This window comes from Vigna umbellata, chromosome 1 (genome assembly GCF_029865625.1).
Source record: "Vigna umbellata cultivar VRB3 chromosome 1, Vumbellata_1.0, whole genome shotgun sequence".
Taxonomy (NCBI): Eukaryota; Viridiplantae; Streptophyta; class Magnoliopsida; order Fabales; family Fabaceae; genus Vigna; species Vigna umbellata.
In genome coordinates, this window is record NC_142165.1 from 75,198,162 (window position 1) to 75,264,420 (window position 66,259).

Genomic DNA, 66,259 nt, shown 5'->3' on the forward strand with positions numbered 1-66,259 from the left:
TTGTTGAATACTCAGCCCCATGGTAGGTGTCAAAATGTTTCGAGGTGTAGGATTAAGGTTGACAGTCCAAAGTCTGGTAAGTTATCTGGGGTCCAAAAGTTGTCCTAAGTCCAAGTTCTAGTGCTGCCACTTGTCCAAGTCATTGGAAGGGTACCTGCAGAAGGCATTCTAATGCCAAAGTCAACTTAACATCAGTAGTTCAAATATTAATAGCACAATAAATGCATGCCACCTACCTCCTTATCTCAAACTTGTATTTATAAGTTTTTTAGTAGGCTTTTGATTAACATCTTCCTAATCATGATCCAATCATGGGTAAACACACTTTATCTCTAAGTGGATCATTATTATGGTTAATTGTGTTGGATCGTGATCGACCAATCTGCTTTAAGACCAATCGTTCCCGCTAGCTTATCATTGGATGGTTCAAGGGATGGTTGACCATCTGACCTGTGACTAACTTGACAGTTGTAAGATCCGAGAAATTCAAATGCAATAAGAGAATGATGTTGATCTTGCTAAATGTTTTGTTTATGAGAAGTCTTGTTTTCACCAAGTGTTGTATAGCCCAATTGGTAAAAGCTCCATGTGGAGATTCAGTGGTTTTGTGTTCAAACACGGTTAGGTGCATATTTATATTATATTGTAGAAGCACGAAAAACGTCAAGCTACCCATTGATTTAAAAAGGTAAGGGAAGGTTACCATTATTTTTTGTTTGATGATTGATATTCTTGTTGTGACTCTTTGTAAGATTTATGTCAATACTACTTGTTGTTTAATCAAGATTCGATGTACACTGTGATGAATGGTTTCGTGAACCCATGTATTCTTTTTTTTGTGTAAGTGGAGCACCATAGCTTACTGTCATGTTGTTCTGGATCAAGATATTGTGTTCTATTATGTTTTGATTATTATATGATAATAATGCATGTGTCTTTGCGTTGTTGGGGGCTGTAAGGAAGCATGTGAATGCTTCTTTGTTTGGTGATTGTCTCCTCTATGAACCGGGGATGATATGTGAAGTTCTTTTAATGTTCTATTTTGGTTGTGTTAATCTTAAGACCATGAGATCACTATCGCTATTCAAGGAGGGGTAGAGTGATAAATTAAGAGTTGTTTTCGTAGAGGAACTATAGAAAGGGAAAGTGGGTGAGCTGTTATAAGCATGAAGGGTTGACGAAAGAGGTATAGGTGATTTGAGTGTTGGGAGCTGTGATGACGTGAGTGAATAATTGTTCGAGAAAAGATGAAGGAAAGTGATGGTGTTTGGACTTTGGGTACATGGGGAAGTAGTCTTACGTGAATGAAACATGAGTGGAAGAAGGTGAGGAGGAGTGGTTGATGGGTTTTGAGAGAGAATGGGTCTCTTGAATAATGTGAATTGAGAAAGAAGGAGTGGGTTAGTGAGAATTGCATGGGAAGGGAGTCTACGTGAAATTTAAACGTATGTGTTATGTAGGGAAAATGCAATGGTGTGTGTGGGAAGGTCAAGCTGGAAGGATAGATATTGGATAAGAGGAAGGCTAGGTGTAGATAGTAGATGAGAGGAAGAGTGGATATTGGATGAAAGAGAAATAAATTATTAGGTTTGAATCAGTATTGTGAGAAGAGTTTAGCTTTGAATTATATGAGGAAGAGAAGAAAGAAGAAACAGAGAAAGGAAGTAGAAGTTTTCATTATGGTTGATGAAGGAAGAAAGAAATGGAGAGAGGAAATCTTGCATGGAGTTTGTATCTTGCATCGTTGAGGGTAGGGATGGCAACAGGTCGGGTCGGGCACGGATGGTGCCTACCCACAACCCAACTCGCTACCCGCTGGATATCCGCATAAAAAAACAATTTTTCAACCCGCGGATACCCGTTGGATACCCGTTTTCAATCCACAAATATTTAAAAAATATATTTTGTGAATTTTTAAATAAGGTTTAAATTAAATTACAAGTTAAAGAGAACAATTTAATATATTTGCTACATATTAAAAAGACATCATGTAATTTTTAAACAAGTTAAAAGAAAAAAAATACTGAACAACTTTTGAAAAAAAAAAGATATGAGGAAGAAACATCCCGTAACTGAAGTCTCAAGTTAGTCACAGGATTAACCCACAAATACCTATCAATGTATGAAACAGAGTGTCAACACCCAATTTCGTCCGGGTGACTAAATAATATGTTTCTTACTTTTTGCTTTGTTTTATTTTATCTCATTTTATATCTTTTCATCATTTTGTTTTTTATACAATTTAATTTTAATTCTAATTTTATTTTATTTTGTTTTATTTAATTTAATTTAATTTAATTTTATTTTATTTTTATTTTATATGTTATTATTTAGAGTTATTTCGTTTTATTCTTTTTTATGTTAGTTTCTTTTTGCTGTTTAAGTTTTATTTTATATGTATATATGTTTTTAGTTAAATGTTAACAAACAAAAAATCTAAAAAAAAAAAAGAAAAGAAAGAAAATATAATGGTCAACTAAGCTCTTTTAGGAGTAGAAGAGTTGTGTTTCTCCCCATTTTCAGGCCATGTAAGCACGAATTAAGCTTTCTCCACGATACCACAGCATGCTTAACGTACTGCAACAACATGCACGGTACGCTTACAGTGTACAAACCACTTTTATAGTGTACAAGCCAAAAGGTTACAGACCAAATTACATCAAAGGAGAAATCGCGTTTGAATAAGGATGGCTTTGACCAGCAAGGAACGGGAGAAAAGGGGAAAAAAAGACAATTTGAAATCCCAAGTGGGAGGCTTCTTGCTCCCCCGAAATCTGTCCAAGCTTTTAGGAAAAAGGAGGAATCATTTTGAAAAAGGACCATTCGGTTTTGGATTTTCTTCCATCCCACCGGGAGAGCCTGGCTACACAACGTTTGACTCTTCCCCACCTCCACCTTCAACCATAATCCACTCTGGTTACCACATCCAAAGACAAACTCTTAGACTCCCTTGACCTCCAACACCAAGCCCCTTTCACCTTTGTCACAACATCCATCATTCACTTAAAAAAAAAAAAAGAGAAAGCCGCAAGGAAGGGGATTCCAGGCAAACAACAGAGAAAGGAGCTCCAACAGGTAAGCAAGCTGCATCTCATTCATAGTCGTTGTTAGAATAGCTTTATGCTCTGCTTGTGTGTGATTGTTTGTTTGAATATTCCAAACCGTGTATATATCATGGTCATCTCCTCTTCTCCACTCTGTTCGATACCTAAAACACAAAGAATAAATCATTTGCTCATTTCCCGACCTCTACAGTTCCTTCCATTCCCTCACCCCATTCAATGCTAGATTGAGAAACAAACTTACCACTACCATTGACAAGTTCACTCCTGTTTCAAACACCCAACCCATCGCATAAAATCCCAATTCCATTCATCTGCAAGAAAAAATCTAACTTGATTACAGCAACCACAAGCCAAAACAAACCAGGAATTTAAACCTCTATGCCTCAGTTCATTTCCAAATCCCCAAACATCGTCTTGGCGAGGCTCGGTGGTCGTGTTCTCTGTTGATTAAGCAATGAGGCACCACAAAGGTTCTATACCCTCTGTTAATTAGGCAGTGAGACTTTCCAGAGGGGCTAGACGCGGTAGCGTTTCAGTGGTGGCAGTGACAATGGTGGTTTTAGGGGGCAGAGATGGGTTCGGCAGAGACGTGCACCGGCGGCATCACCGGCAGCGAGTCTGGGCGAACCAAGGGCGTGTAGGATGGCGGCGTGAAGGGAAGAAGAGGGGGTCTCCGGCGATTCACTAAGGTGAGTTCGGTGTCGCGGTCGGGGATGGATCCGGAGGCGCTTGGGGTTGCTGCCGACGCCAAGATCAGAAGAGGTGGTGGCGTGGTGGCTGGTCCGCAAAGAATCTCTCGCGAAGGCTCCAATGGCTTGCGGCGGCACGACTACCAGTCGGGTGGAGATTTGGGCGTGCGGCGGTGGCTGGAAGCAGCAACGTCGTGGCCGCCATTGGTTTCGGGCGTACCTGCTGTCGCCGACGATTTCAAGGCTGATGGAAGGCGGTGGCGTGGAGGCCGGTTCTGGCTGGAACGGCGGCGAACCTCCGGGAGAGAGAAAAGACCCTGGGTCTCTGGAGAGCTGAGCGTTGAGAATGGGGAGGAAGAAGGAAACCCCTAAGGTTTCTTTTGCTGATTGAAAGGAAAGGCCTAGGGCCTGTTTTTCAGAAACCAACCTTCTTTAAAAAAACAAACAAACAAAAAATAAATAAAAATCCTTTCTTCTTCGCGTAATCCCCACATCGCACCCGCGCACCCCCCACACCTCTTTGGGCCAGCGCTGGGCCATGCCCAAAACAAAACCAAACAAAGTTGTTTCTGTTCCCCCTGTTCTCCTTTTCACGCCCCCTGTCCGTCTGGGCTTAGGCCCAGTTCGCTGTTGGAAATAAAATTAGTTTGGGCACCCCCGTTATCACTTCCACACCCCTTTCAGTTTGGGTTTAGGCCCAATCTATATATAAAAAAAAAAAAAGAAAAATAGTTTAGACACCCCATTTTCTCATTTGGGCACCTCCCACTTTTTGTTTTGTTTTTATTACTTATTTATTTATTTGCTTTTCTTTATTTATTTTATGTTTGTTCCCTTATTTATTTTATTCTATTTGTTTTTTTATTTTATTTTATTATTTTTATTGTTGTTATTGTTTTTTTATTGTTTTTATTTTATTTTATTTATTTATTCTAAATATCTATTTATTTTAAATGCATATTTAATAATACATAAAAAAATAAAATATATATATATATACACAAAAATTACAAAAATATGTTTTAAAGGTTTAAGCACATGTGTGATCGCATGCATCGTCCTTGTGCTAAAAACCTTTTCTGTTTCTTTTATAAAAATACAAAAAATATTTTAAAGGTTAAGTACATGTGTGATCGCTCGCATCGTCCTTGTGCTAAAAACCTTTTCTCTTTCTTTTATAAAAAATACAAAAATATATTTTTAAGGTCAAGCACATGTGTGATCGCTCGCATCGTCCTTGTGCTAAAAACCTTTTCTCTTTCTTTTATAAAAAATACAAAAATATATTTTTAAGGTCAAGCACATGTGTGATCGCTCGCATCGTCCTTGTGTTAGAAACCTTTTCTCTTTCTTTTATAAAAATACAAAAATATATTTTAAAGGTCAAGCACATGTGTGAACGCTCGCATCGTCCTTGTGCTAAAAACCTTTTCCCTTTCTTAAATAAAAAAAATACCAAAAATATGTTTTAAAGGTTAAGCACGTGTGTGATCGCTCGCATCGTCCTCGTGCTAAAAACCTCTCTCTGTCTTTTATAAAAATATCAAAAAAATATAAAAATCTTCAAAAACTAAAAACAACGCTTTCAAGCAAACAGACAATATTTCTACCCAGAACTACGTTATCCTTGATTCTCCATCAAAAGTGGAGATACGTAGGAGCAAGGCTAGTCCTTGTGAGGTTCACTTCCCAAAAATCCAAAATCATTTTCAAAACAAATTTTCAAACAATTTCCAAACAAACTTCTCAAACAGTTTCAAAAGAACTACGTAACCCTGATTTCTCATTCTGAATGAGAATACGTAGGAGCAAGGTCAATCCTTGTCGGGCCCAAAAAACTAAAAAATATATTTTGTTTCTTTAGAGTTTTTATTTTAGGGGATAGTTAAACATTTTGAAAATCACATCATATTCGCATATTTAGTTAAAGGTACTGCCTTAGGGCAGGCGTTGTAGGGTGCTTGATAACAGTTGAAAAACTGTTATTTTCATGCTTAAAAGTGATACTAAAAGCAACCTTTAGACTTAGAAACTAGCTTGAAATCATGCATTTTGTTTATATTTTCAGAAATAAGAGAGCTGGACAGGTTTATGCTTGATTTGAGTGTTTTTGTGCAGGTTTTGAGGTGAATTTGGTGAAAGAAGTGAAGAATGAGAGAGAGGACATTAGAAAAGACAAGAAAGAGTGCAAAAAGGAGAAGTCGAAGGCACCGCTCAGCGGCAAACTACCGCTGAGCGGCACTCAAGAGGTGACGTTGGAACCGCTGAGGGGCAAAATGGCCGCTGAGGGGAAGAAAGAAGACGCGTAACCACCGCTGAGCGGTAAATGGCGCTGAGCGGCACTTTTATGGACTTGGGCTTTTATAATCTTTTGTAACTCTAGATTAGTATTTAAGGGCTTGCACGTCCTTTAGTTAGTATCTTTGGCAGAAACGAGGCAAACACTCTCTCTTTCACCCCTTTGAAGGAGGATCTTGGATGCTCAGGCTACCTCTTCACCTTTATTGGGTTTATTCTTTCATACTTTCATTGTTATTCATCTAGGTTCACCATGAATATGGTGAACTAAACCTTGTATGTTTGTTGGGGAATCAATGTAATATCTTGAAGCTCTCATATATGGATTTGTTGAATACATCTTTGAATTAAGACATATGCTTTCTTTTCATCATTAGTTAGGGTTTTTCCTCTTTGCTCAATGCTTGCATTGTTTAACTCATTCTAATGCATGATTATTGGTTTTGTTGATACGGACACGTACGGGGAAATCTAGATCCGGGGAATTTCTCCCAATATTTTACTGACAATATTATATTGGTTGCCTTAAGCTCCTGCGGTAATGAACTAATCATTAGGAATGCTAGGAATTGTATGAACTATTTGATTAGGGAGAAGCCATCTAGAATGGTACATTAGTGAGTGGCATTAACAATGATGATTTGAATGATGAATTCCTAAAATATATGAGAGTGGATGAGATGAAATTGACCCCCAACAACATATTCATTCATATATTCCATTGAAAGTGTTTATCTTTTGTCTTTGCCATTGATCAAAATTCATGCATACATGTTTATTTTCTGTCTTGCATTTTAAACCTAAATATTTCGTTTGTAAGTCTTAGTTAATCAAGAAACCACATAACTAAACTAGGCCGTGAGTCCTTTGGGAAGAACGATACTTGGTCTTACCAAGTTTTATTACTTGAACGATTCGGTCATACTTGCCGATTGTGAAACAAGTTTGTGACATCATATTTTGGTGCTTACAAATTTGTCCATCAAGTTTTTGGCGCCGTTGCCGGGGATTCGTGGTTTAACTAGTTAATTTGTGTGATTATTGATTATCTTTGACTTATTTTTTTTTATTTTATTTTAAATTTCGAATTTTTATTTTATTTTATTTTTCTGTTTATATTTTTCAATTTGTATTTTATTTGATTTTATTTTATTTTTCTGTTTTCTGTTTTTCTGTTTTCTATTTTTATTTTCTGTTTTTTATTTTTTGGTTTTTATTTGATTTTATTTTATCTTTTTAGATTAGATTTTATTTTATTTTATTAGATTTTATCTTTTTATCTTTTTAGGTTAGATTTTATTTTATTCTTATTCTATCTTTTAGGTTAGGTTAGATTTTATTTTATTTTATCTTTTAGATTAGATTTTTTTTTTTTTTAGGTTTTATATGATTCTATCTTCTAAATCTTTTTATCTTCTGAATATATATCTTCTTCTATATCTTTTTGTGCTAACAAATATTTCCTAGAGTTTTGTGCCTAATGTCTGCAGAATGCAATTTGGTCAAGAGTTTAACTATATGGGCACTCAATTCTACCAAAGTAATCTCAACCAATGGTGGGAACCTCACTCAAGCATGGATCAAAGCCAATTTTGGCAAGCTGCCGGACAATTTGAGAACCAACCACAACAACAATGGCAGCAAAAATCCTCTCTATCAGAAAGTTTGGAGGACACCCTTCAACGATTTTTGAAAAGTTCCGACTCTACTCAGAAAAGCATTGAAGAATCATGTAAAAGGATGGAGATGCACTTTCGTTACATTAGTCAGAGATTGGATGATGAGGTTAATACTGAAGTTAACCTTAAGGAGGAAGGGCAAGTCATTATCACTGAAAGTGACAAGATTCTTGATGAGGAAAAATTAGAGGGAGATGAGGAAAGGGTAGAGAGAAAAGAGAAAGAAGAGTTGAGTGAGAAAGATAAAGATGAAGAAAAAGAAAAAGAATTGGTTGAGAGAAAAGAGAGAAAGAAAATTTGTGTGAAGATAAAGAAGTTGAGGAGAAAAAGAGAAAGGAAGAAAAAAATAAAAGAAGAGAAAAAGAGAAAATTTAGGGAGAGAAAAAGGAAGAAAAAGAAGATGAGAGGAAAGAAGAAGAAATCACATGAAAAATCACATCCTCATCTAAAGAAGAATCATAGGAAGGAAAAGAAATTCAAGTGCTTTATGGAAATCTTCAAGAAATTGGAGATTAAAGTTCCTATGATTGAGACACTGCAACAGGTTCCTGGTTTGATCAAATTTCTAAAGAAGTTCAGTAGAAAGAAGAAGAAAAAGAAGAAGGAACATGAGCTTTATTGGGTCAAGCTAGTGACGTTAAAGAAGCGCTTGCTGGGAGGCAACCCAGTGGATTTACAAACTTTTGATTTGGTTTTGTAATTTATAATTTGTGAACATTATTCTGGACATTATTTTGTTTGATCTAGCATCTACTGAAGGATGCTAGGTGATTAAGTATCTACTGAAGGATACTAAGTTTGTAACACCTACTGATGGGTGTTGGTGAGAAGATTTTGCACCTACTGATGGGTGCTGGTAAGTTTGAAACACCTACTGATGGGTGTTGGTGGATTTTGGGTCAGGCTCGTGACGTTAAACAAGCGCTACCTGGGAGGCAACCCAGTTGATTGATTGTTTTTGTTTGTTTATTTTTAGTTAGGATTTGCATAAGCATTTTTAACATTGAATTGCGGGGAACCTATGAGAGACATGTAGGGAAGGCACGTAGGTCAAGAAAAGAAGGAGGGGAGCACTTCACGAAAGTGCCGCTGAGCGGCAATTACCGCTGAGCGGTACTATCGCAGAGGGGCTTAAGTTCCCCTTAGCGGGACCCGAGCCCATTAGGGTATTTTTATACCCCAAGCTGCGTTTTAAGGGTTTATTTTCTGGCTTCTCTCTGCACAAACACTTCCACACACATTCTCTTAGGTTTTCCACATCTTTTCACTCTTCCCTCTTTAGAAAATCTCTCTTTCACTCATTTTTTCACTAGTGTGCCATCAAAGTTTGGGGTTGGAAGAGAGCATTCTAGTTTGGAAGCATTCTCATATCATCTAGCATCTCCACCCAAGTAAGTAAAATGCATTTTGTTCATTCTAGGGTTCTTGAATTTGAATGTGATTGTCAAAGCATGAATACTTAGGGGTTTTAGTTTCTATGCATGATTTGATGATATATTTGATGTTTGAACCGATTAAACTGCTTGATTATGAACTGGAAAACTGAAAATTGCATTTGGGTGGAGTTAGGGAAGCTTTAAAACTGATTTTTCAAAAATCTGCAGAGTTACCGCTGAGGGGTAAATTACCGCTGAGCGGCACTCTGCCAGATTTGCTTTTTCTGGTTTGTTGCGTGTTTGAATGTGGCACTGGTGGCGCTGAGGGGAAATTCTGGCCCTCAGCAGTGGTTTAGCTTCGAAAGGAGTTGTGTTCTGAGTTTACTAATGATGAACATCATGTTCTGTGGTTTTGGATTTGTGTTTGAATGCAGGAATGGCATCCTCTTCAGGAAAGAGATTAAAAACCATGGCAACCAAGAGAAAGGAAAAGGAACCAGAGCAGCCCCATAATGGCAGGTTCCTCTCTAGGAAACATGAGAAGCACTTTAGGGTGGTTCAGGACAGGAGACTTCTAATGGAGAGAAAGGTTGGAATGATACCTAACTTTGCTCCTCAATTTGGAGAGCAAGTGTTAGGGAATGATTGGGGGAAGCTAGCCACTTATCCATCACCTGCCAACATAGCTGTGGTGAAAGAATTTTACACCAATGCAAAGAAGATTGGTGATTATCCAGCTGAGAATTATTTGGGCTATGTTAGAGGCCATGCTATCAGGTATGATCCTGACTCCATAAATAACTTTCTGGATACTGTGTGGGCAGGTGATAGCTGATGAGATTAGTGTGTGTGCTAACACCTCAAACAACAAAGCACCACTGGGACATCCTTCTTTGATCACTCACCTTTGCAAGCTAGCTGGGGTGGACACTTCTGTTCCACCATTTGAGAGGCCAAGAAAAGCTATAGATGAGGCCTATTACAGACAGTACTGTGGAGGTGAGGAGGCAGCCCAGCCAGTGCCACCACGCCAGGCTCGTAGAGAGAGAAGGCCAGCACAGAGCAGGACTTCTGCTGATACTCATGAGGCAGAACCATTCCAGATGAGGGACATGTATATGTCTCTTATAGGTGCTCAGTTGCAGTCCATCCACAGAGGGCAGGTGGCCACGGCTGAGATGATAGTGGGGATGTATGATACCCCTCCAGCACACAGGTGGACTATGGATGAATTCCATAATGTGGTAGCTTGGCCAGAAGAACCAGTAGATGGAGGAGCTGGAGCAGCTGAAGCTTCAGCCAGAGATATGGAGGAAGATGAAGCAGAGGAGGATGATGCATTTGATGAAGATGATGATGAAGAGGAAGAGGAAGATACAGAGAGCTCGGACTGATGAGGAGCTGAGATAGCATTTACTGATGAATGCTATCATATGATTATGCTTTTGTGGTTTAAGTTTTCTGAACTTATTTGTTTTTGTTTTTAGATTAGGGTTTGATGTACTCTATTGAACACCTGGTTTCTTGTGATGGTTTGCTATTAACTGTGATTGTGTGATAAGTAATGCTTGATGATGCTTATTGATTGATTGATGTTGAGATGATGTGCACATTAAAATGCTTATACAGGTGATTCACAAGCTTTGTGAACAAATGCATAATATCATGATTGTGATTGTGAAATTAAGCAGGATGTGTATGTCAAATGTGAATGAGCTTATATGTGAGGTTTTGAGCTCCAGAGTTGTTATTGTTGAATGCTATTACTTTGAAAGCATGAATGACTTTGCCCAGGTTTTCTATGATTGAATCAATTGCTTGTTTTGCATCATATGATCAAAGGCCGTGTTTTTGAAACCCTTTTTATTGGCCAAATTCATAAAGTTAGCCTTCTAAAAGAGAACACGTTGTGTTCTATCCTTTGAACCCTTAGCCTTAAATATACACTGAACACCCTTGATTGAAAATCTTTACCTTGAGTTAAGTAGAAGATCTTGTGTGGTATTGTTAAATGTTCAAGTTTGGGGTTATTGGGGAAACATGGAAAAGGAAAAAGCATTGAGCTAAGAGCCAAAAAGTAAGAATATGCAAAGAAAAGAAAAGAAAAAGAAGCAAAGCTCAATGCAAATGCAAAAGCAAAGGCAAAAGAAAGTTGGGAATGAATAAGAAGATTGTGTTGTTATGACTCTCTTAACTCAAGGATTTTGTGATCCAGAAAAACCAATTTTCTTGTTAGCCCAGCCACATTATAAGCCATTGAAAAGTCCTTGTGATGATGCATGCTTGTGAATGTATTTGATTGTGGTTAAATGAAAGACAAAGTTGATTCATGTGACATTGTGATAGTGGAGTGAATAAGTGAAACACTTTACCTCTTATACACTTGTGTGTTGAGTGAAACACTTTACCTAGTGAGGAAATATTCCATAAGCACATAAACATCCATGCTTAATTGATTGATCATTCATGAAAAATAGCATTTGTTGGAATTTAAATGACTTTGTGAACACTAAAGCATGTGCACATCTTGATTGAACTCTTGGTCTTAAGTTTGAGTGAAGTTATTACTTATCTTGAAAAGAGGATTTTGAATGAGTGAACCATCATATGAATTGGTTGGAGATGGAGTTACATTTTATTTGCTTGAGGACAAGCAAAGTTCTAAGTTTGGGGTTGTGATAACAGTTGAAAAACTGTTATTTTCATGCTTAAAAGTGATACTAAAAGCAACCTTTAGACTTAGAAACTAGCTTGAAATCATGCATTTTGTTTATATTTTCAGAAATAAGAGAGCTGGACAGGTTTATGCTTGATTTGAGTGTTTTTGTGCAGGTTTTGAGGTGAATTTGGTGAAAGAAGTGAAGAATGAGAGAGAGGACATTAGAAAAGACAAGAAAGAGTGCAAAAAGGAGAAGTCGAAGGCACCGCTCAGCGGCAAACTACCGCTGAGCGGCACTCAAGAGGTGACGTTGGAACCGCTGAGGGGCAAAATGGCCGCTGAGGGGAAGAAAGAAGACGCGTAACCACCGCTGAGCGGTAAATGGCGCTGAGCGGCACTTTTATGGACTTGGGCTTTTATAATCTTTTGTAACTCTAGATTAGTATTTAAGGGCTTGCACGTCCTTTAGTTAGTATCTTTGGCAGAAACGAGGCAAACACTCTCTCTTTCACCCCTTTGAAGGAGGATCTTGGATGCTCAGGCTACCTCTTCACCTTTATTGGGTTTATTCTTTCATACTTTCATTGTTATTCATCTAGGTTCACCATGAATATGGTGAACTAAACCTTGTATGTTTGTTGGGGAATCAATGTAATATCTTGAAGCTCTCATATATGGATTTGTTGAATACATCTTTGAATTAAGACATATGCTTTCTTTTCATCATTAGTTAGGGTTTTTCCTCTTTGCTCAATGCTTGCATTGTTTAACTCATTCTAATGCATGATTATTGGTTTTGTTGATACGGACACGTACGGGGAAATCTAGATCCGGGGAATTTCTCCCAATATTTTACTGACAATATTATATTGGTTGCCTTAAGCTCCTGCGGTAATGAACTAATCATTAGGAATGCTAGGAATTGTATGAACTATTTGATTAGGGAGAAGCCATCTAGAATGGTACATTAGTGAGTGGCATTAACAATGATGATTTGAATGATGAATTCCTAAAATATATGAGAGTGGATGAGATGAAATTGACCCCCAACAACATATTCATTCATATATTCCATTGAAAGTGTTTATCTTTTGTCTTTGCCATTGATCAAAATTCATGCATACATGTTTATTTTCTGTCTTGCATTTTAAACCTAAATATTTCGTTTGTAAGTCTTAGTTAATCAAGAAACCACATAACTAAACTAGGCCGTGAGTCCTTTGGGAAGAACGATACTTGGTCTTACCAAGTTTTATTACTTGAACGATTCGGTCATACTTGCCGATTGTGAAACAAGTTTGTGACATCATATTTTGGTGCTTACAAATTTGTCCATCAGTGCTAATACCTTCCCTACACGTAACCGACTCCCGAAACCAGAATTTGGTTCTTGTAGACCATGCCTTATCCTTTTTATGGTTTTTCCGTAGTTTTCCAAAATAAACTATGGTGGCGACTCCAAATCTCTTTTCTAAAACCCATTCCTTTTTTTGGATCGTCGTCCCGTCGCGATTCCGGTTGCGACACAGAGAAATAAACAATTTCCAAGAGAACGCAAACAGGAACCCTAAACCCAAATTCCAAAAACGAACGCAATCACAGAAATCTCCAAACCGCGATAACCATCAAGGTCTTAAACAATCCAATATGCATCAATGAACTAAAATCCAAAAAAACTTAAAACACTCATTCGAATCATAACCCCAAAATCGCGTTACCAATCAACAGGGAAGAAATCAAGAAACGAACTCCCAAAACGCAAATCAAAACGTACAAAAGAAACCCTCAAAATCAGAGAACAAATAAAACTCTAATTTTAAATCCCAAATCGGAATAAAACCCTAATCAGAACCAAGAGAGCGAGAGGAAGAGGGAATGGAGCCTACTCCCTGCGCGAGCTGAACCAAAAGAAAGAAGAAAAGAGTCCTCCCTTAAGAGAGAATTTTCTAATGGGATTCCATATATATGTTTGATATCTCTATTAGGGTTAGGTCAAAAGTAATGTAACCCCTTTTTCTTTTAAAAAAAATGTAATTGAAAGGAATCCTAAGTCATTGTTATTAAAATTTCCCTTTTTTAAGAATAATAAAAACATTTAATTTTAAAAAATATTAATTAAATTTTTTTTCGAGTAACAGGTATTCGCGAATTGGATAGTATAATACCTGCATCCGACCCATTTAGAAGCGGGTATTAAAATACTCGCTACTCGTTACCTGCGGATAATAAATATTCGCATATAGTGACTATCCATCCGGATTTTATATGCGGATATCCGTATAGGCGGACTTTTCCATCTTAGTTGAGGGGTTGAGTGCATAAAGTGGGTCTTCAAAGTAAATCTGGAAATCTAATGTTTATAGGTGTTGAATTCATAAGGGAGTCTGCAAAGTAGAATTTTAGAGATTAATATTTATAAGTTTTGAGTACAATAGTATTCTTTTTATTAGGTTTGAGTTATTTTGGGTGCTACCAGTGATGAAGGAATGTGAAAGTTAGTTTTTGAAATGATTTTACACTGGATGGAGTTACAGATAATATTATATTAAGTTAATTTGTGAATGACGATTTATTATATTAATTTATGATTTGACGTTTATGATTGAAGCTATATAATATTAGCTTAATTTTATTATATCACACGTTATATAAGTTAGTTAGGATTCACGTGATATAGGTCAGTATATGAATATTATATTAGGTTATTATATGAATAATATTAGGTGAATGCATAAATGATATTATATTAGAATAAAAGATGAAAGATATTTTATCAGGTGGTGCAGAGTATGTTAACGTAAGAGTTCTTTACATTTTTTTTAATCCTTTGTATTAGTGGTCAAATAAAGTGTGGGTTAGGTGTCTTAAAGTTTGAAAGGCTGTTTGCATATGAGAGAGAATGAAAAAATGGGGCTAAATCGATAATTTTGATGGCTGGTGTATGTATACGTGCATGAATTTTCCATAGTACCGAGTTGCTTGGTATCGGTTTTTAATTCAGTACCGCGAGTACGGCTTATTCTTTTGATATTGTACCATAGGATACCTAATCCTCCAACGGTCGACTAATAACCCGAGCAACCTGGCGAGCGACCTGGCGACAGTTAAACCAAGGCAGGACCTTCTCATGTTCGTAATGACATACGACCACATGGTATTGTCGACTACTTGGTGCTCGACAATCAAACAAGTGATGTCGCGACATGAAGCATTCGTGCGACAAGTCGTCCACTTATGTCGACACGCAGGGTGATCGACATACAGAACGCGATATCGTGATCTAGTGGTTACAGATAAGCAGTTGCGTATATTGGCTAACCAGCGCCGTGAATCACGGAAGTAATTGACTCAGTATCAGCACATGATCTGGCAGTTACAACTTCTAAACAGTCAACTTCAGTAACTGACCGGATTTTCAGGTAAACGGTTTATTACACTATTTTAAATATACAATGCATACCAGGAAAAAAGGTACGTTTTTCCCCTAAGAGAAAATTAAAAGAGATTATTCTTGATCTAATTACACCCCTGTTGACTTGAGCGTCGGAGTGCCTTTGCAGGTACCCAGCCCATCTTTAGTCAGAGAAGCAGAGAAGAGAGAGAGAAACAACACAGTGAGAGTAGTACAAAGAAGAAGCAGTCTAGAGTTGTTAGGTTCGAATCTTGGTCTCCACACCCCTACTGAAACATTTTGGCGCCCACCGTGGGGCCCGAGATTTACTATCCCAACAACGACCACCGGAGCAATGGAAGATTTCAACACGCATGATTTGATCAAGCAGCTGCAGGCGCAGATTGAGACGCAAGCACAAACCATAAGGGAGCAGCAAGAAGTCCAACGCAAACAGGCTGAGGAGATGGCGGCGATGAGGGCACAGCTCCCACCACCGGAGTTGTCTGCCTCGAACAGACAGGAGGAGAACGAAGTAAGTCATCATGGAGGAGCTTCTGATCCTGTTGGCGGGGGAAGAAAGGGACCTACTTCTGTCCGTCTCACCAACCTGCTTCCGTTCACGGAGGCCATTATGCAAGCGAACATGCCAGACAAACCTCCCCCAATCTTAGAACGGTACAATGGTTCTGATGACCCCGACGACCATCTACGTAATTTCATAGATGCCATGGCATTCTATACTGACAACGACCCGGTCATATGCAGAGCCTTTTCTTTATCTCTTAAGGGTGAGGCTCTGGAGTGGTTCCATAATCTTCCACGGAATTCAGTAGATTGTTTCGCAACAATCGAATCCTTATTCCGAAAGCAGTATGCGCCCAATAAAAAACCGGCGATGACTGCTACTGAGCTTGTCCATACCAGGCAGGAGAAGGATGAGACCCTGAAAGCTTTTATGCAGCGGTACATCGAGATGGCCCGGCGCGTGAAGGATATCACTCCTGCTTTCATTATCAGCAATCTATCGTCCTGCTTAAGGCCTGGGCAGTTTGCGGAACAATTGTACGCTGATCCCCCAACATCCATGGAAGAATTGCAGTCCACTATTGCAAAATTCATCCGCATCGAGGACCACCGTAATTCCAGAAAGAAACAGCATCAGGATATCTCCGGCCAGGAGGCAAGGAAACCAGCAAAACGATCCACCAACGACTACAAGCCAGACCGAGCACCTCGGAAGGAGCCGGGGTGGACGTCTAAGTACGATCGCTACACGACCCTCAATGCACCAAGGGCGAGGGTGCTTGAAGAGGCCTTGCACGCCGAACTCTTGACTGTGCGACGAAAGGCCACCCCGAAGAACGCAGACAGTAGCAAAACCTGCCGGTTTCATATGAACCATGGGCACGACACGAAAGAGTGCAACATGGTGAAGGACGAGCTAGAGCGACTCATCCGTGCCGGCTATCTCCAGAATTACATCAAGGATAGAGTCTCCACTAGAGCCGCAACTCCACGCCGAAGGGATCTCTCTAGGCGAAGCCCCCAACGATCACCTCTTAGAGATGATCGACACCGCAGGCGAACGCGCAGTCCGCCTCGACGGACAGAGAGAGAACGCTCGGTCCGAGGCCGTATCGACACCATATCGGGCGGTTTCTCCGGAGGGGATGTGTCAGCTTCAGCAAGGAAGCGACATTTGAGACAGTTGAAGTCGGTTCATATGGTCGAGTGACAATCTCGGTCGATCCCCGACATCACATTCACGAACGCAGACTTCCATGCACCCGACCCTGATCATGATGATCTTATGGTCATCACGGCTAATATAGCTCGGTATGATGTCAGCAAGGTCCTCGTCGATCAGGGGAGTTCGGTCAACATTCTGTATTGGTCCACCTTTCAGAAAATGGACCTATCTGAGGATCTCATCGCCCCATTTAACGAGCAAATTGTAGGATTCTCAGGAGAAAGAGTAGACACCAGGGGATACCTTGACCTGCGAACTCGGCTCGGAACAAGCCGGGAGGCACCGGAACTTAGAGTTCGATTCCTGTTGGTCGAGGCGAACACGTCGTACAACGCCCTGCTAGGACGACCTTGTCTGAATGCGTTTGGGGCAATTGTGTCTACTCCCCACCTCGCCATGAAATTTCCGACAAGCATGGTACTATTTGTACCGTGAGGGCCGATCAGCGAACAGCCCGACAGTGTTATGTGGTCGGGCTAAAAGTCACCCCTTTCATTCCAACTAGAAGGGCGAAGGGAGCCGAGACAGCGGCAATCGACTTGGACCCCCGAACCAATGTAGACGAGCGTCTTCATCCGCAAGGCAAAGTCAAACTCCTATCCTTGACGACTGACGCGTCTAAATCCACCAGCATTGGCGGGGACCTCACCTCTAGCGAAGAGCACGATCTGGGGCACATACGGTGGGCGCCAAAATGTTTCAGTAGGGGTGTGGAGACCAAGATTCGAACCTAACAATTCTGGACTGCTTCTTCTTTGTACTGCTTTCATTGTGCTATTTCGCTCTCTCTTCTCTGCTTTTCTGAGTAAAGATTGTTAGCAAAATGATGAAGATGAAGTTTTGATGATGTCCAAATCAAGTCAAGACCAATCAAGAATCAAAATGAAATTTGAAGACTTGTAATGTGATGGAAAGCTTTTGTAATACTCTTAGAAATATGTATAGGACTTAGTTTATTGATGGTTTTATGTATGTATTGTAAAATGTGTAAAAATGAGCCAAACAGCAAAATCTGTGCAGTGTTAATCGATTAACAGAGGGTGTTAATCGATTGTTCCAGAGACAAATGGCGAAGCACAGCATTGCAGTGTTAATCGATTAACAAGGGGTGTTAATCGATTAACGTTAATCGATTAACAAGGGCTGTTAATCGATTAACACAGGAGCCGTTTGAAAAACTAGCCGTTTTTATAGCCGTTGGACTATCCGTTGGGTTGTTAATCGATTAACCACTGTAGCTAATCGATTAACACAGTGTGAAAGGCTGAAAACGAAAAATGGAAGAGCCTTTGGATGAGTCTATAAATAGACTCTCATTTCCTCTCAAGTTAAGAATCCAGAGACACAGAAACTCTTCCCTTGTGCTCAAATACTCAGAAATTCTTGAGACTTGTGTGTTCTTGTTCGGCTTGTGAAACTCTTGTCTGTGGAGCTGGTGAAGTGCTGCTACGGTGACAGAGGAAATAGCCGGTTCATCCTTGGTGTGTCTAAGGAGGTGTTCGGAAGAGAATCATCCTTCGTGAAGTATTCGGAGGAGGTGTTCATCCTTCGTGAAGTATTCGGAGGAGGTGTTCATCCTTTGTGAAGACTCAAAGGAGGTGTAGTTTCATCTCTTGTGGTATCAAGAGAGGTGGTTTCTAAACTCTTACAAATTGTATCTTTGTGATTGTAGTTTGTAATTGTTTTGTGTTAGTGAAACTGTTTATCTTGTTTTGAGATAAGCGACTGGACGTAGGATTGGTAAGATCCGAACCAGGATAAAATCATTTGTGCAAATTTTCTCTCAACCTTACTCTTGCTTTATTTGTCTTTATTAATTGCTAAGTAAGTTTAATTGAGTACAAATTGAAAGGCACACGTTAGTATTAGAAACCCTCTTGGTTTGTTATTCCACGCTAACCATTCCGCTGCAGCCGCACTCTGACAATTGGTATCAGAGCTTGCTTTGATAGTCATTCAAATGGCAGGATCACATCAAACATTCGCAGAGGGTGCTTCTATCAATAGACCACCACTATTCACAGGTGAAAATTACGCATTCTGGAAGGTAAGAATGCAAATATTTATGGAATCTATTGATATAGATATTTGGGATGCTGTTGCATTTGGTCCTTTTGTTCCAACTAACAATATGCAGGAACCAAAGCCCCGTGACCAATGGACTGCTCAAGACAAGAAAAAATTTGGTAATGATGTAAAAGCTCGTAATATTATTTCATCTGCTTTAACTGTTGATGAGTTTTACAGGATTTCTATTTGTAAAACTGCACAAGAAACGTGGGAAGTACTAAGAGTAACCCATGAAGGTACAGATGACGTTAAGAGAGCTAGAAAGAATACCTTAATCCAGGAATACGAGATGTTCAGGATGAAGCAAGGGGAAACAATAGTAGATGTTCAGAAACGCTTCACCAACATTGTCAATCATCTCATTGGATTGGGTAAGTCATTTGATACAGATGAGCTTAATATAAAAATTTTGAAATCTTTAGACAGGTCTTGGCAACCAAAAGTGACTGCAATTTCTGAGTCACAAAATCTCAACACAATGACCATGGCTGCATTATTTGGAAAGTTGAGAGAGCATGAACTTGACCTCGGAAGACTTGATGAAGAAGAATCAAAAGCCAAAAACAAGAAGAGTTTGGCGTTAAAATCAGAGGTTGAAAGAAGCAAAGGTAGATCGGAAGATGAAGACTCAGACGAAGAAGAAGAATTGAGACTCATGATAAAAAGACTCAACAAGTTCATGAAGTCTAAAGGCAAAGGAAAATTTAGATACGAAAAGAAAGATAATCCAGTATCTTCCTCAAATTACCGATGCTATGGTTGCGGAGAAAAGGGACATTTAAAAGCAGACTGCCCAAATCAAAAGAAGGGTGAAGAAAAGAAAGAAAAGAAATTCTTCAAGAAAAAGAAGGCATACATTGCATGGGAAGACGACAATGAGACCATTTCAGATTCAAGCTACTCAGATGAAGAAGCAAACATCTGTTTAGTGGTAAACGACGACGCTGGAAGCCAAGTAAGTACATCTAGCGATTCTGATAATTCTAGTCAAATTAGTGAAAATGAATTGCATGAAATTTATGATGCTTTAATAGTAGAATCTGAAAAATTAGATAAAGCCCATCAGAAATTGAAAAAGGATTTCAAGAATTTAAAGTTAAATTTTGAAAATATTCTTGAAGAAAATAAGAATTTAAAAACAAATTTTGAAACTATTATTGATGAAAATAAAACTTTGAAAAATAAAGTTTTAATTTTTGAAAAGGGTAAATTTGCTAGTAGTGATGAATGTGCTTCTTGTGAAAATTTTAAGAAACTACTAGAACAAACAACTTTAGGAGAATGTAGTAAGAATAATGAAAATAAGGTTGTTAAAAATAAGTATGTTCCTAGAATTAAAAATAAACACAATCATAGAACTCGTAGAACTTGGGTAGAAAAAGGAACAACTTATAGGAACACAAATGTTGTATCATGCTTTTATTGTATGAAAAAGGGTCATACATCTAACAAATGTAAAATTAAGCATTATGGTGTTCCAAGTGGTAGATATATTTGGGTTGTAAAATGATTTCAAATTTTTTTATTAACCCAAAGGACCCATACAAAATAGTTGGGTACCTATTGCTTAAAATTTAGAATTTCTTTAAAACAATTTTGTTTTAAATTTTTGAAAAGAATTAAGAAATTTTTATATAAATTTTTTTATAGTTTTCAAACGGAAAACATTTGAAATAGAAGAATGTGTGCATGTAGTCTTTGATGAAATTGTAGACCTTGAGGCAAAACCTCTTGAGTCATTTGAATTACATGCAGGCAATGATGAAGATTTGTAGAAAATAGCAAATGAAGTGATGAATGATAACAATCCTCAAGATGAAGATCTAAATGTGGAAACAACCTAGAGGATTCTCATTATGAAGTTGGAGGATATCTAAAGGGGTACTTTATGTCTCTATGTTTTTAGTAGTGCCCTTTATATTTCCTTGTATGCTTACCTCTTTAAATTCAATAAAATGTATGTTACTTCTCTTATCATTTCTATGCATACATGCTTTTATTAAGGGGGAGTATAATTTCTAATATCTTTAGGGGGAGCTATTCTACATCACTTTTTAATAATGATCAAAAAGGGGGAGAAATATTTAAAGCCTTAAAATTGTTTCTAAGATTTACTAACAATTGTTTCTTCCTTAAGTAGTGTTTTAAATACAGATTATTACCAAAAGCTTTAATTAGAGAAGATTTTGATCATCATCAAAAAGGGGGAGATTGTTAGCAAAATGATGAAGATGAAGTTTTGATGATGTCCAAATCAAGTCAAGACCAATCAAGAATCAAAATGAAATTGAAGACTTGTAATGTGATGGAAAGCTTTTGTAATACTCTTAGAAATATGTATAGGACTTAGTTTATTGATGGTTTTATGTATGTATTGTAAAATGTGTAAAAATGAGCCAAACAGCAAAATCTGTGCAGTGTTAATCGATTAACACAGGGTGTAAATCGATTGTTCCAGAGACAAATGGCGAAGCACAGCATTGCAGTGTTAATCGATTAACAAGGGGTGTTAATCGATTAACGTTAATCGATTAACAAGGGCTGTTAATCGATTAACACAGGAGCCGTTTGAAAAACTAGCCGTTTTTATAGCCGTTGGACTATCCGTTGGGTTGTTAATCGATTAACCACTGTAGCTAATCGATTAACACAGTGTGAAAGGCTGAAAACGAAAAATGGAAGAGCCTTTGGATGAGTCTATAAATAGACTCTCATTTCCTCTCAAGTTAAGAATCCAGAGACACAGAAACTCTTCCCTTGTGCTCAAAAACTCAGAAACTCTTGAGAATTGTGTGCTCTTGTTCGGCTTGTGAAACTCGTGTCTGTAGAGCTGGTGAAGTGCTGCTACGGTGACAGAGGAAATAGTCGGTTCATCCTTGGTGTGTCTAAGGAGGTGTTCGGAAGAGAATCATCCTTCGTGAAGTATTCGGAGGAGGTGTTCATCCTTCGTGAAGTATTCGGAGGAGGTGTTCATCCTTTGTGAAGACTAAAAGGAGGTGTAGTTTCATCTCTTGTGGTATCAAGAGAGGTGGTTTCTAAACTCTTACAAATTGTATCTTTGTGATTGTAATTTGTAATTGTTTTGTGTTAGTGAAACTGTTTATCTTGTTTTGAGATAAGCGACTGGACGTAGGATTGGTAAGATCCGAACCAGGATAAAATCATTTGTGCAAATTTTCTCTCAACCTTACTCTTGCTTTATTTGTCTTTATTAATTGCTAAGTAAGTTTAATTGAGTAGAAATTAAAAGGCACACGTTAGTATTAAAAACCCTCTTGGTTTGTTATTCCACGCTAACCATTCCGCTGCAGCCGCTCTGTCAAAGATGGGCTGGGTACCTGCAAAGGCACTCCGACGCTCAAGTCAACAGGGGTGTAATTAGATCAAGAATAATCTCTTTTAATTTTCTCTTAGGGGAAAAACGTACCTTTTTTCCTGGTATGCATTGTATATTTAAAATAGTGTAATAAACCGTTTACCTGAAAATCCGGTCAGTTACTGAAGTTGACTGTTTAGAAGTTGTAACTGCCAGATCATGTGCTGATACTGAGTCAATTACTTCCGTGATTCACGGCGCTGGTTAGCCAATATACGCAACTGCTTATCTGTAACCACTAGATCACGATATCGCGTTCTGTATGTCGATCACCCTGCGTGTCGACATAAGTGGACGACTTGTCGCACGAATGCTTCATGTCGCGACATCACTTGTTTGATTGTCGAGCACCAAGTGGTCGACAATACCATGTGGTCGTATGTCATTACGAGCATGAGAAGGTCCTGCCTTGGTTTAACTGTCGCCAGGTTGCTCGGGTTATTGGTCGACCGTTGGAGGATTAGGTATCCTATGGTACAGATATAATCTTGATTATGATGAAATATTAGAGGTTTAGCACAAATGCATGTTAGGGTGATTAAAAATGTGTGATAATATTATACGAGCACAAGTATTGAAATATTTGAAATATGTACTCTTACCGTATCGACCTAAAAACTGAGATAGTACATTTTCTCTTATGAGGGTAAAAAGGTAGGTATCTTTGTTTATAAGAGGCGGTAGAAAAGACAAGGTTCGAGTGCTACTCTTTCCTCTTTCGAGGGGGTAGAAAGGGTAGGATGTCTCGCCCGTAGGTTTCCAGTCGAGCTGAGTATAGTGTCGTTGTGAAAGAAGCGGATTGTTTTAACTCATAAGTCTTGAAGAGCAGGGGAGATAGATCTGAAGCTGTGGTGGAGGATGACTCGAACTATCCTGTTTTGGTGAACAAGTGTCCTGTTTTGTTGAACATGTTTCATATGGTAGAGTACAAAGGGACAACGTGTGTCTTCTTGGATTTATTTGGTTGTAGTATACTGATTAAATGTGCATGTTAACAATATTACTTTGTTGACTAACACTTGATGTGTTGATGTTTTATTAGACGTTGAATATGATAGCTTACCCTTATTATTTGTGTGTGAATGCGATGGTCGTATAACTCGTGCTGCTATACGGGAGCAGACGTTAATACAGATACTCCAGTTGATTATTAGAGCGGCAAGGAATTTGGGGAGAAACTAGGAAAGAACTCTTTTGTTTTACTTTTGAACATTTTCAATTAATTCGGTTTATTTGTTTTGGAAGATGAATTAGAAGTTACAAGTTTGTAATAAAAGTTTTTATTGGATTTTCATGAACTATTATTTAATTTCTCAGTCTAAGATTTATATGAATATTCTTTTAAGTTATCTTTTTAGAGAAAAAAAATTATTGACTTGTGCATAACAAAATGGGATGTTACAACAGTTATATGGTACAGTTAAATTTTTTGTTTTATTTCAAAATATTGGATATGAGATTGATTTTGAGTCATTTTTTAATCATGCAATATTGAAATTTTCTAAATTAAACAATTCGAAATATTGACATTGTCCTTAAGCGGATGCATTCTCTACATGTACATCATAGTCAACACATTCTAATAGGAGGATCCATTATAATATCTCACTAGGTTGAGAGACAGACTTATCCTAACCATATTTATTCTCAATAAAATATAGCACATTAAAATAACACAAAAATGTAATTTCAAATAGACTTTTGTATTGTATACGTATCGGTCGGTACATATTGACTAATTTGCCTTAAACCGATTGTCCAAACTATTAGAAAACTGATTGATGCCGATTAAGATTAGCTAATAATTCAAGGGATGGTTGACCATCACATTTGTGATTGACCGGAAGGTCATATAGTACAGTTAAATTTTTTTTGTTTTATTTAAAAAGATTGGAGATGAGATTGATTTTGAGTCATTTTTTAATCATGCAACATTGAAATATTTTAAATTAAGCAATTTGAAATATTGACATTGTCATTATGCAAGTGCATTCCATAACTAACATGATCTAATAGGAGAATCCATTATAATCTCGCACTAGGTTGAGAGACACAAACTTATCCTAACTATATTTATTCTCGGTAAAATATAACACATTAAAATATCGTAAAAATATAATTTCAAATAGATTTTTATATTATATATGTATCGATAAGTACATATCGATCAAACACCTCAAACTGATTGTTTAAACTGGTCGAAAACTGATTGGTGCCGATTATGATGAGTTAATAATTCAACTAAGTTAAACAAATCAGTAATAGGATTTAACAGAGACTAGGTCATGATTAGGTCAACTCTAATCAAAAGTTCATGACGAAATCTATAAATACAGGTTAAATATATGATTGTTGAAACTTTTAGTAATTATAACATTAATTGTCAAACCAATCAAATACTAAAATGACTCGAGGATTGGAATATCTTTAATGAATACATCCAATTGATTGGAGTGAACAACAAAAAAGGAAACTAAAGAAATAAAAAGACTCTTTTAAGTGAACACTTAACCCATAAACAAGAATCATCTTCTAAATAAACACCATCCAAAACATAATGTCTATGGATCAACCCAGTGGAAACGAAAAAGCAGAGAGAATGACAAAATTGACCTTCAGGGACACAATAAATGTGGCGAAAGACAAGCAAAAGGTGTTGACTGTCATGGAAGTACACAGAGAAGAGGGATGCATCATAGAGACGTAGGTTAGAAGAAATCATAGGAGAAAATAGTAATGTGCGTGATTTTATAACAAAAGCATAAAAGATAAATTTAAATTTGAACATTCCATAGATCATAAATTACAAGGACACATCTAAACATAAATGTCGAAATAAGAATACATGCAATCCAAAAGATCACTTAATTTTATATTTTGGTTCGGAAAGAACAAGTGGAAGAATTTAAATAAACACTTTTTTATTTAAAAATGTAAAGAAATATACAAACTCAGTTTTTATTGATTTTTAGTTTCGAAGAAACTCATCTCTTTTCTATTCTTTATTTATGAAATTTGTCAGGCTCTAATCATTCACACACTGTCAATTTCTCTTTAATCCACCATTTACGAAAACTACACAACAAATTCCTTTTGGTAAAAAACACAATTGTCTCGGGTGACCAGCAAATATAATTGATTTAAGAAATAATTATATTTAATCTAAATTTCTTGATTAATGAAGAAACTGTAAGGAAAAGAAAAGGAAAATAAAATGTCGATCCTTTATCATCAATATGAATTATATTTTAATTTTTTTCCTTAACTTCCAAAATCCCAATCCCTGTCAATCGTGAATTGTTTTATGTTTTCCAAATATGGGTTTCTCTATCTTCTCCAAATAAGAAAAAAAAATCAGTAGTTTGCTTGTGATTATACATATATGTGTGTGTATCTTTATATATATATATATATATATATATATATATATATATATATATATATATATATATATATATATATATTTATATATATATATATATATATATATATATATATATATATTCATTTTAAGAAGAAACAGAGAAAATGGTGCAAATGGAACCCGGAAATGAAGAAAGATTACATATCATAATTACATGGAAGATTTGTCCATTCGTCTCAATTTACACAATGTCTTTAGCAGGACCATTTCTGACAACCAGACACTGCCACTTTGTAATGACAATATCTGCTGATACAACAAAAATAATAATGGTGATATTCAACGGTCAAACATTGGTCTGACCGGTATAGGATCAGCCTGAGTTCACCAAGATGCAGGGGAAAGGGGAACATTAATCTGTGGCATTCAAATTGCACTTGATACCATTCGATTCAATTTCAATCGCAGAGCATGATTTGTTCTCTCTGAGCTATTTGTCATGCTGTTGTAGATCAATTTCCCAGGCTGATGCCAACTGCAATAAAAGCTGATCTGGATGTACCCCTTCCCAGGCCTCAGTAGTATCAGTAGAAGCTTCATGTAAATTCAGTAATAGCTCTTTCTTCACTTCCATGGGGATGCCAAAGGTTTCGGCTCCATTTTCCAATACTATCTCCAGCAACTGAACATTATGGTCATGAATTCAATATATTATGCATCACAAGAGATGTAAAAGCAGGCAAAAGAAGATAGCAAAAGGAGATGAATTCAACATTATCAAGTATACACATCAATTGCTAAACAAGCTCTTTGTTGCAATTTGGTGCAGAATTATGATTCGAACGAATGAATGCACATATAACCAACAATTTTTTAAATTAGAATTAATGATCGGTCATATACATTTTGAAAAGAGATGTGATTCCATGTAACAGGGAATTATACAAACCATGTTATGGAAAGGGACTAAGGGTTATATTATCCAACCTTGGGTTTTGGTAGGTTAAGTCTAAGTAGCACATTAAATTAAATCAATGTTGATTGCCAAATACACCCGATATTTCCCTTTCGAAGAGCCTTGCTGAACATGAAACGCTTAAGATCTGGACCATCTACCAATAAAAAAGAGTGCACCTGACAGTCCCTGGCATTGCTCACAACTATTGAGTCATGCTAATGCAGACAAGGACACGAAACTCGCCCAAAAAATAATTAATATCTCAGTGACTGCTTAAAGAGGCATAAATTATGGTTTGAGTAACAGATATTTAATGAAGTAGCGGGTTCTCCGTCACTGCACTAAGTCAATTGTCTAGCTGATAAATTATAAAGAAGAAACATGTAAGCAAGCCCTCCAACAAAACATTGACGCAAGAAAACATTAATGGCCACACCGCCTAAAAGATGAGATTTTTCACTTATAATCCACAGGAGTTGTGATCTTGTAGCAATTTGAAAACCAGATCTTGAGACAGGATTACACAGACGAGTCATGAAACCCTTTAACAATGTATAATAATTTTTCTAGATGAAGATCTATTTCATGGTTTCATACTATACTAGTGTTGACACTGATAAAATATAAAGAAATACCAAAATCATCCCTAATTATTTTAAGGTGCTATTTTGATGAGAGGATTCATGTGACTACAGAATACACATATTCAGACAAGAAGAACGGAAATTCAAACAGAAGAAAAAGTCATACCTGTTGAATCCAAGACAAACAGATGTCATACATGTTCTGGTCCAGCAAGAATTGCCCAATGGCATTCACAATTTCACATGCAACTTCACTTGAAAGTTGGTCAATTACAGGACCTGTTCTGTCCATTAGCTTTACAAGCAAAATATCATCACCAGTGGACAATACTTCTGCAAAGGCTGAATCTGTGTCACCTACTTGAAGGGCATCCATTGCATTGGTCCAAGAAGTCCAGATGGCATCCCTCTCTTGCCCAACATTGTCATCAGTCAGAGCTTCTGCGGTCATTTCAGGGATTGCTACCCTCGTTGCTCGAGATGCTCCATTGTCCTCACCAGCAACTCGAATTGCTTCCAAGGTAGCTTCATCCTTGGAAGCTTGCCAGACACTTCTGGCAGATGGTCCCTCACCAAGCCGGATGGGCAGTGCTGCTTTATCCCAAGCTCTCCTGTTTCCTGACTGATCACTCTCATGCACAGATTTCGGTGATCTTCCATCAGCAGAACTACCTCCAAAAGCCCTCCTTGAGGAAACCTGGCTATTATTTCTAGAAGCACCATAACCAGGAAGATCCCACCCTTCAGACATGTCAGATCTCCAAGATGGCCCTCTTCCCCTCATTCCCAGAGCATTTCCATCAGATTGGGAAAATCTTTCACCAAATTGGATGCGTCCATCACCACCTCTTCCATACTTGGAATTGGAGTAGTCATTAAAACCATTATACTTATTAGGTGGCCTGCTAGATGATCCTTCAAACCCTGTAAAGTTTCTACGACCTGATGATATGGATAAATCTCGAGACATGTCTTCAACAATTCTCTCAAGGCCACGCACTCTATTCTCTAGAGTCACCATACTATCATGCGAACCACCCATGAAATCCTGCAAAATTGTTTAAACATCTATCACTTGTGATAAACATAATACCACAACTATTTTTTGTGCTACACTGACCATACCTGAAGCATATTCATTAGATGAACCTGTTGCCTTTCCAGTTGCAGCAACTGCCTCTGGATGGCCAACCAATTTCCTCTGTTATTGGAGAAGGGTACTTCAGACTGACCATCAGTTTTAGAAAAACCTGCAAGATTGGCAGAACCCTCCCTCTGATCATTTTCAGTCCTATCATCAGTATCATATGCCTTAGTCCTCAGTTCTTTTGAGTTCATCCTTCTTTCGGAGTATCTGTCATGGCCAAAATCATCATAATTCCTTTGTTTGGAATTTCCATCATTGCCTCTCTCAAAGATACGATATTTATTACTTAAGGATCCATGAAAATCATCGTTAGGGATGTTTCCAACAGAACTTGTTCTTTCTTTTGAATCTTTAACATTTGCCTCTGACTCTTCCTCGTTGTTGGAGTTAGAAGAATTGAGGCCTCTCCGAGGAACAACTACTTCCACTGGCAAATCATCTGAACCCCTTCTTTCAAGTTTTTGGAAAAATTCTGGATTTAGCTCTTTATCAGATAAGGCTGGTGCTTTCTTTTTCAGTATTACAACCGCCTTCTCAGAGATGCCAGCTGCTTTGGCCTTAGAAGTTGAATCCGGATTCAAAGAACTAGTTGATGAATCTTTTACTGATGAATCAGTCTTCCTCTCATCAAGATTTACTTTTTTTGGGTCACTTGTCTCTGACGAAATAGCTGATTCATTCCCACCATCTAAAGCATAAAAACAACAATCATCACCAACATAAACTAGGATAAGAAACAGACAATGACAGACAACTCAAACATCCTACCAGACGAGGGCTTTGAATCATCAGGAGACCCATCTCCTTTCCCTGAGATCTTTTTCCACAATTGCAATGCCTCGTTGATGCTATCTCTTACAGGTTTTATCTGAGGACAATAATACATTAATTTAGGGGGGGAAAAGTAGATAATAAAGCAAAGAATTAGTTCTCCAGTAATGGAGTTTCAACAAATTAAAATCTGGCATACTCGGACCAATGATCCTTGGCCCAGACTATAAAGAGAACAGCATAAGTAGTACTATTGTCAGACACCTGATACACCAGTCACAATTAAATGCACTGTCAACTCTATGTCGGCACATAATTTCTTCAGTGCTCTTTGAATGAGATACACTAGAGTGCAAGAACAAAGTCAACAGGAAAAGGCTAATATTTTGTGGCTACCTTCTTTAATGTTTTTACGATAAACATCCTCACTCCTTGCTGACCAGAAAAATAATTCTCACTCCTTGGGTGTGTTTGGTAAAACTAGACTATAATAAAGTAGCTGGTAACTAATAAAATAGCTTCTAACCAATAAACTAGTTGCTAGCCTCTAACTAATAAACTAGCTGCTAGCTGAAAAGTTCTAAACTTAAAAGTTCCAAGTTGATAAACTAGTTTATTGGATTGGAAATGTTTGTAGAATTAAATGATAAGCTAGTTGGTAAATATAAAAGGAATAACTACGTAAACTCTAAACCCTAAACCTTAAATTTTGTTATATTAAAATAATTGTGTTTGCTAGACAAAAATATATTATGCTATTATAATTTGTTTTTTAAAAAATAATTAAATTCTTATTAACCTTTTCAGTGTTTCTGCTTACTTTTTTCAAATTTATCTATGTTATTTATATTTGGACAAGTCACCTCACCTTATTTAAACTAGTTAATGTGATGAATATTAATCAAAATTTATTTTTTATTAATTTTCAAAAGTTTAATTTTTTATTTCTCAATTTAAATTATTATCTCTGATATCTTTTTTATCATCATTGTGTGTAATTTTCACATAATAATGTAATGATTTTATCTTTGTAAAATTGTAATTACCAGTGGAGAAGAAATGTTTGCCACTGTAAAATTGAAAATAATTAAATTCTTATTAATCTTTTCAGTGTTTCTGTTTATATTTTTCAAAGTTGTATATATGTTATTTGTATTTGGACAAGTCACCTCACCTTATTTAAATTAGTTAATGTGATGAATATTGATCAAAATTTATTTTTTATTAATTCTCAAAAGCTTAATTTTTTATTTCTCAATTTAAATTATTATTTCTCTGAGGATCTTTTTTATAACTTTTATTGTGTGTAATTTTCACATAATATCATGTAATAATTTTATCTTTGTAAAATTGTAATTACCGGTGGAGAAGAAATGTTTGTCACTGTAAAATTGAAAATAGGAAAAAAAATTAAGAATGATAAGGAAATGTATTTAAACATAAGGGATAGTAATGGAACAAAATTAAATAAGCAAGAAGCCAGTTGAAGTAGCTTGCTCGTAAGATATAAGCTCCTAAATAAGCCGTTTTGAAATATCTTACTAAACACTTTTATAGAGATCAAACTAACTTAAAAGTTAATTAAATAAGTTAGTAACTAAGTTATTGGACTTACGAAACATACTCCTTGTTGAATTAATTCCTTCTTAGAAACACAATATTTAAATAATATAAGAATTGCAATAAGTGATAACACCAAGAATCAAAATGAAAATAGCCTGGGATGTCAACAAGTTATAATTAGGAAATCTCACTGCAAATTCTACCTTGTCAAATCGGCAAGCCTCAAGTACTGCCAGTGTAGGTGCTGCTTTATCAGCAACCAAACTGCTTGAATGCAATGCCAATGAACTTAATGCCTCAGCTGCTGCTTTACGTGTTGCCCAATCCGTACTAGAAAGACATTCATGGATGCTAGGCAGCAAATGTTCCAAGCTTTGTGGTGCAATCGCTCCAACCTGCAATCAATACCCAATTACCTCTAAGGAATTTTCATACCAATTCTATACATCATAAAATGGTAAGTTGGCGATTAATGGCCCCAAGTTGGACAAAAACAAGCAAACCAACAGAATCAAAATTAAAGACATGGATCTTTGCAGCCTCTATCATCCAAATCTGATAGACCTATGCCAAATATTGAACTGCAACTTCCCTCGAACTTCATTGGGATTAGCCTCTGCAGTTGCCAAAGCCACTTTCAAACATCATTATCACCACATATGGCCATGTTAAATTGAATTCTATAAATGATTTTGTCAATATAATCAGGTCTAACTAAATCTCAGTGGTTCATAACCCTAATGAATCTACTACAATAAACAAACACTAGCATTTGTTTAGCATGTTAAGAGTTAAAATAGAACGGAACAGAGCCAGACAGACAGATAAAAAGTGATACGTTTTGGATCCAGCAAGAGAACTAAAACCAACACCAATGCTCCTCCTGATTATATAAAAATGACTCCACCATAGTCTCTTAATAACAAAATGCCAAAATTTAAACGTAGTTTTGTAAGTACTTTTAACACTGTTTTCTAATCAGAACTAGAGTTTCATATCCAAGTCAGTCTGTGTTTGGATTAGCCTTTGAAACCTCAGATCCACAATTCAGATGTGAAAAGTAAAAGCTACTCTAAGTAACTTACTTGAATATGGATCGCACATTTCGTTTGGTCATGTCAAACCAAGCAAGCACAAAACTATCCTGTCCTGACCTTTAATGAAACTTTTATTACACAAATCATTGATGTGAAATTCCAATTCCAATTTGAATATAGAAACAAAAAATGCCAAAGGATTTACTTCTAAGTTTTAATCTAAAGATAACTCTATCGCAAAATAACTAAAGCATCTAAATGTTTTAAACTAAAGCTCCATGCATACCCAAATAAAGAAAGGACAAAACCACAGGACCACCTAATGACCAAAATAACCATTCAAGTTCAAACTGAAATCAACACCAGTGCTCCCCTAGGCAAGGTACTCCATAGATATAACTCAAGCACTCCACCATATCATTAAGGTAACACTCCAATTCTCGTTTGAGAAGAAAACCAAAAGGAAAGCATCAGCATCTAAGTTTTGCCACAAGGGAAACCCTATATCTGAAAATAACCAAAGCGTCTCAAATCTTTTACACTAAAGCTCTGTCCATACCCTAAATAAAGCAAGAACAATACCTAATGACCAAAATAACCCTTCAGTTCAAACTCAAAGCAACACTAGCGCTGCTCTTGGCAAGGTACTCCCTCCCTAGTTAAAACTAAACCACTCATCCTTACCTGAATCATCTATGAGGACCTTCAATGAAAAATGCAAACCTTTATTATGAGAATCATGGAGAAGAAACTCCAATAATTTTGATTTGAGAACAGAATAAAAATAACACCTATGGATCTACATCAAAGCTTTTGATCTAAAGAAAACTCTACATCCCATATTGATCAAGGCACCTCAAAATGCTGTATATTAAAGTTCCATTCATACCGAAATAAAGTGCAGAACCATTGGATCACCTAATGACCAAAATAACCCTTCAAGTTCAAACTCCTCAGAACCATTTCATAATGGACAACATTTAGATGCAGTGAAGTGATGTTGGTGTGGTTCTCCGATAAGAATTAAAATTTCACCTGAATAATCTATATAATAAAAGATTCTATTGAATGCCATCCTGTATAAAGATGAAATTCAAATCTGGTTTGAGAAAAATAGTAATAGCATGTATGGTACTATATCCAGTATTTCCATTGGCAGGGTACTCCCTACATATAACTCAACCACTCCTCTATACCTGAATAATCTAAGCGAACATTTAATGCAGATCTTCATAACAAAAGTCATGGAGGTGAAATTCCAAATCCGATTTGAGAACTGAACTAAAGAAACACCAATAGATCTGAATCTAATATTTGCACTATAGAAAACTCCGCAACCCAAAATAACCAAAGCACCTGAAATGCTTTACACCAAAGCTCCATTCACACTCCAAATAAAGCAAGCACAAAACCACTTTACCAAATAATGACCAAAATAACCCTCCAAGTTCAAGCTCCACTTCATAATGGACAAAAACTTCGATGCACTTAAGCGTTGTTCTCCAGTCAGAAGTAGAATTTTACCTTAATAGCCTTAACAATAACAGATTCCATTAATTATCATCCTGAATTGCTGAAGTAAAACTCCAAATCTCATTCAAGAACAAAACCAATAGCACCTATGATACTACATCTAAGTTTTCTTCAAAATAACTCACATCAATACACCAACCCTCGATCCCACTTCACCCAATCCACAACAATGCAGTCCTCTCACCTGTGACAAGCTGGCAACCACCGGCAAAATCGCCGCCTTAGCCATGAAATTGGGACTGTTTAGCAGCTTGCAGATCCTCGGACAAAGTTTCTGGAACGCCCGGCACCGGCGCCTCCCCTCCGCCGCCAGCACACTCCACCATCTTCGCCATGCACACTGCCGCGCCCGCCTGCACCCCTTTGTTCTGCTCCCCCATAGCCTCGAACAGCGGCTTCACGAACAGCCCCACCACCGTCCCGACCCCCCCTCCGCCGCCGTCGCCCTTCAGATACTGCGCGGCCAGTGCGCCGACAGTGTCCCTACAGGCATCGCGAACGGCAGAATCGGCGTCCTTGAGTCGGCGCACCACATGCGCTATAATCTTGGTGAGGTGCGCCGCCGCGGCGTCGGCGTGGGCGGCGCAGACGGCGGCAAGGAGGCGCAGCGCGTCTCGCTTGACGGCGGGCTTGGGGTCGGTGGCGGCGTCGTAGAGGCAGTTGAGGATCATGGGAATGGCGTCCGGTGACAGCGCAGCGATGGTCTTCTCGAGGTCCTCAACCGCGATCTGGTGCGTGTCGGCGGTCGGAGAGCTTGGAAAGGGAAGTGAGTATCCTCTGCTTGAGCTCCACCATTGCAAGGTGCGATGAGAGTGAAGAAGATGAGGATGAAGATCTTGACGAGGGTGATGGTGTTGGGTTTGTTTGGGTTTGGGGTTTTGGGTGCTTCATTGCTGGCGTTGGTGTGAGTGAGCCTATGTTGTTAAAGGTTTTTCTTTGAACCTAATGCAATGGAAAAGAAGATAAGAGAGAAAGTGGAAGCAATCTGTGAAAGGAAAATGTGAACTGATTTGAAGTGGAGTGCGTTGGAAAGAAAAGATGGATCTGTGAGGTGTGAGGGAAAAGGGTGCAAGACAAGTTTTCAAATATCAAAAACTCTAAATCATGGAGCCTTTCTTTTTCCCTGAATAACCAACCATTTCTGAATTGGAAGCTAAGAATTTGGAATATAAATTTATTATTTTTATCATTATTAAATTTAATTTAATTAAATTGTTGGAATATGAAAATAGGGTTTTCGGGTACCACAGCAGTCCTTGGATCTTACTGAGATGCCCTAGAACCACACTTCTAGGCATGGGAAGGGACCCTGTACGGGTGTAGAGTGGGGATACGTCCTATTGGCTTACTAAGAGAAATTGAGTATAAAACAATTTTTCATTTTAGTTCTCTTTTTTTTTTCTCATTTTTTCCTGTTTAATTATTAATTCTAATAAAATATCGTTCTTGATAACAATTTAAAAATTTTAATTATAACATTTCTATTAGTTTATTAAATTATATTATGTTAAACGATTAAACGATATATGCTGAAGAGAAAGAATATTACATAGACTAGTGCAGAGAACTTTGAGAAAGCGAGTAGTTTCTCATTATGAATGAAACAATATAAGTAGCAGAAGAAACAGACAAAAGCTAACTGTCAAAGACAGTTATTACAGTTGAGAATTTGATTAATCTCAACACACCCCCTTAATCTAAATTCTCTATGGATGTAACACTAAGCAAATCTCTTAATTTTTCAAATCTACTTTGCCTCAAAGTTTTAGTAAAAACATCAGCAACTTGATCTTCTGTTGAGCAATATACCAACTTCAATCTTCCTTTGTTAACTTGATTTCTCAAGAAATGAAACTTGGTTTCAATGTGCTTACTTCTTCCATGAAACACTGGATTTTTGGACAGACTTATAGCAGATTTATTATCTACTAAAAGTTGCACTGGTTTTCTACATTCAAGTTTCAATTCTTCAAAGATTGTTTCCAACCATACACATTGGCATGTTGTTTCTGCAGAGGAGATGTACTCAACTTCACATGAGGAAAGTGCAACCACATTTTGCTTCCTGGAACACCAAGAAATTGGTGCTCCCAAGTATTTGAACAAGTATTTGTATGTATTTTTCCCTTCTACTTTATCACCATACCAGTCTTAATCACACCATGCCTCCAAAACCCCTTTCATGCTGTCAGTTTTCTTAGGAAAGAAAAGGCCGAAACCTACAGTTCCTTTTAGGTACCAAAGAATATGTTTGGCAGTAGCTAGGTGTGACTGCCTTGGATCACACATAAATCTACTCACCAACCCAACTCCATAACTAATATCAGGTCTACTATTGCAGATGTACCTTAGTGATCCTACAATCTGCTTATACAGGGTTGCATCCACCTTCCTTTCATCAGCTTGGTTAGTTAGTTTCAAGTTTGCCATGACTGGAATTGAGGTGTTGTTACAGTTCTCCATGCTAAATCTCCTCAAAACCTCACTGATGTATCTCCTTTGGTGTAGGAACATACCATTTGATGTTTGCCCGAATTCCAGTCCCAGAAAATAGCTCAGATTGCCGAGATCTGTCATCTCAAACTCTTCTTTCATTCTTTTTTTTAAATTCTTCAATTTCATTTGCAGAATTTCCAACCACTAGAAGATCATCTACATATAGACATATCAGTAAAATGTCTTGCTGCCCAACAGATTTCACATAGATTCCAAATTCCACAGTGCATTGATGTGGTTGTTCCAGGCTCGAGGTGCCTGTCTAAGCCCATATAAAGCTTTATTCAATATATACACCTTCTTCTCCTTTCCTTCCTTCTCATATCCTGGGGGTTGCCTCACATAAACCTCCTCTTCTAATGGACCATTCAAGAATGTTGATTTCACATCCATTTGGCAAACTTTCCATTCTTTAAAGTTGGCTACAACAACCACCAACCTCACTATTTCAAGTCTTGCTACTGGTGCAAAGATATCTGTGAAGTCGACACCAGGCTTTTGCAAAAAACCCTTTACAACCAATCTGGCTTTAAATTTTGCAACTTCTCCATCCAGTTTGTATTTGGTTTTAAACACCCACTTAACATCAATGGGTTGTTTGTGCTTAGGCAATTTTACCAGCTCCCAGGTTCTATTTTCTCAATTGCCTTCAGCTCCTCCATCATTGCTTCTTTCCACTCTTTTATATCAATTGCTTGCTTCCATGAAAATGTTTCTGCATCAGCCAGGAAAGCAGAGTGGACAAGATCACCAGTACTCGTTATATCACTGTCAGCAAATACCTCATGATATGTGAGTCTAGTAGAGGGGAACTTTGCTCTTTGAGATCTTCTTTTATAAGCTCCATCATTAGTAGCAACTTGTTCAACATCATCAGGATTTCTGTCTTCCAACCAGCTAGGCACAAAATCTGGTTTCAAACCTGTTTCAACTTCCTCCCTATTGAATGTTGCAGCCTCATCTACTATCACATCTCTACTAATGACAACTTGTTTCTTCTCTAGGAGTTACAGTCTGTAAGCACCTGTTGGATGATAACCCACAAGAATGAGAGTTTCACTCTTATCATTCAGCTTCTTCCTTCTCTCGTCTAGAATATGTTTGTAGCACACAAATCCAAAAATCTTCAAGTGATGTACAACCAGCTTGTTTCTTGACCAAGCCTCTTTAGGAGTACAATCTGGTAAGGCTTTTGTTGGACTTCTATTTAGCAAGTAGGCAGCAGTAGAATCAGCTTCTCCCCACAGATAGTGAGGCAACTTTCTTCCTTTAATCATACATCTGGTCATGTCCAATAGCATTCTATTTCTTCTTTCGGCTAACCCATTAGGTTGGGGTGTATATGGAGCAATGACTTCATGCACGATTCCTTTATCATCACAGAATTTTCATATTTCGTTAGAGTTAAACTCACCTCCACCATTAGTCCTGAAAATTCTGATTTGCAAACCAGACTGCCTTTCCACCAAAGAGCAGAACCTCACAAAGCATGAGTACACTTCTTTTTTTTCTTTTAACAAGTAGACCCAGATTTTTCTAGTCCATTCATCTACAAATATAAAAAAATACTTGTTACCTCCAAGTGATGACACATCAAAAGGGCCACACACGTCTGAGTGGACTACATCAAGTGATTATTTTGCTCTTTTGGGTGCAGACCTCTTGAATTTCTTTCTAGCTTGTTTCCCAACAGCACAACCTTCACAGATTTTGTTTGGAGTAGTTATTAAAGGAACTCCTTTCACCAATTCTTTACTCTTTAATTGACTCAAACTCTTGAAATTTAGGTGTCCGAATCTGTAGTGCCATAGCCACCCTTCTTCTTCTACATTCATTGTGAGTAAGCATTGAACTGCTGCGGTATTCAAGTTTACCTCGAAAGTTCTGTTTTTGGCAAGAGGAGCCTTGAGCACGGACGTTATTTCCTGTCAAACACTTCTATGTGATGTTGCTGCATTGACATCGTGTACCCCTTTTCCAAAAGTTGTCCCAAACTTAGTAGATTGCTCTTCATAGTTGGGACATACAATACATCGTCAATGTATACAATCTTGCCATTCTTTCCAATGATCAAGACTTTGCCAATTCCTTCAGCTGTGATCGTGCTATTATCAGCAAACCTTACGTTGCTTTTTATGCTTGAATTAAGATCCACCAGCCATTCTCTTTTCCCTGTCATGTGGTTTGAACATCCCGTGTCCAGATACCAGCTGCATGAGTCATCCTCTTCATGATCCGTTGCTCCTGACAACAACATATGGTCTATTTTTTTTATCACACTTGTCCTGTGCCACCTTCCCGAATGAAGAACCTTTTGCATGTTCCACCATGTTCATCAGTAACACATGGTCTGATTCTGAGTCACACGTGTCCTAAGCCAAGTTCGCCTCTTCATTCTTGTCTTTCTTCACCGCTTCATTATGCCAACATTCAAATGAATAATGCCCAAACTTGCTGCACGTGTAGCATTGAATATTCCTCTTATCAAAATTCTTTCTGCCTCTGCCTCTTTCCCTCGACTGCCTTCCACCTCTTCTATTTACTTCTTTCTCATCATTGCCATTTTCTTCAGAGAATTGTTCAGAGAAGCTTGTGTTTCTTCCTCCAGTTCGTCCACCCTTTGAACGTCCTTTGCCTCTTCCAACTCCACGACCTTTGAACTTTTGGTCATTTTTGGTTTGTAAGGCTTGATTCTGCCTTTTTCAACATTTTTCCTTTCGATTAACCTCTGTTCATGTGCTTCCAGCGAATTCTGCAGTTCTTAAACTCTCATGGTTTCAAGATCTTTACACTCCTTTATGGCAACCACTATATGATCATATTGAGGAGTTAAAGTTCTAAGGATCTTTTCGACTATCTTTCTATCTTTCATAGTCTTATCACAAGACCTCATTGCACTCACCATAACCTGGATTCTCCCAATGTATTCAACAATGGTTTCTTGTTCCCCATGCACAGGAGCTCATATTGTCTTTGTAAAGACTGTAATCTGATCTTCTTCACTTTTCCAGAATTACCATAACCTTCTTGCAAAATATCCCATACTTCCTTTGTCGTGGCAGCCTTCGAAACTTTCTGGAAAATTGCCGCAAATATGCACTGATGCAGCAACATCCTAGCTTTGCAGTCCAACCGTTTGTTCTCTTTATATTCTTTCTTCATCTCATCTGTATCCTTCTTCAAAGGTTATCTGAAACCTTTCTTCATAATATCATCCACTTCTTGGAAGCCAAGAATTGCTTCCATCTTGACACACCAGTCATCATAACCTTTGCCATCAAACACCGGCAGGTTGCTATGAATTACTCCAGCCATTGCTGCCACGAGACTCTTCCTTGAAGAGTTTCTTGAACTTCACCGCTGCTCCAGGGCCACGCAACCGAGCTCTTGATACCATAGTCAAACAGTTAAACGATATATGTAGAAGAGAAAGAATATTACAGAGACTAGTGCAGAGATAAGAAAACTTTGAGAAAGCGAGTATTTTCTCATTATGAATGAAACAATATAAGTAGCAGAAGAAACAGACAAAAGTTAACTGTCAAAGACAGTTATTACAATTGAAAATTTGATTAATCTCAACATATTGAACATATAAATCTCAGGTAGATCTCTAAGATAATGATCAAATTATAAAATTTTCATACCGTAATATGGTTCATGTAGTGTACTTTTAATACAATGACAACAAAATTATATCATATAATTTGTGGTATATTCATCGGCAATAAAAATATTGACAACAATTATCAAGGTACATGTTGAAATTATTGTAGAAAAATTAGTATATGAATTGTTATAAAACTACCTCTATAAGATAATGTACTATAGGACACCTAACCCTCCAACGGTCAACCAATAACAACCACTGAAGGTTACTGTAATGACGTTCGACCACACAGCTTGGTCGATCACTTGATAACCGACCGTAATAGCTTACGACCACGTGGCGCTCTCGACCATTTGAGGCTCGACAGCCGCATAAGCGATGTCGCGACATGAGACATACGTCCGACACGTCATCCACTTAGGTCGACACGAATGATGATCGACACACAGAATGTGACACCGTGATCTAGCAGTTAGGCAGTTACACACCTTGACTGAATAACGCCGCGAATCACGACCATATATCGTGGAAATAATTGACTCAGTGTCAGCGCACAATTCGACGGTTACAACTTTTAAATAGTCAACTTCAGTAACTGACCGGATTTTCAGGTAAACGGTTTATTATGCTAATTTAAATATACGAAGCACACTAGAAAAAAGGTACGTTTTTTCCCCTAAGAGAAAATTGATTGAGATTTTCATATTTCGAACAACACCCCTGTTGACTTGAGCGTCGGAGTGCCTTTGCAGGTACCCAGCCCACTTTGCTTACGAGGATCAGAGAAGAGAGAGAGAGAAATACAACACAGTGAAACCAGCACAAGAGAGAAACGGAGCAAGGTTGTTAGGTTCGTATCTTGGTCTCCACACCCCTACTGAAACATTTTGGCGCCCACCGTGGGGCCCGAGATTGCTATCCCAACAACGACCACCGGAGCAATGGAAAATTCCGACACGCACGATTTGATCAGGCAATTGCAAGCGCAACTTGAGGCACAGGCACAAACCATGCAGGAGATTCAGCGTAAACACGCAGAGGAGGTGGCGGCACTGCGAGCACAGATCCCAACGCCAGAGTTATCTGCTTCCAACAGACAGGAGGATAACGATGCCAGCCATCATGGGGGCGCCTCCGAACGGGCCGGCGGAGGAAGGAGGGGGCCTACTCCTATGCGCCTCACTAACCTGCTTCCATTCACAGAAGCCATCATGCAAGCAAACATGCCGGACAAGCCTCCTCCAACTCTGGAACGCTACAATGGCTCTGAAGATCCTGATGACCATCTACGCAATTTTATAGATGCCATGGCATTCTATACCGATAGCGATCCGGTGATATGCAGAGCTTTCTCCTTATCCCTTAAGGGGGAAGCTCTGGAATGGTTCCATAAACTTCCCCGAAATTCCATAGATTGCTTCGCAACCGTCGAATCTTTATTCCGAAACAGTACGCAGCCAATAAAAAACCGGCGATGACTGCTACTGAGCTTGTCCATACCAGACAGGAAAGGATGAGACCTTGAAAGCTTTCATGCAGCGGTACATCGAGACAGCCCGGCGGGTGCCAGACATAACTCCTACTTTCATCATCAGCAATCTGTCGTCCTGCTTAAAGCCGGGCAATTTTCAGAACAATTATATGCTGACCCTCCAGCATCCATGGAAGAATTACAATCTACTGTGGCAAAATTCATCCGCATTGAAGACCACCGTAACGCCAGAAAGAAGCACCACCAAGATGCCCCCAACAGGAGACAAGAAAACCAGCGAAACGACCCCCCAACGACTACAGGCCAGACCGAGTACCTCGGAAGGAGTCGGGGTGGACATCTAAATATGATCGTTACACGGCCCTCAACGCACCAAGGGCGAGGGTACTGGAAGAGGCCTTACACGCCGAACTTCTCACCGTGCGGCGAAAAGTCACTCCCAAGAATGCGGATAACAGCAAAACCTACCGATTCCACATGAACCATGGGCACGACACGGAAGAGTGCAACATGGTAAAAGACGAGTTAGAACGACTCATTCGGCAGGTTATCTCCAGAACTATGTCAAGGAGAGAGTTTCCACTAGAGCAACGACTCCTCGCCGAAGAGACCCTCCTAGGCGAAGTCCCCAGCGATCACCCCCCAGAGATGATCGACACCGCAGACGGTCGCGCAGTCCGCCTCGACGCATAGAGAGAGAACGCTCATTCCGAGGCTGCATCGACACCATATCTGGTGGTTTCGCTGGGGGAGGCGTGTCGGCTTCGGCGAGGAAGCGACATTTGAGACAATTGAAGGCGGTCCATCTGGTCGAGCGGCAGGCTCGGTCGATCCCCGACATTACGTTCACAACGCTGACTTCCATGCACCCGACCCCGACCATGACGATCCTATGGTCATCACGGCTAACATAGCTCGTTATGATGTCAGCAAAGTCCTCGTCGATCAAGGAAGTTCAGTCAATATCTTGTACTGGTCCACCTTTCAGAAAATGGACCTATCCGAGGATCTCATCGCCCCGTTTAACGAGCAGATTGTCGGATTCTCAGGGGAAAGAGTAGACACCAGGGGATACCTTGACCTACGGACTCGGCTCGGAACAAGTCGAGAAGCTCCTGAGCTTCGGGTCCGATTTCTTTTGGTCGAGGCAACACGTCGTACAATGCTCTGCTAGGACGACCTTGCCTGAATGCGTTCGGGGCAATAGTATCTACTCCCCACCTCGCCATGAAGTTCCCGACAGATCATGGTACTATTTGTACCGTCAGAGCCGACAGCAAACAGCCCGACAATGTTATGTCGCCGGGCTAAAAGTCACCCCTTTTGTTCCATCCAAAAGGGCAAAGGAGTCGAGGCAGCAGCAGTTGACTTAGACCCCCGGACCAATGTAGACGAACGTCTTCATCCGCAAGGCGAAGTCAAACTCCTATCCCTGACGAATGACGCGTCTAAAACCACCAGCATTGGCGGAGACCTTCCCTTGGGCGAGGAACACGCCCTAGGTCATATACTGCGAACCAATGCCGACTTATTCGCATGGACAGCCGCTGACATGCCAGGAATCCATCCAGGGGTTATGGCTCACAGGTTGTCAATCTTCCGGGAGGCACGACCAGTCGCCCAGAAGAAGCGAAGGTTCGGAGAGGAAAAGCGTCAAGCCATCCAGATGGAGGTCGACAAGTTGATGAACGCCCGATTCATCAGGGAGTTAACGTACACTACGTGGCTGTCAAACGTAGTTATGGTCAAGAAGTCGAACGGTCAATGGCGGATGTGTGTCGATTTCACTGACCTCAACAAGGCATGCCCTAAAGACTCGTATCCCCTGCCCAGCATCGATCGCCTCGTAGATGGAGCTTCGGGTCATGTCGTATTAAGTTTTCTAGACGCTTACTCGGGGTACAACCAGATCCCTATGTATCACCCCGATCAAAGCAAAACAGCCTTCATCACCGAACGCGCCAATTACTGCTACGAAGTAATGCCGTTTGGATTGAAAAATGCCGGGGCCACTTATCAACGCCTCATGAATAAAGTCTTCCATCATCAGATAGGACGTTGTATGGACGTGTATGTTGACGACATGGTCATTCGCAGCAATTCTGTGGAACAGCACCTGCAGGATTTGAAGGAGGTCTTCGGCCAACTCCGACGGTACAGCATGCGCCTCAATCCTTCCAAATGTACTTTCGGCGTCCCCGCAGGAAAGTTCTTAGGATTCATGCTCACACGTCGAGGCATCGAAGCCAACCCCGACAAGTGCAGGGCGGTACTAGACATGTCTTCTCCAAAGACCCTGAGGGAGGTACAACGTCTAGTGGGTCGCCTCACCGCCCTATCCAGGTTTATTCCAAAGCTGGCTGAACACATCAAACTCATCCTTAGGAAATTGAAAAAGGGCTCCCTGCAACACTGGGACGATGATTGTGAGACTGCATTCAACACTGTCAAACACATCTTAACCAGTCCTCCAGTTATGGCTCGACCGGACGATGGAGCTGACTTGCAGCTGTATATCTCAGCCTCCCAGCATGCCGTTAGTGCAGCCTTGGTACAGGAAGCACCCTCTCTCAAGTTGATATATTTTACCAGTCGTACATTGGAAGGGGCAGAGGAGCGATATTCTCGAATTGAGAAGTTCGCATTGGCCCTTCTCACCGCCTCTAGACGACTTCGCCCGTACTTTCAGAGCCATCAGGTGGTAGTCCGCACAGATCACCCCATAGCCAAGATCCTCCGCAAACCAGACTTGGCAGGAAGAATGGTCGCCTGGTCAGTCGAACTATCTCAGTTCGGACTCCGTTACGAGTCACGTGGGTCTATCAAGGGCCAACATTTGGCAGATTTCGCATCTGAGCTAATACCTGCCCAAGAAGACTCAACGACAACGTGGCTACTCAGTGTCGACGGCTCTTCCGACAAAAAGGGGGAGGTACCGGCATCGTCCTAGAAGGGCCAGATGGTTCAGTTATAGAACAAGCCATCATATTCAACTTTCCAGTTAGCAACAACCAGGCCGAGTACGAAGCCCTGATCGCCGGATTATCCCTGGCCAGAGAGTTCTCGGTCGAGCATTTAGAGTGTCGGATGGACTCGAAGTTGGTCGTCAGCCATGTGAATGGAGTCTATCAAGTCAAGGACAATCAGCTGTTACGTTACTTCCACACGGTTCAGACCTTACTCCGAGATTTTGCCGAGATTAATATCCTCCATGTACCCAGGGAGCAAAACGCAAGAGCAGACCTTTTGTCTAAATTAACTCATTGTAAAGAGCGAGCACAGTTATCCTCAGTCATTCGGATGACACTCGACCGTCCTGTGGTGGAAGCTTTCGTCACCAATGTGTCAACACCTATGACAGACTGGCGACAGAACATCAAACATCTCATGGAGCGGCAGGAGAAAGGAGATAACATCACCGTGGCTGATTCCAAACGCATTGCGCGTTTTTTGTGTATAGGTGACGACCTATATCGTCGCGGCCATAGCACTCCTCTGCTGAAATGCATCTCAAAGGAGGAGGCGGACTATGTACTGCGTGAATTGCACACCGGAATATGTGGCTTCCACTCTGGCAAACGCACCCTAAGAGCACGTGTACTCCGTGCAGGGTACTACTGGCCTACGCTCGACCACGATTGTGAGGCTTTCGTCAAGAAGTGTTTCTCCTGTCAAGCACATGGTCACGACATACGTGCACCTCCCGAAGATTTGCATAATATTGTTTCTCCTTGGCCGTTCGCCCAATGGGGTCTCGACATAGTGGGACCTCTGCCGATCGCCAAAGCGCAAAACAAGTTCCTCCTAGTGGCGGTCGATTATTTCACAAAATGGATAGAAGCTGAGCCACTGTCTGTCATCAGCGCCCAACGAGTGCAGAAATTCATTTGGCGTCTCATCTGTCGGTTCGATCTCCCTCAGAAGATCATCACCGACAATGGTCGCCAATTCATCGAACGCAAGTTGGAGGATTTCCTTAGCAATTTAGGCATTAAGCATGTCACCTCATCAGTCGAGCATCCTCAAACAAACGGCCAAGCCGAGGCCGCAAACAAAGCAGTTCTGACAGAGCTAAAAAGCGACTCGGTGACGCCAAGAGTTTATGGGTGGAGGAGCTACCAGAAGTCCTTTGGGCATACAGATGCACTCCCCATGGATCTACCGGGGACACGCCATTCAACTTAACCTACGGCACTGATGCCATGCTCCCAGTCGAGGTAGGCGAGCCCTCATTGAGACGCCAAATCACTGATATGTCGCTTAATGAAGAGCAGTTACGGACGAATCTCGACGTCCTTCCTGAACGTCGAGAGGTTGCCACCATCAGCGCTGAGGCCCGGAAGCGCATGCTATCTCGACGATACAATACCAAGGTCAAGCCCAGAGCCTTCAAAAGTGGCGATTTGGTGTGGCGAAAGCGGGGAGAGGCTCGGAAGAATCGAGCCCATGGCAAGCTTGCAGCTAACTGGGAAGGACCCTTTCGGATTGCAGAGAACATGTTGAACGGCGCATATCGCCTCCAGCTTCTTGATGGACAACCAGTCCCCAATACCTGGAACGCCACCCACCTCAAACATTACTTTAGTTAACGTCCATGTCTTGTTCATTCTTTTTACAACACTATCAAGTTCAGTTATCAAATAAAGATTACATTTCATCATGTTATTGTTTAGATTCATTTATCACTGTGCTAATGTCGAGTCCCAGGCTTGTCGTACCGGACCCTTCCACACACAAAGGGCTTAAGAGCACACTCACTGGTAGATGTTCACCCTTGAACACCGAGTCCGTTCGGGATACACTCCCATTGGTCGATGTTCACCCTTGAACACCCAATATGCTTGGGATACACTCCCTCGGGTAGATGTTCACCCTCGAACACCCAGTATTTTCCTCACTCGACTATCGCACGCGACTGTCACCCGACACATTACCAGTACACTCGACACTCACACTTAACGATCACTACAAATAAGTGGCAGAATCACCTGAGTTAAAAAAACAAACTGCAATATCGCCAAACATGCAAAACGCACTCTATTTCAACGTCAAGCATTCATGTATTATCAAGTTTCACGATCATAGTCATCAACAAAATATTCAAGTATGTATGTACAAATCCTTACTACATCCTAATCTATTACAATTTTAGATGTGTCGCCTTCAACAGCTTCAGCACTCTCCTTGGCGGGCTCATCCACCTCCATTGCTCCTTCGGGCTCGTTGTTGGCGACCACCTCTTCATCCTCTTCCCCCTCGAGGACAGCGTCCTCCGGAATTTCTTTCAAGGGCTTCAGGTGACCTTCATGCACATCCTTACGGACGTCAAATTCAGCTCCCTTGGTCGATATCTGAAGCAAGTGCCCGACTTGCCTCAAAGCCTTCCTGAAGCCCTTCTTATGTTCATCCATGACCGCATCCTTCAGCTCCTCGATCAACTCCTTGTGCTCAAAGATCTCTACCTTCAGCGCATTCCTCTCTCGGGCCACTATCAGCATCGAGTTCTTCGCTTGATCCAGATCCCTCGCCATCTGATCGCGTTCTTGTTGGAGGGCCACACCAGCTTCCCGAGTCTTATTCCACCGTGCCTCGCCCTCCTTCAAAAGTTCTTCAGTACGCTTCTGCCTGGCCTCACAGCCAGCATGGACCTCGGCAAGCTCTTTCAGTTGGGCACGCACCTTCTCTAACTCAGACCGCATCTGACCCCTATCCGAAGCATACGCCAGATGCCAAGCCAGCGCTTGTGCTCATGTGTTCATCTCCAGCAAACTGTCAGCAATTTGTTGCTCGCTCATGTTTTCAATCACTTTCTTCTCTGAAGCATCCATGTTGAGGTCCACCCTATGACCCGGCATGAAGGCACGATCCCATATGCCCAGCGGGAGGGGACGTTCAGTCTCTTCAACCACCTCCTTACTTTTCTTTGATGCCTCGCGGTTGGGATCGACTGTCTTGGCCTTCCTTTTGCGCACGAGGGGCACCTCAACTTGTGTTGTCTCCTCAACCGACGCCCCTACGACTGGAGGTGGACCAGCTGGTGGCACCTGGGGGCGTTGTTGCCCAACGGACGACCCCGGACGATTACCTTCATCCCTCTCGCTGTCAATGGCCTGAAACCAATTGTGACCACTACCTTTCCTCCCCATTATCTCTGCAAACACAAACATCCATCCAAACTGGTCAGCAACAACATAGCAATTTACAAAAGTAGTAGGTAAAGACACATACCAAACACCCTCGCCCCCGCGTCATCGAACTCGAGGCAATCTATAATCTGACGTGAAGAGAAGGGGCGTGGCAACGAGGTCAACACACTCAAAGCCTCCAACTCTTCAATCGTCATCTTATCCTCCGGCCACGAGGTAAATTTCAGAGGCTCCTGTGTCCAATATAAGGGAAATCTGGGATTCCCCTCATCATCAAAAAAGAACCGTCGACCAGCATCGGTGATCGACACCTTAAAAAATTTTTCCTTAAACCCCCTATACGATTGCAGGTAAAGCTCTAATATTGCGTTACCTGGTTCTGAAATCAGTGACACCCACCCCTTCGTCGCAAGCGGGCGACATCTAAAGAAATACAAAAACAAACCTACAGTAGGCCTAATTCCTAACACCCCACACAACACCCCGAAGGCCTGTACATATCCCCAACTATTGGGATGCAATTGGCTCGGTGCAACATTCAGGGTTCGCAAAACATCCATTTGGAAAGTGGTGAACGACAATCTTACATACAAATCGTAGAATAACGCAGCATAACAGTAAAAGAATTCATCAGAGGCATTCTCCCTCCCATGACAAACCCTCTCATCCTCCCGACACGCTACCAATTTCACACAAGTCTGATACCCTAGGGTCCTCAACACACAACTATTCTCAATCCAATCCATAAGGATAGCCCTACTCCTAAATTGACTCCTCAGTTCCAATACCTCACGCGCCGCCCAGGCGTATTCATCTCCGCTAATCAGAGACATCATGCGTCCCCCTGGACCCTCGCCACATACGTTTCCATATACAAAGGCTCTCTCCCCATAGGTACTGTGGTAACTGCGGAACATTCCACCGTAGATGACGGCCCCGGCATTTCGCCCCAGTATCCTGCCCCCTCCCTTCCATGATCAACAGTAAGTACACTAAGACGAAAGAGATTTTAGGGTTACCTGGTTGATTCTCGTAGTAACGAAGGCAATGAGACTGACGGAAGAAGAAGCACTCTCGCTAGCAGTACACGCTCTCAATGTCTGATCTTCCGCAAAAGTGACACTAAACCCCTTCTGAATCGTGCTGAAGAAGCCAAAACCGTTTAATCGTCAGGCGCCGTAGGATTCTTTTTGATCTAACGGCTACTAATTCGCGTCTCCTCACTTCCCTAAAGGAGCGGGAAAACCCTAAAATTCGTAACGCCATGCCCAGCTGTCATCCGCGTTTTATCCACGTCTCCTCGTTTTCTCCACGACTCCTCGTCTACTCCACGTCTCCTCGTTTTCTCCACGACTCCTCGTCTACTCCACTTCCCCTCGATCCTTCAAACAATACTCAAAGTCCTTCGTAACTTTGTCACCCATTTACTCGGACTTGGGGGGCATGTACTATAGGACACCTAACCCTCCAACGGTCAACCAATAACAACCACTGAAGGTTACTGTAATGACGTTCGACCACACAGCTTGGTCGATCACTTGATAACCGACCGTAATAGCTTACGACCACGTGGCGCTCTCGACCATTTGAGGCTCGACAGCCGCATAAGCGATGTCGCGACATGAGGCATACGTCCGACACGTCATCCACTTAGGTCGACACGAATGATGATCGACATACAGAATGTGACACCGTGATCTAGCAGTTAAGCAGTTACACACCTTGACTGAATAACGCCGCGAATCACGACCATATATCGTGGAAATAATTGACTCAGTGTCAGCGCACAATTCGACGGTTACAACTTTTAAATAGTCAACTTCAGTAACTGACCGGATTTTCAGGTAAACGGTTTATTATGCTAATTTAAATATACGAAGCACACTAGAAAAAAGGTACGTTTTTTCCCCTAAGAGAAAATTGATTGAGATTTTCATATTTCGAACAACACCCCTGTTGACTTGAGCGTCGGAGTGCCTTTGCAGGTACCCAGCCCACTTTGCTTACGAGGATCAGAGAAGAGAGAGAGAGAAATACAACACAGTGAAACCAGCACAAGAGAGAAACGGAGCAAGGTTGTTAGGTTCGTATCTTGGTCTCCACACCCCTACTGAAACAGATAAAATCAATAAATATACATAAAAGTTCTAATTTAAAAAAAATAAACGCAGGACTTCGTGTAAATTAATTAAATTTATTATCACTAGTTGTGAAAATGAGGTTATTTAATATTGTTTTGGGATAGGATGAGGTCAATATATTGGAAAGTAGATTAAAAGGTTCTAAAATTGTTTTATTCCAATATCAAAATTACTTTTAACATGTATCAATGATATAATGCAATCTCACATTTTATTTCAAACTTATATTTATAAATTATATTTTACCATTTAATAGGGGTAATTATACTTTATCTTAAATTATTCAACATTATAACTAATTGTCCTAACAATAACAATTGATTCTTGGAATGAATACTAGTTAATATATATATATATATATATATATATATATATATATATATATATATATATATATATATATATATATAACAAAAATAAATAAATTAATGTATTATTATGGTTGTGTTCACTTTACATGATGGATTTGGGAAGGAAAAGAGGGATTTTAGGGGATTTTAGAGTGAATTGATTGTTGTTTTTTAAGGGATTTGGAGGTGAATGAGAATGGACTTGAAAGTAAAGTTTATGAAAATTAATGTAAGATTTGAGTGCCAGATAAAAAAAATGGTTTAATTTGTAGAAATTGAAGATTACCAAAATACCCTTAGTAATATAAGTAATAAAAAATGATAATTTTTTAATGTTATATATAATTGTAAAATTTATTACAAGGAGAAAACAAATAATTTTTAACATGAAATTTTTTTTATTATTATTATAATTAATTGTTATTATTACTTTTATTATTATTATCATTATTTACTATTAGTATTGTTGTTGTTGTTGTTATTAACACATGTGGGAACCAAATATCAAATTATGGAATAGAATACAAAATGGTAGAACTGAATACCTCATGGTGGAACCGAATACGGGGAATTGTAATCGAATACAACCCCTATGGAATCAAATAAAGGTTGTGTAACCGAATACAGCTCCAAGTGGAATCGGATCCAACCTCCGCAGTTTCAGCAACGTCCTCCTCTTTCACTTCACATATAACCTTCATCACAAGACAACCCTTCATCTTCAACCTCTTCAATGTTTACGTTAACGGAGACCACGAAGATCCACTTCAATGGCTAATGAGTATGCATGCATGTATGGTTGCTTGCTCTTCATGAGCATTTGGTAATTTTACTTGCAATCATCGCAAATTCGACCTATCATGCGAGGATTCACTTTTTCTCCAATCCATCAAATCCTCTTAATCACTCGCATTTAAATCTTTGACAAACACGGTAAATTTCACAATTCCTTCTTCGCAAATCACCTTAAACAATACATTAAGACCAAACAAACATAGTCTATGTTTTATCATATAATTCTACTAATATATTATTTATCTTAATACGCAATTTACAATTCCTTAAATTTAAGTATATTTTCAATCTATACTTATATATTATCATTATCAGGAAATTCTCCTTTCTAATATCCATATTTTGTTTCCTATTTAATTATTGTACTATTTTATCTTTTAATTGAAACTTTTTTAAAATTTAACTACTTTTTTCTTTTTGAAATTTCACACTTTTATTTAAAATTTAACGATTTTTTTAAACTAAAATAATTATCTATAATAAAAAAATTCTATAAAATCCATTTTTAATAAAAATATAAAATTTATTTATATTTACTTCTATAATTATAATTAAAAAAATAATATTTTTCTTTAATTGTCATAAAAAAATTGAATAGTAATATTAAGCAACGGTTGTAAAGTTAAATGCAATAATCTCATTCAACCTTTCATTGTCTTAATTTATATATGTTATTAATGAACTTATAAATCATTTTTTTTAACAAACTGATTTACTTATTTTCATAAAAAATTGTTAATGTATAAACATATTATACATCATTAAATAAAAATATATCTTTCATAATTTTATTGGAACACTCATTGTTTTATTAATAAATAATATCATAATTTTTATTGTTTAATAAAGTAGTAATCTCTCAAATTCATAAGTGTGTTATAGGATCGTTTCGACAACTATCCAGTGGTCTAGGATAGTGGCATACTAAAGCACAAGTCTAGGATAGTGGCATACTAAAGCACAAGTCTAGGATAGTGGCATACTAAAGCACAAATCAAGCGACCATTTGGTCAAACATCGAGGATGCCCGACCGGTCATGAACACTGTTGAAAATAGAATGACTTAATTTCTCACATCAAGAGGGGATGAATTGGTGTAATGTAAAAATAAAGATTTCTTTAAATCTTTTTCGCAAAGTAGAAGGGATAAAAAGATCAAACACTGGGTTTTTATACTAATTCAGCCAAGCCTACATCATCCCCGACCACATGAAGCCAATGCACTATAATGATCAAGGTTTTTATAGCGACCTCACGTCAAAAATATAAAACACCTCTCTAACCCTCTAATCAAAATATAGGCATATACAAAACAAACTAGCAGCAAGAATCCCCTTTCCTGCAGTCCAACCCTTTGAGCCACCCTCAAAGCTAAGAACACAACACGCTCTTCTTCCTGTAATCACAACAGGGAAACCTTAAACCAATCTTTACAAGATTGTAGCCTCTGATCTTTCAGTAACAGTCAAATGTGCAGATATGATCAGCCTTTGTAAAATGCAGCTAACTTGCTCTTCAAGAATCCACAAGTAGATGATCACCACGGTCACTTCTTGTTTCTTGGAGCTCTTTCCCTTTCTCTGTAAGAATGCACTCTCTGAAAAATATCACAAAACTGTTAGAATCACAAAAGTTCTTACAGAGATCAAGTTCGCATCAATTTATAGATTTTCACAATTCAGAGACACATTTTAATCGACTTAGCTACTAATGCAGTCGAATGTAACAATTCAGTCAAAGCAGTTAGCAGCAATCAATGCAGTTAATTGAATGTGCAATTAATGCAATCGAATCATAATAAATGCTTGGTCAACATATATAAAATATAGTAGTTGTAACATTTAACACAAGCATTAACAAAATTTCAAAACTGTAACAGACTTAGTCGAATGCAAGTTGCATATAATCAACTATGTAACATAGTTAAACATAGTTTTGAAAAACTTCTTCTATGAAAATCCTCACAGAACACTTTGAACAAGTTTGTGCAAAGCCACGAGTTTTAATCGACTCACCCCATAATGAAGTCGACTTAAAACTGTTGTTTTTCCACACAATAAAAGATTCAACATAAGTGCTTGTGGTTTTCTTTCTATAAAACATCAGACATGCATTGACCAATAAAATCAATTATATAGCACAATGAAATGCAATGTATCAACACAATCATGTTCTCCATGCTTTAAATAGATTTATGCTTTGATTAAGACATGTAACACGTTAGCAATATAACACGTAACACATAAACATCACATGTGTTATTAATTATGTTGTCATCATAAAAAACCAGAAGCTCTGAGATTGTAGGTTCAGCTAAACCAGTGCTCTTCCTATCAACAATCTCAACAATCTCCCCCTTTTTTTATGATGCACAACCATGATTAATAAACAACCATGTTGTACAAATCCAATCATATCATGTCAAAATGTATCAGTGCAAATGATTAGCAAATATATCAGAGCATGTATCAGAGCAAAACATTTTGAGATATATCAAATATTCAGCTCAAAAAATATCAATTCATATCAGAGCACAAACAACTCATATCAGAGCATAAACAGAATATCATATCATAATATGAATATCAGAGACACTATCAGAGTATTCTCCCAGCATTATCAAAAAATTTAACAGAAAATTATTTCTCCCAGCATTCTCCCCCTTTGTGCATTAGCAAAAAAGGTATGCCTTATGATAATGATATGCTGATAGACAGTTAATCACAGATGCATCAGTAAATCATATTAATCAAACAATGATGTTCCCGCTATCACAGATAATCACATGATAAAGATATAATCTCCCCCTAAAGTGTAGGCATGTGAAATTATCTAGGATCCTATGCAATGCTCCCCCTGCCATTATGCATGTTTTATAATCAAAATCTGAATGCACAATGGAGTTTTCACAGAACATTTCATAGCAAGTATAAACGTGTGACAATATTGTATCAGATCATAAATTGTGTAACCACATCAATGTAGTATATATACAATATCAATCAACAATCTCAATATTATCAAGTAATTTCAATCAAATATAAGATAAGAGATATATTGAAAATGAAACAAACAACAGTATATGATCAATAAGTAGAGTAACCGAATTCCAAATCATGGAATTTATAACCCCTATTAAAATGGTAATCGATTGATCCACTGTTGTAATCGACTTTATTGCTTTCCATTTGAGTTTTATCTCCAGTAGTTAATCCAGAAGCAATGTTCCTGCAAAACCTTTCAAGATCTTTCCAGATCAAGCATTTTAGAATTATTGTAATGCAAGAAATATTACTGATATAATCTATGAGTGTAAATGTATGAGTGCAATGATAAACAGTAAATTAATCAACTTCATACACCACACAATCGATTTCAAACAATTATAAACAGATACTCAACTTAAAACAAAACCTGATTTCATTGATATGAAATATGATTACAATCAGATGAAATCAAAACAAAATGGCATACAAAGCCATTTACAAAACAAGTACTAAAAACAAACAAAACATTAAACAAGCAAACATAGATCTAACAACAAAAAACACCCAAACAACTAAGACAGACATTCCTTGTAACCCTATTTTGAGTCAGATGTTTTCATAGTATCCTCATCAGAAGTGTTCAACTTGAGATGCTCTTTTATTTCCAAGACATCATCTCTTGTAGCTTGGCACATAATTTTGAGAGCTTTAATTTCCCTCAAAATTGTCCTTTCAAATTCAGAGCGAGCTCTATACGGAATAGAAGACTGCTCTGTATCATCTTCATCTTGAGCAACTTCACTTTTAAACTGCCAACCCTCAGATGTGTGCTGCAGACCCATCATGTGTAAAGTAGCTTTGTTTATCAGACTAGTACGGTTATAAGATACACTTTATTCATCAATACAATTTACGCCGAAGTGGACAAGAATCTTTGATATAAACACACAATACGACAACTTTGCAGATTCAAGTCTTGTTACTTTCAACATGTTTTCAGAGATGGCAGCAGACCAGTAAACTTGAATGTTATCTTTCAAAGCTTTTAGCAGAAGTAAGTCTTCAGTGGTAGCTTGGGCGTTATTACCCCCTCTAGGCAAAAGTATCCATGAAATGATGAACACTGCTAGTCTTCTCATTCTTTTTCATACCTCCGGTCTTGTAATGAGAATAATCCTGAATATCATCAGGATTCCTTAGACAGTCTTGATAAACAGAGAATTTATGGAAGCCATTTATGCCTAAATGGCATTTTTCTCCTTCCAGTTTTAGACCAGCAATATCATTCCAGACCTCTTCAGTGAGCTTGATATCTACCCCTTTTACTCTGGAACAAAGTGTTCCGTCACTGATCTTCAGATTACAGTAAAATACCTTCACAAGCTCCGGATACCAAGGATCTGCCATCTCCACAAATTTCTTAAGTCCCTATCGTTTCATCCAATTCTGAAATTCAAAGCCTTCATTCTTGAAAAAGCTTAGTTTTAAAAATTTATGCGTTACCAGACTACGCATTTTCCAGCAGTCGAGAAACTTTGATTGCACTTCACCATCACTAATCCATCCATCAAGTTCTGAAGGACGCTTTTTTTTTTCAGACCAATTGTCTTTACCCTTTTGCGTTGAGCAGAATTGGAAGCCATTGCAAAAGTGAATAATAATGTTGATCACTGAGTGAAAGAAAGTGATGATTCAGATGTTGCTGAGAAAACTTAGTGAATGGACCTCGGTGTCTTAGGTTTTTAATCAACTCAGAATTTGATTTTGGAGGGAATAGTTTTTATTTAATTTCGCACCAAAAATTTTCCTAATCGATTCAAATAAATTTTGAAAAATTAATCAGCACAGAAACAACTTAATCGATTTTATTATTTTCGAAGTTGACTTCTGTATAACAAAGGTTTTCACAAAACAGAAACAATCATACAGTAACATAATCGACTATACACTTAATTTAATCGATTAAAAGTCGTAAAATTGATTTTCACAGCAAACAATTTCAATCAATCAACCAACAAACAATCAATCATCAAACAATCATTCAAGCAAATATCATGCATGATCCAATGTGAAAATGATTATTACCACTTGTAGACACTCAACAAATTTTATATCATCAAATCAGGTCATCCTTGAGTTTTGTACTGCTTCAGTAGCTACTGCTCCTTTCCTATACAACAGTTAAAAGTTTTTTACACTGGTACCAATTTGAGTTTGGGTCCTGTCTTGTTAGTAGCAAGAAGCTGTTCCTTGGGAACCCATTTTTACTTTCCCTTTGGAACACCAACATTTCTAATATAGCAGTTTCTAACTGTATGACCAAGTGTATTGCAATAAAAGCACGCATTAGTAGTAGGTTTACTCATATCAATAAATTTCTTTGAGTTTATCCTATTACTTTTGGCTTTGTAACCAATACCTTGTCTGTAGATAGCTCTTCCTGAAGATCTCAGAATAACTTCAAGATTTTCTTTACCTTGAGTGAATTTAGCCAATGTGCTGGTTAAGTACTAAATTTTCTCAACATGTAGAGAACAACTATCACACTCTTTCTCAATAATTTGTACTTCAGTCTCTACTATCTTGGATGATAATCGATTGACCTTGTACTGAAGTCGCATGGCCTCTACATGAACTTCCTGAAATGCATCCAGTAACATATGATACTTGACTTCTATTGGTTCTTTTTCATATGATATTAGCATATGAATCAGATTCATGAATTTTTGTAGCTTTCTTGCTTGTGGTTTTTAGAGCAATAGATTTCTTTTCTTCAATTTCTTCTTCCTCCTTTAGCCTTCCAAGCTCCAATTCATGTTCTCTTAGTTTGCCAAACAAGGTTGCCATATTCATGCTTGTAAGGTCTCTTGATTCATATATAGTAGTGACTTTTGGTTGTCAGCTTCTGTTGAGGCTTTTCAAGATCTTTATGTTGATCTCTTCTTTATCAAACACTTTCCTGAGAGCCATGAGGTGATTGACTATGTGTGTGAATCATTTTTGTACCTCATAAATCGTCTCACCAGCCTTCATTCTGAATAACTCATATTCTTCAATAAGAGAATTCTTTCTAGCCCTTTTCACTTCATCCGTTCCTTCATGTGTCACTTCAAGTACCTCCCATATTTCTTTGGCAGTCTTGCATTGTGATATCCTGAAAAATTTGTCCACGGTTAGTGTAGAAGCAATAACATTTCTAGCCTTAACATCATATTAGCTCTTCGGTTCTCATCTTGAGTCCACTCAGAAAATTTTTCAAAACAGTTTTTCCATTAACAACATGAGTTGGCTCAAATGGACCGTTTAGAGTTACATCCCAAACTCCTTTATCCACGGATTCAAGAAAGATTTGCACCCTTATTTTCCAGAAAACATAATTTTCTCCAGCAAATAGTGATGGTCTATTTGTGGATGCACATTCACCAAAAGTTTGAAATTTTAAAGCCATTTCTCAGGATCAGTCGATTTAAGGAAAATGATAATCGACTTTTTTTTCAAATATCTTATGAAAACTAGCTCTGCTACCAATTGTCAAAAATAGAATGACTTAATTTCTCACACCAAGAGGGGGGTGAATTGGTGTAATGTAAAAACAAAGTTTTCTTTAAATCTTTTTCGCAAAGTAGATTCCTTTAAAAGCTTTCTTGAAACGCAAGGAAAAAGATTTGTTTATGCAGCGGAAATATAATCGATTTAATGCAGTATGCAGTCGACTAAATAAAAAGTGCAGGGATAGAAAGATCAAAGGTTTTTACAACAATGTTTTTATAGCGACCTCACGTCAAAAATATAAAACACCTCTCTAACCCTCTAATCAAAATATAGGCATATACAAAACAGACTAGCAGCAAGAATCCCCTTTCCTGCAGTCCAACCCTTTGAGCCATCCTCAAAGCTAAGAACGCAGCACACTCTTCTTCCTGTAATCACAACAGGGAAACCTTAAACCAATCTTTACAAGATTGTAGCCTCTGATCTTTCAGTAACAGTCAAATGTGCAGATATGATCAGCCTTTGTAAAATGCAGCTAACTTGCTCTTCAAGAATCCACAAGTAGATGATCACCACGGTCACTTCTTGTTTCTTGGAGCTTTTTCCCTTTCTCTGTAAGAATGCACTCTCTGCAAAATAATGCTCTTTCCCTTTCTCAACAAACACTTAAAAACCTTAAGTATCACCTACAATCAAGTTTATATGTAAAGTATGTTTATTAGGTATTGGGTCATAATTAAGTCTATACTAATGATAAGATCATCTCGAAACTTATAAATATGAGTTTAAGGTAAGGAGATAGGTGATTGCATTTATTGAGAATTTAAAATTTTATTATGCTACCTAAACGGTCATAATATTCACTTGATTGTTAAAGTACCTTTGGCAAGTACACCCATGCACGACTTGGAGACACAAACTATTAAGGACTTAGAACTTTGTAGCCGAAACAGAAGAACATGTTTGGAAGCTTGGAGAAAAGTTTGAATGACTGTTTTGATTGTGATCTCGAACCCCACACCCGAAACAATAAAATTATATGTAGGTCATAAATAAATCTAAAGAATCATTTATACAAAATCAAATGCAAGTAGTACATGATGAAAAGTCTATTTGAAAATTATAAAACTCCCAAATATAAAAACTTATAGACGAAGATTCAATTGCTCAAACACTAAAAGTTAGCCCCCGTGGTAACCTTCCATCATTTTTTTTTATATTTTGTAATATGATAACCTAAGACTGGTCCATAATTTATCAGTCTATAAACTTTTCCATTGGATTAATTCACTATAACTTAATAGAGAAGGAATTGACGATTCCTAAACTACCTATAAGAACCTCCTACACTCTTCACCACCAAATCTCATTCTTTATGAGTTTGAGAGTCTATTAGAGTCTAAGGATAACTTCACATAGCGTCCTTAGAAATTGCATCACATTAACCTTATCAAATACTTTTCCTCCTTATAGAGAATATAACCTTACACACCAATCAATTTATACAAATAATTCATACATTTATCACATTTACATCATTTTCGAAAGTTTACCCTTCATTTTCATTCTCTATAACATAGTCATTCAATAATTATATCACATTTCTCATATAGCTCAATTAATCACCCATAACATATAGTTACATTATTCTTTGATCCTCAACCATTCATGATTCTCAATACAAATAATGTACTTTACTAGTTCAAATCACACCCTTAATCACAACGTACATGAATAATTATACAATTTATAGGTCATCAACTTTTCATAAATAATCATGTTAACTTCATATACACATTCATAAAGTACTCAATGAGACAATCACAAATACACTTTGGGAAGTAACCTCAATTCATTATAATATTAAATACTACTAACTTATACAAGCATAAACCCAACTTAGATCCCTTAGCAATTTAGAAAATGAAAAGAACCAAAACATCCCAATAAGTCATGCATAAAAATGAAAGCATTCACAAAGACATTACTCAAGATTCGTGCTCAAAGCCAAAGCAACAGAGGCTCTGGTTGCACCAACTCTTAGTGATATGTAACACTGCCTAACGCCCTACTCCCAATCTTCCATGGGCTCTCTATTGAGCCCACGCTCAGCGGTAGGTGGTACTGATCAACAATGGATGGTATCGCTCAGCGGTGTCCGGGATAATAGCCTCTATTTGAGGTTTTGTGCAACCCGAACTTGACAGTGTAGACTAATAGCCCAATGATGATGGTCCACCACTAAATAAATTTCACGATTCAGGTATAAATTTGACATGCAGTATCTCAATCTTGTTTATTTACAATCTTAAACACAAAACACAATTTATATCATTTAATAATGTAGTTCTAGACCATAAATTTAAGTAATCCTCTAAAATAAATTAGCTTCCCTTAACTTCATACTGACCCTTCCTCATTCTTCAACAGACACCAAGTCTCAACCTTTTACACAATTATAGAATATGAAACAAAAACTCAATTTAGTGATCCAGAACTCTCTTGGGACCAAAATCAAAAGAGAAACCCTAAGGAAGCTTTGACAACACATATAAGGAAAAAAGAGACAATTGCATATAATTCAAAATTGGTTTAAGGATGAAAACAAAAATTTCTCTTTCCCAATTGCAACTCTTAATGATGTTAGGGTGATGTGTGTCCAATGTTTCCTAATGACATCTCTTAATATAGAAGAAGAGAAAGAAAAAATAAGGGCTAAAAAAATAATTGAAAAGAATAACTTGAAAAAAAAAACTTCAAAGTGAAAGTGAGAGTGAGATTCTATTTTAAATTAGAAAAGGGTTTTGCATTTATGAGGTTTCACTCATTACACAATTTTTCATAAAAATAACTTATTTATTTTTCAAATAAAATAATTTTTATTATAATTTTTCATAAAAAACAATGGTATAGGTATCTTTTTTATTTATTGTATAATTTGTAAGACATATGTAATGTAAATAATAAAAAATGTAAAATATGCCACTAAAACAATATAAAATATTAAATTTTCAAAACTAATAATAAATATTATTGAGTAACAGCTACTTGAATCCATCATTCCCATTGAATCCATGGTCACTACTATTATTCTTTATTGTTTATCATTACTGTAAAACAATTTCCAAAAATTTAAATTAGTCTACTGTAAAGCTTGAAATTGGAAGAAAATAAAATAAAAACTAAATAACATCCAGCAAAAATTGGTTAAAAACTTGAAATTTATGACCAAAACCCATTTAAGTGGTTTTTTTTTTTGGGTTTGAGGTACACGAATAAAAAATTGTGATGACAAAAAATATCAATGGTCGATTAATTTTTTTAATAAAGATCAAGAATCTATACAAAAGTAATATCTTAGACATCAATAACAGATAGATAACTGAGTGGGTGAGAAAGAAAAGAATATTGCATTATTAACAAATTTCAACCAACATTCAATGATCACAGATATTAATCATATTGTTTAACTAACCAATTGCAATTAAAAATTATTGTTAGTTGCTGGCATAGTTTTCAACACCAAAACGACAAAAAAAAAAAGAAAAAAGGGAATGTTAATCTCAATTTCTTTTGGTTTGTAAATTGAATTTGGTAAACCATGTCGTGTGACTCTAAATTATGGGTGGCTTATGCACAAATGTCAAATAGACGTGCGGACGAAAACACAAGTACTATGAATTGAGTATTTAATATTTAAGAAAATAAATTACTTTTGTAATCATATTATTGATTTGAAATATAGAATAATTAGCCTACATATTTGATGGGAAAAGTGAGAAATAGAGATTGAGAAGAAAAAAGTTTAAAAAAATGAACAATGATGAAAAAATAAAAGTGATTATGCAAGGAGACCGTCCTATTTTGTTTCGTCTTGTATTTTGTCGTCTTAAATTGGGCTGGAGAGAAGTTTTCCTATATAAGACTTCTGACTTAATAGGTTTAACTCATTTCACATAAATATGAAATTGCAGGTCAATAAATAATCCACATAAATTACGAAACATATAAATCTTTTTTGTATTTTTTTATTTATAAATTTGAGTATCTAATAGGATTTTATTTCTAAGTATAAGAATTAAAAAAAATAAAAGACTCCAACGATTTACTATTTATTACAAGTAAATAAAAAAATACTATAAAAAGATATTAAAACATAAGATTTAGATTTATAATTGTAAATAAACATAAGACTTAATTATGTATTTTTTTTCTAAACTATGATACAATTTTGGTTTTAGTTACTCTTTCATGTTAAGTCCATATACTTAAGAAATGCATGGGATCAATCTTCAATGTCCAAGTTAACATTTTTTTGCATGACAAATGGTGTACCAGGTTACCTATTTGTTACTGAACACATGTGTTGTTTTTAATTACATATTTTGTACACGTGGTTGAGACACAAATTTAAGACACTTCAAAATCTCTCTCTACCTCTCATCACTACTATTATCTATTTATATTCTTCATATCCTTAAATCTCAATCACTCAACCAAGCACACATATTTTCTTTCTCCGTCTACTTTATCTTCATTATTTATCATAAAAATTTATTCCATCATCCATCTCTTCTCCATTTATTTTCTTCTTCACAATCACTCTAAATCACCAAAATAAAGACCAAACTCCCTCCATTAGAACCCATACACTAACTACTTATTCTAGACATTACACTCATTACTTAGAGGCTCCCATTTTTTCAAAAAAACTGAAACGAACACTCCATCTCTTGTTTTTCTCGTGTTAGAAAAAGAAAAAGATGAACATCTTGTTTTAAAAAAAAGAGTTTTGATGATGATGACTCATGGAGAAGTGTTGAAGATTTAAAGAATGTTTGGATTCAAGAGATACATTGAAGACTTAAGAATTTAGTTGTTGAAGTCTTGTAATTTAGTACATCAAGAGTCAATAGGCACAACCCAAGCAGTAGAGCACTCAAGGAAAGTTTTAATTTTCATAAAAACCTTTGTGATAATCAATTATCACTATTGAAAATCGATTATCCCAGTTAATTTCAGATTTTTCTAAAAGCCTTTAGAATAATCGATTATCAGTGTTGGTAATTGATTATCATAGTGAGAAAATAATTTTTGAAATAGTTTATGGAATAATCGATTACCACTTATGATAACCAATTATCAATGGTAGTTGTTGATAAACTCTTTAGTTTTCTAATCTAATTTTCAAAATAAGGGTATATATATATATATATATATATATATATATATATATATATATATATATATATATATATATATATATAGGTTTAATACCTATTTTGGTCCCTCTTTTTGTAGGGTCTGTTCAAAGTTGTCCTCCTTTTTTTTAAAAGTTCACTAACATCCTACTTCTTGTAAAAACAGTTTAAGTGGATCCTTTTTTCTTACGGCATTAAAAAACTAACAGCAAAGTTGCTCTGCTGGCCAAAATTAAATGACATGTCCAATTAATCCAATTAGTTGGCAAGTTCAGCTAATAAGAGACTGCCACGTGGCAGTCCCCTTTCCACTCAAACCCTAATTCCCTTTTCCCCTCTGCGCTACTACGCCGCCCCTATTTCCCCTCTGCTTCAACTGCAAGAGACATTGATTTGGATTTTAAGTGACCACAATTGCAGTGCATATCCTGAAAGAAAGAAATATCACATAAAGGGTGATGAGACCCATTCCTATTGTTCTGTTAGGATGCATGTTCTTTGTAGGTAGCAAAACAAGTGCATATAACAGTCCTGCGATCAAAAATCCCATGGTGTAAAATAAGCTACTATCTTTAGGCACCACGTACAAAGAGGGTTTCTTAGACCAGGCCCCAAGCAGCAGCGAGATTCCCAAACCAATAAGTGTGTTGAACATAGGACCTGCATAGCATCCAGATAAAGCAATCTGAACTCCATCTTCTCCATCCAATGCCAATGCAATATTTGACATCAAATCTCCCATTGAATTTCCCCATGCTAATACAGTTAACCCCAAGATGGATGGGGAAATAGGGCGCGACGTAGTAACGCAGAGGGGAAAAGGGAATTAGGGTTTGAGTGGAAAGGGGACTGCCACGTGGCAGTCTCTTATTAGCTGAACTTGCCAACTAATTGGATTAATTGGACATGTCATTTAATTTTGGCCAGCAGAGCAACTTTGCCGTTAGTTTTTTAACGCCGTAAGCAAAAAGGATCAACTTAAACTGTTTTTGCGAGAAGTAGGATGTTAGTGAACTTTTGAAAAAAAGGAGGACAACTTTGAACAGACCCTACAAAAAGAGGGACCAAAATAGGTATTAAACCATATATATATTACCTAAACCTAATTTCTAAAGAACTTTTCACTAAGAGGTTTAAGATTTATGTGTTAGAGAAACTCTCAATTTTTGTGAAAAAGGATGTTTTGAAAAACCTGGTGTGGATAAAACGAGAACTTTCACTGAATGTGTCTAAGTGATTGAGTCTTGTTGTTGTTAGGAAAGGTGTTCATCATTTATGTGTAAAAGGAGGTGTTGTTCATCCTTTGTGTGTCAAAAGAGGTGTTGTTAATCTCTTTGCTTTCTAACCTTAACTCAATTCTCTATTATTGTAAGTTTTGGTTATTTTTTAGTGATTAGTTAATCCCTCTTTAGAGAGATTAACAACTGGACGTAAGATCTTTTGATCTGAACCAGTATAAAGTTGTTGGTGGAAGCTTTTCTTTCCCTACTTTTTTTAACTTTGTTGTTCTTGTTTAAAGTAAACTAATTTTCTTATAAAATTATTTATAAAAATAGAAAAATTTTAAAAGATAAGTTTTTACTAAGTAAACCAATTCACCCCCTATTGGTTTTTGTCTACATACGAACATTTTGTTGCGTGATTCTAACACATCTTGCCAAAAGACTAGTCCAATTAGAATCAGATTCAACATAACCCCTGTCATTGTTTGAAATCCAAAATGACCATATGAATCTACTTGCCCCTTCCCCTTTAGAAAGAATCACAAATTTGTGTTACAGTTTAGAAAATGATACCTTTGAAGTATCATACATGCATTCCTTTCTCCTTTTAGCATCGAAACAAAAACCATTAAATAAAAAAAATATAAATGATGTGCAATTTGAGGTAGGAGCAATAAATGGGTTCCCCTCCACCATTGTTCACACAAAAAAAAAGGAGAAAAGAAGGGGCATACAATGGTGCTACAATAGTGAAATAATGTTGCAACATGTCTTTAATTCATGTCCCTGCCACATGTACAAAACGAGTGATTAAAAACAAGACATGTGTCCAATAACAGAGGGGTGACATAACATGCCATTTGCCATGTTTAAAAAAAGTTAACGTCCTTAGGCATTAAGGATTGAGTTGATGCATGTCTTAAGTATAATGACCTAGTAGATCAAATTTGGAAAGAGTAACTAAAACAAAAATTATATTATAGTTTAGAAAATTAAACATAATTAATCCTAAATATAGTATTGATAAAATAATAAATAAAAACTATTTAATCATATTTAATGTAGAAATCATGTTATATATTTTGATCTCAAGTCCGTTGAGTGACATAGTTAAGATCAATAACTGCATCTAATGTATTTTCCGCTTTAGAGTTATGGAATTTCGTCATAGTTTTGTCTTTAAAAGACGTCTTAAAGGTTGGAAGTAGGAAAGAATATTTAAATTGCGCTTGACCTTAATTCCTAAGTGATGTAAACTTATGGATTGATTTGTTTTTGCATAAATAGTGGGTCCCTGATAACAGTTGAAAAACTGTTATTTTCATGCTTAAAATTGACACAAAAAGCAACCTTTACATTTAGAAACTAGCTTGAAATCATGCTTTTATCCATATTTTCAGAAATAAGAGAGCTGGACAGGTTTATGCTTGATTTCAGTGTTTTTGTGCAGGTTTTAAGGTGAATTTAGTGAAAGAAGTAAAGAAGGAGAGAGATGGAATCAGAAAAGTCAACCAGAAACCAGAAAAGTCAACCAGTCAACCAGAAAAGTCAACCAGTCAACCAAAAAGTCAACCAGTCAACCAGAATACGAAAAAAGTCAACCAGACGAGTTTTGGGCCAGTTTTATGCGATTTTATGTTCTGTTTGGGCCTGGACCCGTTTTCTATTATTTTTATGTCCTATTTAAAGACCTAGATGTCTTAGGGTTGGTATCTTTGGCAGAAACGAAGCAAACACTCTCTTTTCCACCTCTTGGGGTAGATTGGGAGATGGTGACAGCTCTCCTCTTCTCTTTCTCGGGTTTTTCTATCTCTTTCATTCTTTCATTATTATTCATCTAGGTTCACCATGAATATGGTGAACTAAACCTTGTATGTTTGTTGGGGAATCAATGTAATCTTTTGAAGCTCTCATATATGGAATTTGTGCTTGCATCTTAATCTAAGACTTATGCTTTCTTTCATCATTAGTTAGGGTTTTTCCTCTTTGCTCAATGCTTGCTTTGTTTAACTCATTCAATGCATAATTATTGGTTTTGTCGATACGGGAACGTACGGGGAAGTCTAGATCCGGGGAATTTCTCCCAATAGTATATTGGTTGCCTTAAGCTCTTGTGCTAAAAAAACTAATTATTAGGAATGCTAGGAATCGTATGAACTCGTAATTAGGGAGAAGCCTTCTTGAAAGGTAATTTAGAGAGTGGCATTAACAATGATGACTTGAATGTTGAATTCCTAAAATATATGAGAGTGGATAAGATGAAATTGACCCCCAACAACATATTCATCAATATATTTCATTGAAAGTGTCTGTCTTTTGTTTTAGCCATTGATCAACCTCATGCATACATGTTTATTTTCGTCTTTTGCATAGTAAAATCCAATTATTTTGTTCTTAAGTCTTAGCTAATCAACAAATCACATAACTAAACTAGGCCGTGAGTCCTTTGGGAGAATGATACTTGGTCTTACCGAGTTTATTACTTGAAACGATTCGGTCATACTTGCCGATTGTTAAACAAGTTTGTGACATCATATTTTGGTGATCATAAATTTGTCCATCAGTCCCACTGGTTGGTTTCTACTTAAAGTTATAATGCTAAGTTAAATAAAAAGCAAAAACAACATACTCTAGTACACTAAACACTTACATCTTCCAAAACCTCTCCCATTTCAACCACTGACCATGACTCAACAATGTTATCATATAAAAGTCACGTCACACCATGTCCAACTCACTTCTTGTAGAGTTGCAACCGGACTCAACAAACTCGATATCAAGAACGACGATGACATTCTCCTTCTCTCAAATTGTCCCAAGTTCGTCTTCGCATTCCTCAACTTCTCCATTCGTTGCGCCACCATCACCGCAATTAATCACCCAGGCAGAGGCGGTCAAGTAAGTCATGACGTCCAACGCCAAACTCACCATACAGAGAACAAACGAGGAGGACTTTCCTAACACTTAAAGGATATGGATGCATTGTTGTATTCTTTAGGAATGACGAGACTTC

The 66,259-nt window shown here is 37.8% G+C and overlaps 3 protein-coding genes and 2 pseudogenes across 4 annotated transcripts; 3 read left to right on the top strand and 2 right to left on the bottom strand.

The window, feature by feature from the left end:
- The first annotated feature begins 15,512 nt into the window (after window positions 1–15,512).
- Window positions 15,513–16,895, top strand: LOC148206327 (uncharacterized). Its single transcript, XM_088107654.1, has one exon. It carries the CDS (start codon window positions 15,513–15,515, stop codon window positions 16,893–16,895), a length of 1,383 nt encoding a protein of 460 aa, XP_087963780.1.
- A 75-nt stretch (window positions 16,896–16,970) lies between these two features.
- Window positions 16,971–17,345, top strand: LOC148206328 (uncharacterized). Its single transcript, XM_088107662.1, has one exon. The coding sequence runs from the start codon at window positions 16,971–16,973 to the stop codon at window positions 17,343–17,345; it is 375 nt and encodes a 124-aa protein (XP_087963788.1).
- Window positions 17,346–18,870: 1,525 nt separating this feature from the next.
- LOC148206329 (uncharacterized) lies at window positions 18,871–20,490 on the top strand. The gene has a single exon (XM_088103521.1). It carries the CDS (start codon window positions 18,871–18,873, stop codon window positions 20,488–20,490), a length of 1,620 nt encoding a protein of 539 aa, XP_087959647.1.
- Window positions 20,491–25,907: 5,417 nt separating this feature from the next.
- LOC148206330 (TORTIFOLIA1-like protein 1) lies at window positions 25,908–34,440 on the bottom strand (annotated as a pseudogene). Its single transcript, XR_015783542.1, has 6 exons — window positions 33,498–34,440; window positions 30,947–31,138; window positions 29,178–29,277; window positions 28,388–29,097; window positions 27,429–28,310; window positions 25,908–26,402 (listed from the first exon to the last, which is right to left on the bottom strand). The product of XR_015783542.1 is annotated as a TORTIFOLIA1-like protein 1 (transcript).
- A 27,983-nt stretch (window positions 34,441–62,423) lies between these two features.
- On the bottom strand, window positions 62,424–62,765 carry LOC148206331 (cation/calcium exchanger 4 pseudogene; annotated as a pseudogene).
- Window positions 62,766–66,259: the final 3,494 nt, after the last annotated feature.

Bases quoted from the DNA above. Each gene is read 5' to 3' on its own strand.
- LOC148206328 (XM_088107662.1), top strand. From the start codon at position 16,971: ATGGTCATCACGGCTAATATAGCTCGGTATGATGTCAGCAAGGTCCTC.
- LOC148206327 (XM_088107654.1), top strand. From the start codon at position 15,513: ATGGAAGATTTCAACACGCATGATTTGATCAAGCAGCTGCAGGCGCAG.
- LOC148206329 (XM_088103521.1), top strand. From the start codon at position 18,871: ATGGCAGGATCACATCAAACATTCGCAGAGGGTGCTTCTATCAATAGA.